This window comes from Grampus griseus, assembly GCF_964374135.1.
Source record: "Grampus griseus genome assembly, chromosome: 11".
Taxonomy (NCBI): domain Eukaryota; kingdom Metazoa; phylum Chordata; class Mammalia; order Artiodactyla; family Delphinidae; genus Grampus; species Grampus griseus.
Genome location: NC_139005.1, coordinates 96,181,882 through 96,242,829, shown reverse-complemented (window position 1 = coordinate 96,242,829; position 60,948 = coordinate 96,181,882). Strand labels below are relative to the sequence as shown.

General features: G+C 56.1%; 1 protein-coding gene across 1 annotated transcript; it reads left to right on the top strand.

Moving 5' to 3' along the window:
- The first annotated feature begins 4,821 nt into the window (after positions 1 to 4,821).
- NFAM1 (NFAT activating protein with ITAM motif 1) lies at positions 4,822 to 38,331 on the top strand. The gene is made up of 6 exons (XM_082666696.1): positions 4,822 to 4,933; positions 20,745 to 21,074; positions 22,246 to 22,358; positions 27,188 to 27,280; positions 36,101 to 36,187; positions 37,876 to 38,331. The coding sequence occupies exons 1-6, from the start codon at positions 4,828 to 4,830 to the stop codon at positions 37,933 to 37,935; spliced, it is 789 nt and encodes a 262-aa protein (XP_082522822.1). The 5' UTR covers positions 4,822 to 4,827; the 3' UTR covers positions 37,936 to 38,331.
- Positions 38,332 to 60,948: the final 22,617 nt, after the last annotated feature.

Genomic DNA, 60,948 nt, shown 5'->3' with positions numbered 1-60,948 from the left:
CCACCTTTGTTGTTCAGATCTTCAGGATTATTTTCAGTGTGGCAGGGGCTGGGGAGGGGGCACTAGCTCCTTGCTGCCTCCCCCCAACAGAGTTAGCAAGGAGAGTCTTATCTAACTCTGAGTATGTGTCCAATAGGAAAACCCTGCACTGTGGTCCCCTCTGGGACCCCCAAGCAGGCCACTTCATTTTTCTCCATCACTAAATGAGGGTTGTAATACGAGCCCCCCCGGGAGAATCAAATGAATTGCAGGAGAGCATAGTGATTAGAAGTGCAGCCGGGAACTCAAGTCCTTGTTCCACTGCTTACTAGCTGTGTGGACTTAGGTTAAGTGGCTAACAGTCTCTGAACTTCAGTTTCCTCATCTGTAAAATGGGGGCAATAATAACACCTACCCACATGAGGTTTCTGTGAGGACTGAAGTATTCGATACACGTAAAGCCTTTAGAATGGTGTCTGGCATGAAACAAATATTTCATAAACAGGCCAAAATCGGAGCAGCTTGAACTGAGAAGGGACTTTGGAGATGGGCCAGGTCAGCATTCCAGGCCAGGTAGGCATCTTCCAGCAGCGTGCGGGTGGATGGTTTGCACGGCTACAGCAACAGCGAGCTCGTTCCCTCCTGAGAAAGTTCACAATTAGATGGGTCTCATTCGACTGAGTTATAGCCAGTTCTCAGGCCCCCTGGGCTTGGTGGTCAGGTCCACTCTCAGACTGAGGTCAGCGGTGGGGGGGTCCGTCAGCACCACCCACCTGCAGGCTGCTACACGGTGCAGAAAGGGGGCCTCCAAGGCGAACCTGAGTATTGCTAGGAGAGGAGGGAGGCTGCCCTCCGCACCGCTCTCTCCAGTGTGGGGGTGCTTGAGGGAGAGGATGGAAGGAAACAAGGAGCTGACCCAGCTGCCCCTGGTACCCCGGGCAGTGGGGACGTAGAGGCCCGACAGAGGGGGACATTTTCCATCTCGACCACCAGGCCAGTTCAGAGGGCGTTCTCGGGGGCCCCTCCAACTGGTGGGCTCCTCTGGTGCTGGCGTCTGTACCGAGGAAGGAAGTGACTTCCTGCAGGGGGGAAAGGGAGGAGAATGGAAACGCAGAGAAGACACAGAAGATCCTGAGCGTCGGAGCCAAGCGCGGCTCCAGGGGACTCACCTCACTCGATCACTCACCCTCACTCACTTGGGGCAGTTGGAAATCCTGTCTGGGGGTTCTGTTTTCCTCCCTAGACAGGGAGCACCTTAAGGGCAAAAGTAAGATTTATGTTTTATACTCCCACAGCCTGGCATACAGTAGGCACTTAATATGTGTATGGAGGCCAGCAATTGTGGTCCAGTTTGGAAAGCTTTAGTCTTTGTGTGGACAAGGCACCTTAGGACTTTAGGGGATGTGTGTGCTTCCCCATTTCCTCTTCCTTCACAGCTGCCACCTCCTCCATGAAGTCCTCCTGGGTAGCCCCTCCTCCCTCCACCCCAAGTAGTTCACTTCTTCCCCTGCCTCCCTCTTTGCTCTGTACACACTTCTGCCATTGAGGCGGGCTGGAGCAGTGGTTAGGAGCAGAGGCTGGGTCATTTCCCCTGGACACATTTCTTAGCTGTGTGACCTTGAGCAAATTTTATTTTAACCTCCTTGTGCCTCAGTGTCCTTATCTGTAAAATGGTAGTGATTATAGTACCTGCCTCGTAGAATTGCAGTGAGGATTAAATTGATGTGTAGATTAAAATCATTTTGGATGGTGTGTGGCATTGAGTAACTGCTCTGAACTGTGATGTGATTGTATAATTGTGTTGATTATATTATATTATCTGGAGGCCTATATATTAGGCCTCTCTCTCTCTCTCTCTCTCTATATATATATATATATATATATTATAGTTCTCCCCCTGCCCGGAGACATGGGCTCCTTGAAGCTGGGGTCTTTCACTTCTGCATCCTTCTGTTGAGGCCAGTGCCTGGTGAAGAACAGGTGCTCAGCAAAATGTGAAGGGATAGATGGATGGATGGGTGGACAGGCAGACAGATGACTGGACAAGAGCAGGGGCTGAGTATGCAGGCCCCAGGGCCCTCGCCTGCAGACTCAGCTGTGGAGGCCTGGCCCAAAGGCCACGAAGCTCCTGGCTGCCCACTGGAGATGCCAACAGAGCCTCATGTCCTCTGCTCTTCCTTTCACCCACTTATTCGAAGCTCCTACCAAGGGCAGGGGAGAGGAGAAGCCAGTGGACCGAAGTCCAGCAAGTTCATTGCTTGGTGGCCACTTCAGTGAGAGGAGGTGGAGAGTCTTGAAGAAAATGAGGTTTCTGGATGTGCTGTGGTTTCTCTTCCATCACCCTTGTTCCTGAGGCCCAGACAGTACAACCTGGGCCCTCTGGCTCCCCACCCAAGGTCCATGCCTGCCTCTCCCCAGGAGACTGGGTGGCTTCAGAACGTCTACGAAACTCAACAATGACCCAAGACCCCCAGCCACTTCCTTTCAAGTCACATCTGCCCGGGGAGGGCATGGCCCTCCTCCTGCCCCACCCTGGAGTCCAGCCATCCCACGGGGGCCTGAAGGGAGGCTACTATGTGCCAGGCTCGATGTTAGGCACCCACCTTCAGAGCAAGCCTGGGCGGGAGGCACTTTACCCCCGTCTTATGCTCATTCATGCATCATTCATGCACCAGTATTTATCGAGCACATACTAGGTGCCGGCACTGTGCTAGGCTCGGGGGGGTCAGAGGTAAAGAAGACAAACAAGGCCACAGGCAGGCAAGAGGCCGTGGGCTGGACTTGGGCTCAGAGGTGGCAAAGCTCCTGGGGCTCCGAGCGTGCAGATCCGGAGGTGGGCTGCCCCGTTAGGGGGCCCAGGGCCTTGTGTTGATGGCCGGGGGAAGGTAGAGCAGCCCCGGAGTGGACAGGCAGGTGTGGAGGCAGAGCCCGGGTCCGTGTTCCAAGGCTGCCTGGCGCTCGGCTGCCTTCCGATGCCGAGTCCTAAAGAGACCCCAGAGGCACAGACTGATGCCTTTACCGTGCTCCCTCCGTGCGTGGAGGCATTAACATGACGTCTATCACCATGGCATCGAGGTGCTTAGACAACCTGCTCCCCCCAGGAGCTCGGAAACAGCGTGAAGCAGATTATCTGTGTCTCGCTGTGACATATGCTATCATGTATCACTGTGATAGATCAACAGTCAATACCACTGGGGTCCCTGCCGCCCCCCAGCCAGTAGGAAATGTCTTGTGTTCATACGTCTTCCTCACCTGGTGGGCGGGCCCTGCTGCTTGCCATCCTCCTGGCACTCCTGGAGTTGGTGGGAAACGGCTTCTGGTTTTCATTGTTTGTGTGCTAAGTGGCTGAGGGGAAAGCACTCAGACGAAGGGTGGAAACTGGACCCCGTCCTGCCATCCCTGGGGGCCGCGTCAGGGGTGGGGAGAGAGGTTCCGGCTTCACACAGCTGGGCACTGAATGCCCGCCCCAGGTACCCACCCTGATCTCGGCAAGTTGCTTTGCCTCTCGGGGGCGTAGTTTGTCAAATTGGGATAAAAACCTTTATCTTGAGGGTTGATGGGCACTAATGGGGAAAGGAGGGGAAGCGCTCAGCTTGCGCTGAAACACATCACCTTCCATTCAGCCCGCCTTCCTCCCGTGCCAGCTGGCTCCTCTCACCACCTCCCCAGACCCCTTCCCTCTGCCACTCCGGACACGCGGCAGACCTCTGTCCCCCCACATTCGGCCCTGCCCGGTGCTGGGCTCCAGAAGGCCAGGCCGAGCGGCTCCCAGTCTGCGGGGGAAAGGGGCCCAGGCGGCAAAGAATTACCTGTGCTGGGGCCTGTGGAGGGGGGACAGGGACTGCTGTTCTGGCTGGATGGGGAAGACATTCGCGTGTCTCCTGGTGGAGAAGCGGTGGCTCAAGTTTAGGGAAGCTGCAGCGAGGAAGGACATCTCACGTGAGGTCGGTCAGAGGGGAGGCGTTGGCTGGGCCTCTGCGGGGCACCCAGGGTGGCCTTCACTGGACTAATGACGGGCTCTTTGGCCCCGTGGAAAGCTGGGAACTTGTGGCTCCTGCCCTCCCCCTGACGGCCTGCCCCGTCCCATCCTCCCGACCACTTCCACCCCCTGCTCCCACACCCAAAACCCTACTCTTGGAGGAGCACCTTAATCCAACGAGCTCCTGGACTATTTCTGAGGGGAACTTTCTGTGAATGGGGTTGGTTTTTTGTTTTTGTTAAGAGTTTCAGGCGTGAGCAGCTAAACCAGCCCTGGAAATCCCATGGAAATCCTGTGCCCACCTCTGTCACCAGTGTCTTCTGGACAGGCCACTAGCTGGAAAGGGGCTGAGGAGGGAGAAGCCCACCCCCCGGGGGGATTGGGAGGCCTAGCCCCTCCCAACTCTTCCCCTGGACAAGATCCTCACCTGGAGGCCGGCCACCTGGCCTGGGGCTGTTCCCACTACTTGAGTGGAAATTCTGGGGTTATTTTTTTTATTATTATTTTTTTTTGGTACGCGGGCCTTTCACTGTTGTGGCCTCTCCCGTTGCGGACCACAGGCTCCGGACGCACAGGCTCAGCGGCCATGGCTCACGGGCCCAGCCGCTCCGCGGCATGTGGGATCTTCCCGGACCGGGGCACGAACCTGTGTTCCCTGCATCAGCAGGCGGACTCTCAACCACTGCGCCACCAGGGAAGCCCAATTCTGGGGTTATTGAGAGGACAAGGGGGCCAACTGAGGCCTTGAGGAAGCGGAAGGGCGGCCAGGGAGGAGCTTATTGGCTAAACCAAGGGGAACTGTGGATGCCAGCAGGCTGTCTCCTCGTGTGAGCTAAAGAGGAAGGACGGACACTGACCCGGGGGCCCCGATGGAGAGCCGGCCTCCTTGGTGGCGGGCCCCACCGGGCCCCATCCCAGCCCCCCGGCTCCTGGGCTTGTTCCTGCTCCCTTGGACCCTGCAGCTCGCAGGCACAGGTACGCCATCCTCCTTCCCACGCGCTCCTCTCTGGCTCGTGTTGCCCCGCGGCTAGTTCCCGGGACCTGTCTCGGGGGATTTGCTGGTTGCGTTTGAACATTGCAGACTTCACAGGGGAAGCCTTCAGGGACCAGGAGATGTTTAGCTAAGGCCTTGCCAAGGTGGCTTTGAAGAGGCGGGGGCAGCGTTCCCCACCCTCGCTGCTGAAACAGCCTCCCTCCCAGCACAGCCTGACCTCCTGGCCCTTCAAAGAGGTGGGTGGGCGTTGCTGCGGCCTGGGGGCATCCAGTTGGGTGGGCAATCCCTGTAAACTCCCAAGGCAGCTTACAGTGGAGCCACCGCATGGAACCTGCCCAGGTGTGGCCCCTCTTAGCTGGGGGAGGAGGGAGGCAGCTGCTGGCCATGGGAGCACAATGCCTGGGGCACAGAATTGCCACTGTTGCCAGAAAGGGGGGCACCTCCCACTTCCTGAAATACAACCAGAGGCCACATCATTACTTTCCGGGGGCTGACACTGTGCCCCTTTCCTGGTCCCAGGTTCCCTCAGAAGCTGGGTGGACTGGATCCAAGCCAGGCGCTGGGATGAGTGGCTTTGGGGCGAGTTCATCCAGGCCAGGGAACTCCCAGGAGCGTCCCTGGCCAGGGCTGCCCACCCCGGGGTCCCTGAGGCTCGGTCTCACCTGGGCAGTGCCGTCTCACCTGGGCAGTGCCGACCTTCTTGCAGCCCCAGGAGTCCTCCCCCTGCCCCCCGCGGTGCAGGCTGGGTGCTTTCCTTCCCCTTCCCCTTGACTTTTATGAGCTTTCCAGGAGCTGCTCTCCACCCTCTACTTCATCCTCTGCCTTTCGGTTATACCATAAACAATAACAGCTATTCTTATTATCATGAATTAGCCTCTTTGAGCACATAAGCTGGGCTTCACATGCGTACTCAGGCCCCCTCGAGGCTCCCTTGGGGTGCTGTCCCCACTGGCACCATTCAGGAACCGGGAAATTGAGGGCCAGGGAGGCCAGGTAGCTTGCCCATGGCCTGGAGGGTAAGTAGAGGCCAGGTTCAGCCCCGAGCCAGGACTCTTGGCAGTGGGCTCTGGGGGGTCCTCTTACCTTTCTTTGTAAAGAACATTCTTCACAGAAAGATCTACCCCCCTGGGGAGGCAAGACTTGACTGTGTGGCACCTACTGCAGGCCTCGAGGCCCGGCCCCCTGTGAGGTCATCTCCTTTAATCTGGGCACCTCACACACCCCCCCTCACCCACCCATGGACAGATGCAAAGATGGCCTGAGGAAATGTGGCTTGTGGGTGACAATGTGTTGGAACGCCTACTTTTTCATTTTTAACTTAATTTCCCCCCAATTCCCATCATTTCTCTTTGTGTGGTCCCTCCTCCCCAGAAGGGACCTGGCACATCCTAGTACCTGAGTGGAAGAGGCTTTTCGGGGTGCTGCTGTGAGAAGCATTTCTGTAACTCTCTTGACTGGAAAGAAACAACAGATTTCCCCCCAGTATTGCAGCAAACATGCAGACGAGAAACTGCTCTTTCGCAAGAGATGGAAACACCTTGTGGTCTCCTAGAAACTCTCTTAGTTTGGGGCAGCGCCTTGCAGCATGCGGGATCTGGGACCTTAGTTCCTCGACCAGGGACAAAACCCATGCTCCCTGCATTGGGAGCGTGGAGTCTTAACCACTGGAGCACCAGGGAGGTCCCTTCTAGAACCTCTTGGAGCAGCAGACAGCACCCCATTATTCCTGGTCCTTCCCCTGTGGGCACCTGGCTCTGTCTCTCTGCTGTGCCACACCCCTTCCCCACCCTCTTGTCTCTGAGCTTTGAGGGTTTGGTGGAGGGAATCCTACCCCTCCTATGTCCCCCAAACCTCCCCTGACCTCACCCATCAGCTTGGTGCAAACAGCTCCACCACTGCCAGCACCAAGACCCAGCCTGTGGCCTCAACTGTGTCCACCGGGGGCCTTGCGGAGCATATTGTCCATGAAGCTTTGGCTCGATGCACCGTTTCCCTGAACTGCCTGATGCAGCGTTGAGTGCAGGCCAGGGGCGTTTGCAGGCCTGAGTTTGGGTCTGAGCTCTGCAACTCATCCTGGGCCCCTGGGCAGGTTCTTAATGTTGCTGTGCCTCGATGGCCTCATCTGTCAAGTGGGTGCGACAGGAGTGCTTGCTGGTGGCCCATCCCCAGACTGAGGTTAGGGCATGTGGTTAGGGCTCAGAGAATGTCAGCCACCTGCCAGCCTAGAGGAGCCAATCGAAATGCAAGGTTCAGTTGGCTGGCTCTACATCTTGGGGAGCCCACGGGTTCCTTGGGGTCACTTCGACTTTTCCAGGGGTCTCCAGCACACCCTCGGATGGCACCTCAGGACCTCTGTTGCTCCCAGCCCTCCTCCTCCTGCTCTCCTCTGGGCTCTTGAGCCCTCGACAAATTCTACTTTTCTCAAAGGGTTTAGAAGCCACCTCTGGTCTCGTGGACACCTGCTCTCCTCAGAGGTGAATCATCTGAGTCTGAGGCTCAGCTTTCCTGGGAGCAGCTGCACACCTGCTCTAGCCCTGCTTCCACCAAGCCTCAAGTCACCTGCAAGGGCTCTGAGGCCAGACAGACCATGTTCAAGTCCTGCCTTCTTATATTGACTGCTGTGTGACCTCAGGCAAGTTACTTAACCTTTCTGAGCCTCAGTGTCCTCAAAAAAGTCAGTCCTCTTTCTCTCCCTGGCCTTTCCAGAGCTCTGGGCTGTATTTATCTCTCAAATATTCATTGAAGAGGACCAGTTCTAGGCACTGGGGGGACCTGGTGGTGAACAAGCCACAGCCCCCACCCCAAGCCTGGTGGAGTCCGTGAGACTCACCCGCAGAACAAGACCCAAGGCCAGAGTACCGATGCAGGCTTGCCTCCCCTCCCCCGTTTGCTCTGGGCTCAGGGTCACCGCTCCCTTTGTTGTCCACAAGATGCTCGGGAGCCTGCTGCCTCCCTTCCCGCAGCTCTGGGCCTCTGTCAGGACTGGCCTCTGCTTTTCATCTTCGTCTAATCCCAATAAAGAGCTTTCAAGTCTTGGCGGACGAGAAGCACCTCTCTGCTGGAGGTGGGGCAGGGGGAGTGTTGGAAGGGGAGACAGGGAGGAGACAGAGCAGGTGGGTGGGTGGCAGGCACAGCATGAATAAAGGCTGGGAGGTCGGAAGGCAGAGCCAGGGCGAGGGAACGGTGAGAGGTTCAGTCTGACTGGGGAGGAGGGTCTCTTAGCAGAGCTGTGGGATACAACTCCCACTGAGATATGATTCCAGGTGGATTATAAATGCTCGTCAGGTAGGGGTTCAGATGCCATTCCAGTTGGTCCTGTTGTCATTGCTTTCTTTTTTAAAATTGTGAAATAGCATAGATACACAGGAAAGTACAATAGATATTATAGAACAAAATCCTGTGTGTCTACCCCCCAGGTCAAGAAAGAGAACATGCTAGTGCCCCAAAGCCTCTGGACACCCCCAAGACAACCCCTCTCCCCTCAGAGGCACCACGATCCTGAATTTGGGGCAATCGCTTCCTGGCATTTCTTTATACTTGTATCCTTTAGTTTGCGTCCCCAAGTAATATAGATTGGTCTGGCTTGTTTTTGAACTTTGTATAATCAAAATGATACTGTGGGTGTTCTTTGCGACCTACATCTTTCACTCAACATTATGTTTTTTTGTTTTGTTTTTTAAAATAATTTTATTTATTTATGTTAATTAATTAATTAATTAGGCTGCTCCAGGTCTTAGTTGCGACACGTGGATCTTCATTGCGGCGTGTGGGATCTTTAGTTGTGGCGTGCGGACTTCCTAGTTGCGGCATGCATGCAGGATCTAGTTCCCTGACCAGGGATCGAACCTGGGCCTGCTGTGTTGGGAGCGTGGAGCCTTAGCCACTGGACCGCCAGTGAAGTCCCTCAACATTATGTTTTTTAAGATATATCCAGTTGACGGTCTATGCCATTTTATGAATCCTATGCCATTATATCATGAAAAATAATACAGACACAGAAAAGTACAATACATATTAAATAAATAGCCCTGTGTGTCTACCACCCAGCTCAAGCGAGAGAACATTCTAGTGTCCCAAAGCCCCTGTACCCCTCAACCCGCACAAGATACCCCCTCTCTTGAGCATCTGTGGATTTTAGTATCCATGATGGGTCCTGGAACCAATGCCCCGTGGATACCGAGTGATGACGGTATCCCCTTTTCCGTGTCCACAAGTAAAGTTTTATTGGAACAGAGCCATGCGTAGCCATTCACGGCTCATCTATGATTGCTTTTGCCCCACAGCAGCAGAGTTGAGTAGCTGTGATAGAGACCATATGGCTCGCAAAGTGTAAAGTATTTAGTACTTGGCCCTTTACAGAACATGTTTGTCAACCCCTGCTGAGGAGCGTCCCATTGAATGAATATACTGCGATCTATTTAGTTATGATTGACGTCCCAGGTGTTCCCGTCTGTGGCTGTGAATACTCATGTGTGGTCTCCAGGCACACGTGTATTCGGTACCTCCAGGGGGTATATTCCCATTAAGGCTGCTTCTCTCTGCGCTGTCCGCCTCCCTGTCTGGACTGTTAGCTTCGAGAGGGCAGAACACGTGCGGACCTACCTGGCTTCGAATCCTTGACTCCCAGCATGGCCTGGCACCCAGAGGATGCCCAGGAGACACTAACAGTAACAGGATGAATTCAACTCGCAGCCAGACAACCCCTGGAGTTCTGAGCAGGGTGGAGGTGTGATGCCACCAGGAGAGGAGTGACAGAACCCTCCTGATCCGTGAATGAGGGGGTGGATGTCGGGGTGCTGGGTAAACGTAAGCCGGGAAACAGGATTTGACCCTCCACCTGATTGCTTGCTTGTTAAGGATCTAGGTGGGGCCTCACGGTAGTGGGAGTGCGGGTGTCAGGCACTGGGGTGGGGGCCAAAGCCAGAGGAAGGGAAGGGGGCGATTGAAATGAGCCTGGAGAGGTGGAGGGAGAGGGAGTAGATGTGACATTGGCAGGTGGAGCAGCTACCTGGCTTCCTGAGCTACCTGGGTTTGAGTCCTGGAAGACTTTGTCCGAGTCACCTGACCGCTCTGAGCTCCTATGTCCCTGTCATGGCGCTCAGCACCCTCCTATGCAGGCCTCTTGCCAGTGGCAAGAGGAGGGCACATCCAGGACCACCGATGGCCCCAGGGCTGGCACCTGGGACCCCGCAGGGAAGGTTCGTGGGTCTCCATCGTGGGGACAGGCTGCCTGGAGGAGGGGGTGGGCCTGGTATCTGCTCCCCCGTCAGCACACACAGCCACCCCAAGACTGCGTGGGCTGTGGTGGAGGCAGGGTAGGGCCGGAGCTGGCGCCCTCTTGAGGCTCTAGGCCTGGTCCCTGCTTGCTGCTCACGGGCAGGTTGTGGGGTAGGGGTGGGGGCAGGAAGGAGGCACCAAGTGGGTGCAACCCAAGCTTAAGTGCAGGTTTGGCCTCCTCCCCTCAGGCAGCCCATCCTCAGACAGTCAGGCGAGGCACTTGCTACAGCGTTGGCCATAGGGTCCAAGGGCACGTTTCCGAAGGCGAGCTCATACTTGGCAACACGTACCAAAATTTAAAACATGCATACCCTTTAAATCAGAACCTCCCCTTCTCAGGCCTGTACTATGGAGCTAGGGGCCCAAGAGAGAATGTGTATATATAAGGATGATCACCCCTGGGTCCATGGAGCACAGCTGCAGACAGCCTCACTGCCATCAGCTGGTTCTTGCTGTGGAGACTTTCGGTAGAACCCTCCCCCTCCCCCCTCCCCCCCCTCCCCGGCCCTGGGCTACCCTTTCCTCCCAGGTTCCTGCCCCCCTTCCCCACACCCCACTTTGAGCCGTGCTGGTGACTGTCTGCCCCTGAGCTTTCGTTCCTGCTGCTCCCTTGGCCTGGAAGGTGTCCTCTCACTTGCCTACCTGGTGACTCCAACCTGTTGGCCAAGGTCAAGCTCTGGTACTTTCTTACTTTCTCTGTGGTGCCCTTTCTGGTCAACTCTCCCAGTCCCTGACGAACCAGCCTTGCTCCCCAGGGTGTTCACCTGTGGTTCTGAATGTGCAGGAGCTCAGAGGTGTGGAGCACGACTGAGCTTACCTGGGGCAGGTGAGGGTACAGACAGCCGAGGAGCAAGTACCCAACCTTCGGAGGTGGCTGTGTAAGAAAGAGAGAAGGGGAAGGCTGGAGAGGAAGGGGTCTATGGGGCCAGGGTCAAGGCCAGAAAGAGCAGGAGCCACAGCTTAGCCACCAGGGTCTTTGCTGACCTCCTGGGCGGAAAGCATCCGATGTTGGGAGGGGAGGGGATGGGACAAGAGGGAAGGACCAGGCTGGCAGACGGGAGGATGCGGAAGGGGTGGGAGAGGAAGATGGAGGGCAGTCGAGTGATGCTGTGCCCGGAGGGTATAGGATCTTTGGGGAGGGGGAGATTTAAGAGAAGTCAGGATAAAAGTGTGATCTGGTGGAGGCATCCACAGGAAGGAGTTAGTGTGTTGTCAGCCAGAAGCATTTATATTTTAAAAGGAGGCTGGAGGTGGGGGCGCCGCATCCCACAGAACGAGTCACTAACGCGAGGGTTTTGGGCAGCTGAGGAAGGCTGTTTGGAGCTCTCTAGTATTTCTCTTGTCATTTCCCTAACATCAAGTGTGAGCGTGTCACTTCCCGATTTTGAGGCCCACAGAGGCTCCCCAGGTTTCCAGGACAACATTCAACCCCCCACCTCCCTCTGGTCCCGACTCCAACCCTTTCTTTCCACTCCACCACGGCTCTGGAGTCCCCCAACTCCTTGGCCTGTTTCAAGCCTTATAGAAGCTTCGCCCAGGAGCTTTCCTGTGCTTAAACCCCCTCGCGTGGACCCTCCCCCCTAAACCTGGCTGCCTCCGATGACTCTTCCTCCAAAGCTCAGCTCGGTAAAGAGATGAGAAAGAAAGACCAAAATGCTCACAGCTGTGATGTCACGGGGGCGGGGGGTGGGGGGAGAGAACTGCACACAAGCCTGACGCCCTTATGATCCTTCGCTGCGGTTTCTAGAATTTATACAGCGAGCATGTTGCGCTTTCATAATGTGGGGGTGGGGGGAGGCGGTGTGCCCTAAAGAGTTATAATTAAAAAAACAAAGCACCAGCTCCAAGGGTCGCCTCTCCAGGAAGCCCCGGCCCCTTCTGTGTGGGCTGGGTCTCCTCCCCTGGGTTTCTGCCATCCCTGAGACTCCCCTTTATCTCACCACTTGCAGCTTTGTCCGGCAGGTGCCTTCCCAGTGGCAGTGGGACTTTGGGGGGGACACACATTCCTTGCTGAAGGATGCGTCCTGGTGGGGTCTATCCCCCTTGCTCCATTTCTCCCCTTTCAGAGACAAGGAGCAAAACCTCACTCAAGCCGTTGGCTCTATGATGCCTCCACCACATCCTGACCCCCTACTTTAAGGGTAAAGCCGGTTGTAAAGGGAGAAACAGAGTCCCCAGGCCACACCCTCAAACGAGCTCCAAAGTTTGAGCAACTTGCCTTTCAAAACAGCCCAGGAGGGAGGTGACTGCTATAAAAATACCAATTAACACGCTGAAGCTTGTACATTTCTGGGACTAAACATTTGACATTCTGCACTTGGTTTGTGTCCCCGTGTGGTCCCTGTGCACCCAGGGTCCAGAGTCTGGAGGCCTGAGAACAGCATGCAGGCAGGCATGGAAATGCCCTCCCCCCCCACCCCCAGGCAAGCCACATCCGTGAGCATCTTTGTCAGTCGGAGGTGTTGAAAGATGTGACAGCCAGTCTGATGGCAGTGTTCCGAGGGCATCAGCGCTAAAAGCTCCAGGATACACACGCTCTGTTCAAAGATTGCCTTCCAACGCCTGCTCTGTGCTTCTCCCTAATCAGCTGCTTGGCCACGCACCGTCATGTTTGATGCATGTGTCCTGAAGGACTCACCTGTTTTTCTGTGGCATCCCGGGATTCAGGCTCAGGCAAATGGCCAGAGCTCTGTGATAAAACCAGCAGCCCCGCATCTGTGTCTTCCTAGCAGCCCATCAGAAGGGCCTTGAAAAAAAGGCATGGCTCTGAGAGATGCCAGAATTAAACTGGAGGGCAAAGCTCCATGCCTAAAATAAAGACCGTGGGAACTGCTCTCTTCTGTAGCTGGACAAAGCGTTTTCATTTAAAATCGACCTAAGTTGGAACGGATACCTTTGATCACCACCTCTGGGCTCTCATACCCTTGGCTCGGTGCCCTGGAAGGGATTGAGTTCCAGGCAGAGGGGGAAGCTGGGGCCAGGGCCTGGCTCTGGGGTTGGATGTCGAGAGGAACAGTGAGTGGCCCAGGACAGCTGGAGAGGCTGGGGAGGGAGGGGCGTGTGGGGGAGAGTGCCAGATCCTAGGGGTGAGAGGATGTCTGTGCCGCGGTGAGGGAGGGACTCTGGCTGGCCCCGCCACAGCACCAGTCTGTACAGGGCTCCTGGGGCCACTGGTTTCTGCTCTGGGAGCCACAGGCTCCCTTGAGCTGGGCAACAGTCTCGGTCCCCCTAATGCTGCAGGGTTACTCACCACCCTCAGACCCCCTTCGGGCTGTCAGATGTGTTTCCCTATTAGATGACCCAAATTTAGGGGAAAGGCCTCTGAATTTTTATCTCCCTTTAAAAGAAGGCAGTTCTTTCGTTTGAAAAGGTTTTTCTTTTGCTTGCTTTGAGATTTTAACATTGTAGCCCAGAGTAGTGGATAAGAGTGTGGGGTTATCGGCTCGAAGAGACACAGCTTAAAATCCCATTTCCTCCACTAGTAACTACTGTGCCGATTGGGCAAACCTCCTCCCTTCTCTGAGCCTCAGTTTTCTCATCTGCAAAAGGGAACACGCCCAGTGGAGGTTAGTCCTTGTCATCGGAGGCTTGACAGCGAAGACTGAGGGTCTGTGCTCTACGGGCAGGGCCATGCACCCAGGAGTGGCTCAGGGAGGAGGTGAGCGAGTCCTGCAGACTGAGAGGGTGACTCCACAGCCTGGGGAGAGGAGGGGAACAGACGGGCATTCTGAGCAGCTGGAATAGTGTGGGCAAAGGCTCAAGAGCCTGGTAGACTTGGCATCTGTCGGGGAGCGAGTGAGTGAGGACCGAGGGCAGCTGAGTGGGGCTGCACAGGGCCTGAGGGAATTAACTGGATCCGCCAGGACAAGGACTTAAAAGAAATTTTTTTAACAGTGGCCCAAAGTTAAGGGATGCACGTTCTAGCGTGACCCTGTCTGAATCCAGTTGTAGGAATGTAACAAACCAGAAGGTCACAAACAGCGTCCTTACTACAAATGAGATGCTCCATGTTCTGTGTTTTTTAATTGCATGTCTTGACCCTGTAAATTGATTTCAGACTCCTTCCTGGGCCTTCTCCGGTGAGGGGTCCAGGCAGGGCCAGGCAGGGCAGGATCAGGATGGCTGGTGGATCCCCCTCGAGGGCAGTGCCCGGCAAGCCTGGCTGGGGAGAAGAGAAGGATGGATGCTGGAGCTGCCAAGGTGGAAGAGGGGGCTTCTGTGCTGGGGATGGAAAGGTCTGATGGCGTGGGCACCCCCCACACACACCCCGTCAAGTTCCTTGATTACAGATCCCTGCCCCAGAGACTCAGCATGGAGTCCCTGGGCTGGAGTGGGGAGTGAGGCACCGACTGCCAGCCAGCTCTCAAACCCACAGTTCAAGCGCCCACAGATTCAAAAGAAGAACCGGAAAAGGGAGGAATCAGGTGCCGGCGGGTGGTAGATAAAGTCTTTCCCAACAGGGACGGCAGACAAGCAGGCAGGATGGGGGAAGAGCAGCTGGAAGCTGCTGGGGCGGGGAGGGCCTCCCGGCTCAGAACCCCTGCACACACACTGCTCTCCCAGGCAGGCGAGCCTCGAGGGCCAGGCCAGGGTCCACGCCCCACGGTGTCGCCTACCCCTGGTATCCGGCCCAGCACAGGGCCTGAGGTGTTAGACAGGCTTGGGGCAGGAGGCAGGGAGTCCTTGGGGGTCCTGTCATGCCCGGAGGCCACCCTGTGCTGCAGTGCCCTGTGCTGTGGGCTTCTCACTTACGTGGGCAGAAGAGTCAGGCTGGCATTTGCCTTTCCACATTCACAGTGAGGACTTAGGACTGGTCTGGCTTCCCTGCCTCCTTGTCACTGGGGAAAGGCAGCCTGACCCTGTGGCAGGCATGCTGTGTTCTTGGACCCATTTTTTCTCATGACAACCCTGCAAGTTTGGCATTGTTTTTCTCCCCTTGTTGCAGGGAAGGTACCGAGGTTCAGGGAAGTAAAGTCACTTGCCTAAGGTTGCACAGTTTTTAATGGCAGAGCCAGGATCCAAACCCAGGCCTGCTACCTCCGGAAACTGGTCTTCTCCCAGGCACCCCTCCCCCGCCCCCCCGCCCCCCGCCATTTCTGTTCAGGCCGCAGGCTTCCTAGCAGTCCCTGGAGCTGCCAATAAGTGAGGGATGGAGGATGTACCATCCCTGAAAACACCATCTCCTGCAAAGTAGGAGTGGGCAGGGCTTGGGGTGTAGCCGTGCTGCCCAGTGCAAGCTTCTGGGTGCTTGCCGTTGTGTGGGGCTTGGGTGGTGGCCCTGGGGAGTGGAGCCCTCCCAGGCGCCCTGCTGCAACTCTTTCCCAATCCTTCTCTCCTCCGACTCGCCATGGACCTCACCCAACAGTGCTGCACCCCCTCCCGGGTCCCGAACCATCCACACTGACACAGGCTCACAGTTCTCCCATCCGGAAAAACTCCCCCTGGACTCGACCTTCAAATTCTCCCTGCGCCTCCCGCCCCCTCTTGTCCTTTCAGACCTGCATTGGGAAGAACAGCCACCTCCAGCCCCTTCTCCCTTGTGCCACCAATCCGTCCCTCCTGCAGAAAACACGCCAGGCTCCTTGAAGTGCTTTCCTCCCGGTGCCTGTCCGGGCCTGTAGGCTGCACCGGGATGCACAGAATTATCCAAAAGCAGCTTTGTGGTGCTGCTGCGGCCCAGATCTCTCGGTGTGCGGAGGTTCCTCCGCGCCTGCAGCTGCTGCAGCCATCCTGAGCACGGCAGGGCCCTGCGGTCATTTACCGTCGCAGATGAGTTCTTCAAGCCTCCAAACCTGAGTTACAGCCAAGATTCAGAACTGACTGACGCCGAACTCATTCCTGGTGCCATGGGGTGAGAGTAAGGGGTGAGGGCCCCCTTCCCTCCTTCTCTGCTCAGATCCCCTCTTCGAGCGTCCCCACGTGTCAACCGGGTGGAGCGGGAAGGAGCGAGAAGCCCTGCCCATCAGGTATTGCGGACACGGGGCCTGTCTCTGGGTGCAGGGTGTGGAGTGGACTCTCTTGGGCACTTTCATGGCCACTCAGGGGCCCCCAACCGGGCTCCTGTGGTTCTCCCTCCTGCTACAGCCTCAGGAATCCAAGGTCCGCCCCAGTCCTCCTCCCTGGGCCGTTTGCCCCTCTTGACAGCCCATGAATCTAAGAGAATCCCCAGGCTGGCCCACTCGGCCTGGCCCACCTTGTCCCCCGGGAGACACACTCCCTTTGCTGAACTAGGGCCAAAGCGTGATGCAGCTGATACAGGGCTTGAGACAGGCGCCAGCCCGCGTGCCATCCCTGTGGCACTCAGGGGGCACACCTCAAGCTCTGTGAGCATCCCAAGGAAGCCCCTCTGCATCTAGGATGAGAAGCAGGCCCCCGCAGGGCAGGTTGGGTGCCCCAGCAGCTCTGTCCAAGCCCTCTCTTCACCCACACTGTCTGATCCGTGGTTTCCATGTGATCTTGCAGCCGTGCAGCCACCTGTCAGCCTCCAACTGTGGAAAAGTATGCCTCCTACCAGGCGTCTGACAAAGCCCTCTCTTAGCATCTGACGTCTCCTGTGCTTGGTGCTACCGCGAACGCTCACAGTCTGGCACCGGTCACACTTGGCTGGGTCTGACTCCGCTGCCTGGCCCGAGTGCTGGCTTTTCTTCCTTAAGCACAGTCAGACAAACTTGGGTTCAAATCCCAACTCTACCATTTAGGAACTCTGTGGCTTTGGACCTCTAAGACCTTCTGTTTTCTTTTCTTCAAAATGGGGTTGCAATCGTTGCCTCATAGGATTGTCACGGTGTTTATTTTTATTTTATTTATTTATTTACTTACTTATTGCTGCGTTGGGTCTTCGTTGATGTGCGCGGGCTTTCTCTAGTTGTGGCGAGCAGGGGCTACTCTTCGTTGTGTTGTCCAGGCTTCTCATTGTGGTGACTTCTCTTGTTGCAGAGCACAGGCTCTAGGTGCACAGGTCTCAGTAGTTGCAGCACACGGGCTCAGTAGTTGTGGCTCACGGGCGGCATGTGGGATCTTCCCGGACCAGGGCTCGAACCCGTGTCTCCTACGTTGGCAGGAGGATTCTTTTTTTTTTTAAAATAAATAAATAAATTTATTTATTTATTTATGGCTGCGTTGGGTCTTCGTTGCTGCACTTGGGCTTTCTCTAGTTGCGGCGAGTGGGGCCTACTCTTCATTGTGGTGCGCAGGCTTCTCATTGCGGTGGCTTCTCTTGTTGCGGAGCACGGACTCTAGGCATGTGGGCTTCAGTAGTTGTGGCACACGGGCTCAGTAGTTGTGGCCCACAGGCTTAGCTGCTCCGCAGCATGTGGGACCTTCCCGGACCAGGGCTCAAACCTGTGTCCCCTGCATTGGCAGGCAGATTCTGAACCACTGTGCCACCAGGGAAGTCCTGGCAGGAGGACTCTTAACCCCTGCGCCACCAGGGAAGTCCTGGCAGGAGGATTCTTAACCCCTGCACCACCAGGGAAGTCCTGTCACGGTGTTTAGTTGACATAGGGTCTGTGCCACACGAAGCCAGAATACGTTTTCTATACGTTTTCTTTTCCCTCTGTCCTTGGGCCAGTTCTGGCCTCACTGTACGTGTGTGTTCCTGCTTCCAGACCCCCAGGGCATCACCACCCCTTCGCCTCCTCCCTAGTCACAGTTAGTGGTTCCCTCTCCACCAGGCTTCCCACTCCAGGCTCCCTCCCGTCCCTGTTAGACTGGGGACATTGCCAGGGCAGGGAGCCCCTCTGGACCTCAAACAGGGCCTGTGATCTAACTGATACTCTTAAATGTTTGTTGGAGCTGCAAACAACTGGTAGCTGAAAAGCATCTGTGGACTCAGAACTTACTCTGAACCTGTCTGTAGCACGGGGCCGTAACTGGTGGATGCTTCTAGGTGGCCGCCGATTGGAGCAGCCTGGACCCCAGAGGGGCTTCTTGGAGGCACAGGTCCAGGAGAGGAGGTGGGAGCTGGGCTGCCATGGTCCAGGCTCTGGGGTGCTGACACCCAGTAAAAAGAAGGGGCCCTGGAAGCAGTTAGCTACATCATCAGGTCAGAACCCAATCGCCTTTGCTGCAAGAGCAGGCCTCCCGTCCTCCTCCTTGTTTGGGCCTGCTGTCTCCTGACTGATGGACCTTACTGGTCCACAGAGATGGCCTCATCCCTTCACTTTTTGGAGACAGCAGTTTCACCTGAGGTCTGAGGTTCTCTCTGTGGCAGACCTGAGCCAAGACCATACACTTCCACAGTCCTGTCCCTCTGACCTTAAAATAACAAATCCCAGAAGAATACAGAACAATGATCATCTATTTTTATAGATTTCCCCAGAAATGTAAAAGATTGGCTTAATTGCACTAGCAGATTCCTTCATTTTCTAGAAAGACACCTCAAATGGGGATAATTTTTTAAGACAGTTGGATGAACGTCTTCCTGCCAGGACAAACAGGAAGGTGGCCTCGCCGTGCTGACAGCACGTCCAGCCTCCCCGGGCCTGGAGGGGCCTCTTAGATACGGGAGAGGAGGAGCAAGCGGCCCTGGGGGAGGGGGAGAGGCCTCGGCGTAGCCACTTTCCCGGTGGTTTTGGTTGGGTTCCAACCTGCCGACCCTCATGAGGAAACACCAGCCTGTTGTTGGCGCTTGGCGGGCTGCCTCGCAGGGTCACCAGGAGAACCAGATGAGGGGAGGTACGGAAGAGTTGGCAAGTGGTTCCTGAGCCGAGTTTGGGGGACCCACTAGGCGTTGGCCAGGTGAGGAGGTGGCGGTCCCAGGCAGAGAGGACGGCGGAGGTGGCTGCAGAGGGGGGCGGTGGCCTGTGCGCAGGAAGGACACAGCATGGGCTGGAGAGCACTGCTCATCTCGCCTCCTGTCCTCTCGGCCCACCTGGGACCCTGGGGGGGTCATGCACAACCCCTCTCCCGCCAGCTCTGCACCCCTACTCTGCCCCTGCCACGCCTCCAACCTCAGGCCTGAATCAAGGCTCCTTGTTTTATGACAAAATGAATATATCGTTCTAGCTAAACAGCAGCCACTAGCAGCCCAGAGGTCCACGGTGCGGTGTGAAGTCCTCTCTCCACCGCTCACCAGAGGGGCGCCCCCGGGGCTGGCTCAGTGGCGTCTCCACACGTGAGCATCACACAGGACAAAATCAACCCACTGTGACGTCCAGACACACCAGCCGATTCCCTGGAACTGGCTTGAGTTCTTCGGGGGAGGGGGTGTCTCTTTAGTTGCTCCCCAGGAAGCTCAAAATATCTGTTTGGCCCGAGCTTGGAGGGATTAGCGGGTGTGGAGGACCCTCTCCGCCCCTGCCCCCGAGTCTCCCAGGGGGCCTGGCCTCACCTCCCTTGAGGATCCGGCCCAGGGCTGAGCTGAAAGGACCCAGGAAGAAACCAAAGAAACCGGCCTGGCCTCTCGCCAGAGCCACACGGACCGCAGGTGGGAGGCCCACGCCTCACTTCCCCAGCCACCTAAACCCTGCTGCTCCCCGCGAGTGGCTCCAACGCATCTTCTCCCGATTAGCAACCTGGCCAGCATGTTCTAGGCTGCTCGATGCCGACCTCAGTCTAGAACTGTCTGTCGTTCATCTGCAGGAGAGGGAAGGCGCTGGGGGACAGGGCGTACTGAAGGTGGGCGTGGCTTGTGCAGCTGAAGTCCGGGCGGGGGGAGAGGTGGCAGCTGTGCTGACCCTGCACAGGACCTGACCAGCGCCTCAGAGCCTGCGGGAGGGCGGGCCGCCCAGCCGGGCAGGCTGCTGCTTTGGGGGCTTTCAAATTGTTTTCCTAGGTGCCTCTGATGAGAGGGGGGTGGTACACGGGGGTGGGGGAGAAGACAGCTCCCGGAGAACTGCCTTCGTCATGCTCACGGCCAAATGGGTGCATAAGGAGCACCTCTGTGTTGTTGGAAAACTGCTTCTGGGGCATTGCTTATTATAGTTTATAAAAACTTGACAAATGCTCCAAGCTCAGATTCAGGGAAAGGTGTGTCTCTCCTGATTGTTCCCTGGCATGCCTCCCCCTCAGGCTGGGGAGAGCCCTGGGCAGACCTGCCTCCCTCTGTGCGTCTGTCTACGCCAGGAAGTGCTTCTTCCTGCCAGGAAGGGTTTCATTATTTTGTTTCCTGCCCCTTTCCTCTTTACTTCTCATCCTTCACCAGCGTCGGGTTGTCTCAGACCTGTGATTTTATCCAACGTGGCTTCTTGACCTTTGGGAGGGAGAGTGGTTGGAAGCGTGGGGTCTGGGGTCATCCAGCCCGGGGTTGGGGGGGTGGCAGCTCCGCTCCATACCTGCAGAGAAACTGAAAGCTAGAGGCTTGACCTCCCTGACCCCAGACTCTTCCTCTCTGTAAAATGGAGCCCTTACACACTTGTGCCTTGGGTGTGTTGGGAAGTATAGAGTCATCACGTGTAAAGCACTTGGACACCACCTGCACACACTGAGGGCGTGGGACGTGTGAGTGTGAGGCACGGTCCTCAAGGGGAAGCAGGGGATCGAAGTTACCACTCTCTCCTTTTCCTTCCCCTGCAGGAGGGCAGTCGGTGACCCACACCGGCCTCCCCATTGTGGTGTCTCTGGCCAACAAGGCCGTGTCCTTCGGCTGCAGGATTACCTACCCATACACCCCCACCTTCAAGCACTTCACAGTCAGCTACTTTTACGTGGACCTCCTGGGCCGGATGAGCTCTGAGGAGAAGACCAGCTGCAAACCTGGTCCAGGCAGAGAGAACCAGACCCACACCGAAGAGTGTCAGATCACCCCCAAGCTGCCTGACGCAGCTGCCACTGGCACCTACTACTGCTCCGTCCGCTGGCCGGGCTCCAGGGTGACAGGCAACGGCACCTTCATCCTGGTCAGAGGTGAGCTTCCTCCGCGTCTCTTCCCAGGGCGAAGGGCCCGGAGGTTTCAGCCGGCAGACTTTGGGGCACAGGAGCCGAAGTGGGGAACGTTTGCCTCGTTGTTCAGCTTTGGCAAAACAGAACAGAGCAGCCTCGGGGAGCCCCTGGCCACACAGGTGTGCCGAGACGCCCATCTTTGTGTGGCAGGGGCAGAGGCCTGGGGTGTGGGTCTGACTACCTCTGGCAGGCCCTTTTCTCAGTGTCCCTTTGGCACTATTAGTTCGGTGAGCACAGAATGGGGCATGTGCACGTGTGTTTGCAGAGACCTGTGAACAAAGACATGGCTCGTGTATATCTTTCTGGGGACAGATTCCTAGTTTTCTTCACATTCTCAAAAGAGTAATGACTCCAAAAGGTTAAGAACAGCCCATCACTGAAGTCGCGATTCTCTGAGGCACCTCTGCGACTCCCGCTGGTAGGGGCCAGGGTTACAGAATCCCACGGACCTGAGTTTGGCCCTCAGTCCTGCTGCTTGCCAGGATATAACCTTGGACCTACTCTTCATGGCAATACCCTGCCTGTCAGAGGCTTTTCCTGGGATGAGTGAGATCCTGAATGCGAGGGCTGGCGCCCGGTAGCAGGATGTGCTAGTTAAATAACAGACGCTCGTGAGCCTGGCATGTGGTTGGCACTCTGTAATTTTGGGCCAACCAGCTGGACAGAGGGGTGGACAGAGGCATGGAAGGAGAAAGTGGTGGATGAAAGGCTGGATGGCTCAAGGGAAGGGGCTGGGCTGTGCTCTCACCTACCCCTGGTGCCGGCAGCACCTGCCAGGCCTTGTGCAAGCCCACCCCCTTCACCCTCACCACTCCTGCCTGTATGATCACTACTTCACGTGTGGAAAGGAGGAGGCCTCAGGAGGCGAAATGGCTCACCCAGGTCCCATAAGCACCTCTCGGTGGACCCAAGTCACCGAGGCAGGGGCACCTAAGAAGCAAAGGATGTAGTCCTGACTCCTAACAGGAATCAAGGCAGCAAACATAGAAACGTAGCCAAGGCGAGTGTGGGAAGGAGGACCTCAGCAGAGGCGGGGTCTGGGGGTCCTGGTGGGGGAGAGTTGTAAGTAGGGTTGGGGGGTGGGGGGTGTCTCTCCCAGGCAACTAACGTCTCTGCTTCCCTGCCCTGCACCCAGACACAGGCTACCGAGAGCCCCCGCAGGGCCCCCAGGACCTCCTGCTTCTTTGCTTCATCGGCCTCCTGGCTGTCCTTGGCATCCTGGCCACGGCCCTGCTGCTCTGGAAGAAGGTAGGGGCTGCGGGCACACGGCGACGCTGCCCCCACCCCACTCACCATGGCTTAGGGATGCCACCCCATGAGGGGGTGCCTGGAATAGGTGTTCCTCGTGGCCACTTGCACCAGGGCCCCCTCCCTCGTCCTGCGCTGTGGCTGGGCCTGTGCTGCCAACTCACCACCACCAGGTCCTTTTTGATCTTGTTGCAAGAAATCAGGGCTCTTGAGCCTTTTCCGGGCCACGGGTCCCTCTGAGTGTCTGATGGAAGCCATGAGCCCGCGTGCTTACCATTTCTAGCCCTCCAGATTAGGAAACCTTATCTCAGATTTTCCGGATCCCCGGCAGCCCAGAAGGAAGGAAGACACCTTTCCTCAGGGCCGCTGGGTGCCAGGCACCCTCCCAGGCGTGCTCTGGTTCGCGTCCCAGCGTCACCTGGTGAGAGACTTTTCTTCCCATTTTACAGCTCTGAAAAGTGAGGCTCAGAGAGGCGGTGACTGGCCCTTAATATATTTCCTCCCCACCCTGTTGTTCTTCCAAGGATGGGTACAGGCAGGACAGCTCTTGTTTGCCCTCACCGAGCAGCTCCCAGGCTTCAACCTGGGTGTGGACACAGTAACTGGGCTTCAGGCAGGGGTGCTGAGGGACTCATACTCCGTCTGTGGACCCCCCCGCCACTTGGCTTACTGTATGACCACACAAACGCCTGCCATGAAGTGTGACGCACAGCCGGTGAGGGCAGAGCAGAGCCAGGGCAAGACCTTGGCCCTGAGCCCTCACTTCAGCCCCTGCTCTGCAAAAAGAGGATTTTTTTCTTTTTTTTTTTTGCGGTACGCAGGCCTCTCACTGTTGTGGCCTCTCCTGTTGCGGAGCACAGGCTCCGGACGCACAGGCTCAGTGGCCATGGCTCACGGGCCCAGCCGCTCCGCGGCATGTGGGATCTTCCCAGACCGGGGCACGAACCCGTGTCCCCTGCATCAGCAGACGGACTCTCAACCACTGCGCCACCAGGGAAGCCCCAAAAAGAGGATTTTAATGACTGGATCTCAGTGTCCTGAGAGGCCAGGGAGACAGTGGTGCAGAGTAGGTGCTCAGTAAAGTCTCGAAGGGAGGATGGGAGAGCGTGAACCTCGAAGCCTCAGCTTGACCTCAGATCCCAGCCCCTCCTCCTGCCACACGGCCTCGGAGACCCTGCCTCCTTCGTCCCTCTCCCTCTCGCCTTCCCTCCTCTCCTTCAGGAATAGCTGTTGAGTGTCTAGTGTGTGCCAGGCACTGGGCTAATCGTCAGACACAGTGGAAAGCAAGACAGATGCAGCCCCTGTCCTCTTGTCAAGTTTCGACCCTCTCCGAGTGTGTTTTCTCCTCCAGAAATGGGGATAAGGATGGATCCCCACCCTTACCCGAAAAGGGTGGAAGAGACCGCATTTGCGAGTCACCAGCTGGTGCCCGACCCCTGGTGGGAGCACAGTGCATGGACACTTCCTGCCGTCCCTCCCTGCACTTGAGGGAGGAGGGGCTGCTGTGAGAACCTGGTCCTGAAGGAGAGAGAACTCAGGAGGCCAGAAGCTGCTGCTGGGTTTGTGTTGCCAGAGAAGTTCCCAGAGCTTCCCGGAGCTGGATCCAAATTCGGACGTGGCCCCTGTAGGTGCTGCCCCAGAACTGGATGGCCAGCGTTTGAACCATGAGCTGAGCGCAGGAGCAAAGCATGCAGTGGGAGCCCCGGCCAGAGACAGGCCCGGCAGCCAGCCACGGGGGCCGGGAGGACAGGGCCGAGGAGGAAGAGGCATGGAGGACGCCAGCAGCACATCTGATAAATGAATCGAAGCCGGAGCCACTGACTCAGAAGACGCAGATGATTCCTGTCCTGAGAGCAGGTTCGAGGGCTCAACCTGGGGTCAAGGTTGGCTCCCCGGAGCAGGCAGCCTCCGATGCTGATCCGTCCTCATCCTCGCAGGGCATCAGACACAGTCTCCCTCCTCCACGGCACACTCCTTCCTTGGTCCTAGGATCCCCCGGTGGCCCTGTGCTGGGTCACCCACATTTTCATGGCCTCTGAACATTGGCACCTCCCAGGCCCCTTCCTCAGAGATCTCCTCATCTGTCTACGCTCCTCCGTGACGGCTCTGCTCCCGGGATTACAGTCCCACCCAATGTGGCTGCCCAGAGCCCCCCAGCCCCCCACCCCGAGCCCCAGATCACGTCCACTCCGTGTGGGCACCCACGGGCGTCTGCACCCACCTGGTCAGGAACAGCACTCCTTAGTCCCCCCAGGTCGGCCCCAGCTCAGCACATGGTACCAGGCCCCCAGATGCTCAGGCCAGAAGGCTTGCTGCTGTGCCCGCCCCCTCCCTCCCCCTACGGCCCATCCCTCGGCAAGTCCTGCCGATAGTCTGTCCAGGATCCAGCCCCTTCTCTCCTGCCCCAACCCCAGCCCCGGCTTCCATCACCCCTCGCCCAGAATGTGGGTCTCCCTGCTTCTCGCTTGGTTCTTCTTGCTTTGCTCCCCACACCCTTGCTTCTGTGTCATTACCGTCTCCTCCACCAGAGCATAAGCCCCAGAAAGAAGGGACTTGGTGTCCCCAGTGTCTGGGAGACCCTGACACATAGTGCTTATGGAAGGAGTGATGGAGTAAATGAGAGCTGAGACCTGAAAGATGAGTCAGAGGTGGCCAGGCTGTGAGGTGGGCAAGGTGATAGTATCGCTCCCGTTTTACAGAGGGGGAAACAGAGGCTCTACAGGTTTCCTGAGCTGCCGATTGGTTTATTCATTTGAAAATCACAATTGGAAGGGTAAATGCTGATGGTCTGGGACAGGGCATCCAGATGGGGCAAGGCTGGCTCCAAGGAGCATCACCACCCCAGTAATAACACTGCACTGTTTCCCTGGCCTGGGACACATCCTCAGACTCCTGTCCTATGTTCAGGGCACAAGCAAACCCTGAGAAGTCTGCCCCAGCCCCTGGTAGACATGGACTCCTCACGAACCCACAGTGGCAGTTACCTCCCTGGCGGCCCCACCAGCCTCAATAGGAATGCCACGAGGCCAGGCCTGGGTGCTGCTCCCCATGGGGTCCAGGAGAGCCCCTGCCCATGAGCCCACACCGCCAGCCTTGGCAGTGAAGTAGGTGGTGCAGGGCAGGGGCACGAGATTTGAGAACTGGGCATCTGGGTTTGATCCAAGGGCAGTCAATGACTAGCTGGACAAACCTGTTTCCTCCTCTGGCAAGTGGGAAGTCCATGCCCACCTCCTTAGGCTACTATGAGAATTAAATGACAATAAGTCCCAGAGTTCTTTGTAAACTGTGAAGTGCTGCCCGGATGCCTGCACCGATTTCTCTGTGAGACCTGCACTTTCAAACAAAACAGGGGAGTGAAAACTCCAGGTACTGCCAGATCAGCATCTTGGTGAATCACACAGACCTGGGTTCCAATCCTGCCCCTGCCACTTCTGGCTCTGTGACCTGGGGCAAGTTGTCAGCCCTCTCTGAGCCTTCACAGCCTCATGGGTGGAACAGGGATGATATGAAGACTGGTCTTGCAGGTTTGTTGAGAGGCACAGGAGATAAGGCAAGTGATGCCTTTAGAGCCCCACCTGGCACCCAGTGAGGCTCCAGGTACTCCCGAGCCGTTATTATGCTGCGACTGGGGGTGGCGCTGGCTTCTGCCCGAGTGTTAAGCAGCTCTCGAGAGCTAATCCCAAGTAAGTGGTCTGGGGATTGGCAGGCGGCTAGGGTTTTTAATTAGGTCCTGCCCCGAGATGAGGCTGTGTTGCTTCACTGTTGGCAGTGTGGTGTGCCTGAGATGAGGGGGGCGTCCGGACAGCCTCCCTCTGACTTGGAAGGAACTGAGCCCTCACCCTCCCGAAGGCCCACTGCCCTGGCCTCCACGACCATTAGCGCTTCACGCAGCACCCAGCGTGAGCTTTCTGAAACCACTTTCTGATCCTGGCGCCTCCTGGTTAAAGCCCTCAGATGTTTTCCACCGTCCACCCTCTTCTCGAAGCCCAGCATGGCCGTCCTGACCCAACCAGGGCAGGTTCGCCTCTCCGGCCACGCCGACCGTCTTTAAATTCTTCCAGACCTGCTCCCTCTGCCTCTCTTCCCAATGAACATCTCGGCCTTAAACAGCTTTCCTCTCAGCCTCCCTGCCAGGCGAGGCGTTTTTTCCCTCCTGTGCGCCAGGGGCTCTGTCCCCGTGGGTCAGCGCATGAACCACACGTGGTAAAACTGCTGGTTCGTTGTCCATCTCCCCACCAGGTCTTAAGCCCCGGGAGGGCAGGGATGGTGTCCCCTTCTTCACACCACCTGGCTAACCAGAGTGTGTGTGGTTGGCCAAGGGCCACATAAGTGGCCCACGAGTGTCAAGAGTGCTTGACTCCCTCATCACCTCCCTGAATCTGTGCACCAATCTCGCAAAGGAGGGTGATGGCTGGAGAAACTGAGGTCCGGAGAGAGTAAGTGCTTGAGTGAGGCCGCAGAGCCAGTGAGGGCCAGAGAGGGACTGGACACCTGGTCTGGCCTGCGCTGGCTCACTCAGCAACACCCACAGTAATGGGCTGCAGCCAGGGACCCTGTCACACTGCGGGCACTGTGCTCTGGCACTGGGTGGTGGGCAGTTGCCTCGCCGGGATGTTTATCATGTCCGGTGTCCCCGGGCAGATGAGTGGTTTGATGTAGGTCTTGCAGGTATTTGCCCTGTTTCCCTGGAGAGGGTGGATGGAAGGTGCTGAGTGATGCACTTCTGAGTGGCCTCATGACAACCTGCCATCCTTTCCTCTGGTGGGGTCTGGTTGGGGGTGGGAAGAAGGAGAGCCTCTGGTCCCCAGCCCTGACTCCTTTCCCCACAGAGACAGACACAGGCTCCACGGAAGCACACTGCCCAGAAGGGCCCCAGCGCTGCCAGCAGCCGGGAGCAGCCTCCACCCGAATCCGTCTACACAGTGAGTCCTCCGCCCTCTGAGGCCTGGCTCGGGGTCTGGTTCCCTGGCTCGGCCAGTGTACCAGCTGTGTGACCTCTCTGGGAACCTCTACTTCCTCACCTGTAAACTGGGGACAAGAATTCCTGCCTGGAGGGATTTCTGTGAAGGTGAACCGAGGTTACAAGTGTGTGGCCCTGGGCCCTGGAAGGAGTGCAGGTGCGAGGTGCCGCTGGGGTCCCCTCCTTGGCGTGCCCGTGCACTTCTGGAATGAGGGCCAGTGAGGGCACAGTTGGTGAGGAATGGAGAAAGTCCCTTCATCTGACCAAGTGACGTTGACCCGCTCACCAACTCCTTCCTGTTTTTATTGCACAAACAGCATCAGAGCCACAGCAACAGGAATCACAAAAAGAGGAAAGAGTCAGGCAGTGTCCCACGCCCTTAACACACAACGATTTTCAATTCTTCACACCCCCCTTCCCCACCACACACACACACACACACACACACACACACACACACACACGCACTGTTTTATGTCCTTACAGTCAAGCAGAGACACGGCTGAGATGCTGTGCGCTCCCCCAGCCTGGCTTGCCCATCTGGTCAACACGTGGTCACTCTGCCCGGTGGCTGGGATGGTGACAGACATTCTTTTTTCAGTTACATCTATTTTAGTTGAACAAATAACATATGCTCATTGTGGAGAAAGTGAAGAATAAATGCCACCCAGTGTCAGCTGGGGTCTCAACTCCACGGGGCCTCCAGCCGCCAGGTAGGGGTCTTGACTCAGCACCTGGGAGGTGCACAGCCATGCCTGGGTCCTGCAGGTCCTCCAAGGGCATGTTCCGGGACTCTGCCTGTATGGGCTGTAGCTGTTCCTGTCCCCACCACCCTGACTCATACATGAAGCTCAGGTCCTTCCTCGATGTCCATAAAACCCCGCGCAGAGGGTGTTCAGAATATGGTCCGGTTTACTGAGGATGAGGCAGATGGGGACGAGGCAAAGGCAGCATTCCTACAGGGCAGCGCCCATAACCCCAAACAGAACGTAACACGGCCAGCTCTCATGGGGCCTTCAGCCCCTGCACCCCAGGGAATTTCCAGCAGCCACTGCTTCCCGCGTGGCCCCGGACTTCCCCATATTCTCTCTTCTCTCCCAGCAGCTCACCGTGGTATTTTCCCTAGGAGGAATTCTGGTGTCAACTGTTAAATGAAAACATTTCTCTCTCTCCGTACACACACACACACACACACACACGAGATCTTTCTATATATATCAAAAAGAGGAAAATAACCATCATCGTAAGCCTATCTTCTTCCAGTATAAACACTAGTAGCGCTGACCTCTGTACCTTCCAGTCTTTTCTGTAAACACATACAAAGAGACCCATACACACACTCACACATACTTTTTTTAAAAAAATTGGAGTAGTACAGCTAGTTTTGTTCATGTTACAATATCTCATGAACATCTTTTCACATGAATAAATATCCTTCTCCAAGATTACTTTTAATGGAAGAGACTCACTTTTGCATGGAACATCTTTCTTGCCCGTGTTTAGACTTCTCTGGAGCGTGAGGAAGAGGCCCAAAGGCCCTGCCGGGTTGCAGGGTGGCTTCAAAAGGTTTTAGGGCTGGAAAGGAGATGTGAAGGGAGGTCGCAGACTCTGCTAGCCCTTGAGACCAGTCCCTAGCTGCTGGGGTTGGGCCTGGGCAGATAAGAATACGTTAACAAGAGTGATGATGATGTCACGAAGTCATTTGTTGAGTACCTACTACGTGCCAGGTACTGTGGTAGGATTTTATACCTGTTATGTCATTAATACTCATAATAGGGCTTCAGGATACAGGTGTTGTCCCCATTTTAATTTTCTTTTTTTTTAAATTTATTCATTTATTTTTGGCCGTGCTGGGTCTTAGTTGCAGCATGCAGGCTTCTTATTTGCGGCATGCGGACTCCTTAGTTGCGGCATGAGGGCTTATTAGTTGCGGCATGCATGTGAGATCTAGTTCCCTGACTAGGGATCGAACCTGGGCCCCCTGCATTAGGAGTGCGGAATCTTACCCACTGGACCACCAGGGGAGTCCCTAATTTTATTTTCTAATTGTCTATTGCTGGTATGTAGAAATACGATTGGTTTTTGTATATTGACTTTATATAGAGAGTAACCTTGATGAATTCACTAATTAATTCTAATAGTTTCTCTGTAAGTTCCTTTGGATTTTCTATGAACCTAGTCATGTCATCTATGAATAGTGGAAGTTTCATTTCTTCCTTTTTAATCTTCATACCTTTTCTTTCTTTTTTTTTTTGTTTTATCGCACTGCCTCAGACAGTGATGGTGAACAAGAGTGGTGACAGTGGACAACATCCAGGGAAGGATTTTTTTTTTTTTTTGGCGATACGCGGGCCTCTCACCGTTGTGGCCTCTCCCATTGCGGGGCACAGGCTCCGGACGCGCAGGCTCAGCGGCCATGGCTCACGAGCCCAGCCGCTCCGCGGCATGTGGGATCCTCCCGGACCGGGGCACGAACCTGTGTCCCCTGCATCGGCAGGCAGACTCTCAACCACTGCGCCACCAGGGAAGCCCAGGGAAGGATTTTTGTATACGTCTCCTCTACTTTCTTTGGAGGGATACTTAGATCACTGATTTTCAATCTTTCTTTTTTCCTAATTTATGCACTTAAGGTTATGAACTTCCCTTTAAGTATGGCTTTAGTTGTATCCCACAAGTTTTGATATGTCATAGTTCTGTTGTCTTTCAGTTTAAATTTCCCGCTTGCCCCATGAGTTATTTAAAAGTCTTTTGCTTAATTTTCAAACGTTTGTTTTTTAGTTATCATTCTGTTTTTTGTTTCTCACGAATTCCACTGTGATCAGAGAATACATTCGGTAGGATTTTAATCCTTTGAAGTCTTTGGAGACTCGCTTTATTGTTGGCTTGTATTTCGTGTGCATTGTGCATGGCTGAGGGAGTGTTCTATATGTGTCAGCGAGGTCAAGTTTATTGACTGTGTTGCTAAAGTATGCCATATCCTTATTGATTATTTTGTCTATCAGATGTTGAGTGAATTGAGTTAAAATCTGCCCATTTGCTTGTAGATTGTATATTTCTCCTTCTGATTATGTCAATTTTTGCTTTTTATTCATGTGGAAAAATGTTCATGATGTATTGTGACAGGAAAAAAAAAAGCTGTACTACTCCAGTTTTTTTGTGTGTGAAAAGTTGACCCTTTTTTTTTTTTTTTTTTGTGGTACACGGGCCTCTCACTGTTGTGGCCTCTCCCGTTGCGGAGCACAGGCTCCGGACATGCAGGCTCAGCGGCCATGGCTCACAGGCCTAGTCGCTCCGCGGCATGTGGGATCCTCCCGGACCGGGGCACGAACCCGTGTCCCCTGCATCGGCAGGCGGACTCTCAACCACCGCGCCACCAGGGAAGCCCAAGTTGACCTATTAAGGAGCATGGATTTGGAGTAAGCCAGACAGACTGGGGTTCAAGGCCTAGTTCTTTTGCTCACGGGTTCTGCTACTTAAACTTTCTGAGCCTTGGTTTCATAACCTTTAATATAGGGCTAATGATACAGTATTACATTTCCGGTTTGCAAACATGCTATGATTTCTTCCATCTTAAATTCCTTATCTTGAGCTCACAGCCACCTCCAGGGACCCTGTCCTTCCTCGACGACTCCTTATAACAGATCTGTCAAAATTCCCTGTCTTCAGTTTCTGGCTCTCCTTTCCGACCCACTCAGTCAGGCTTTCTGCACACCTCTCCTTTCTGCCCCCCAAAGCCTTCCTTCTCAAGGTCCCCGTTGACCTCCACATTGTTAAACCCCGTGGTCAGTTCCCAGCCTTCCTCTTTCCTGATGAGCAACAGCATGTGACACCAGCAAGCTCTCCCTCCTCCTAGACACACTTTCTTTACTTGCTTCCAGAACATTCCACTCTCTCCTAATGCCCCTCTGACTCACTACCATGCCTCCTCAGCCTGCATCCCTGGTTCCTTAGGAACCAGAGAAATCCTGACCTCTAAGCATTAGAGTCCAGGCCTGGGGCCCTTTCTCTTTGATCTTCACTCTCCTCCTTGGGAGTGAAGCAGCCTCAAGGTTTTGAGACCCTCTACACTCTGACAACTCCCAAATTTATACGTCCAGCCCAGGCCCCTCCTCTGAACACCAGAAGCAACTGCATTTGGACCCCGTATCGGCTTCTCTCTCAGACCAATCTCCAATTCTTTACCCATCGAAGTACCTCTTCCCACAGTCCTCCTCATGCAGTGAATGGTTGCTCCATCCTCCCTGATGCTCAGGCTAAACCTTTTGAAATTGCCCTTTCCTTCCCTCCTTCCATCACTGCTCACATCGGATCCATCAGCACATCTTATTGCGAACATATCCAGCATCTGACCTTCTCACCCCTCCAGGGCTGACGCTGGTGGGAGCCACCACCATTTCGTGCCTGGAGTCCTGCAATTGGTTTCTAATCAGCTGGCCCATTATTATCCTTGCCCCACAGTCTGTGCTCCGCCCAGGAGCAGCAGAGTGATCCCACCCAAACACAGATCACATCCCGCTCTGCTCAGGGCCCTTGGTGAGTCTAGGTCCCCCGAGAAGCAGACACCAAGACGGGGGTAAATGTGTGATAGTTTTATTAGGGAAACCACCTGTGAGAGAAAATGGAGAAGACTGGGAGAGTTGTCAGACTCTTGCAGATCTCATCCTGGGTAAAGGAAAGGGTGAAGGAAGGCAGAGAGGATGCACCGACCGCCGCACCGTCTAGGGAAGATTCAGCAGGCCGTGGGGAGCCCAGTCAGAGGAGTCCCAGGTCTCCCAGGGTGGGAGGCTGTGACGGCATCCCTGCTGAGCTCAGCCATTGGCTGGCGGTAGCCCACGGTGGCGGGGGGGGGGCCCTCTGTGCACACGTAATGATGGGTTTCAGAGCCCAGCAGCTGGGGCCCCGGGTCGATGCTGATCCCTGGAGTTGGAGGTCTGCGGATCACGTTCTCATGACCACCTCGGCCGTCTAGTGAGATAGATTCTGTCTCACTCAGAGTCAACACCGGAGCCCTGACAGTGGTCTCTGAGAGCTCTGCCCACAGGCCCTCCCACTGTCTCTCCCCTCACTCACTCGCTCCAGGCACACTGGCCTCCTTGATGTTCTCCAGATGCACCGGGCTTGCCCCCCATGCCCACCCCGCAGGGGGGCCTTGGTGTTGGCTGCACCCTCCCCTCCACAGTGTCCTTTCTGGAGCCGTCCAGGGGCTGCTGTCTCACTCCCCAGCTCTCTGCTCAGAGGACACCTTTGCAGGGAGGCCTTTCTGACCTCCCCACCCTCTCCATGAGCCAACATCCCCATCCTCCTTCTCTGGGTCTCTCCGTGGCCCTTACGGCCACCGATCTCTTTCTGATCGTGGTCTGCCTGGCGCCCTCCCCCGCACCAGTCCAGTGCCTGGCACGTAGTAGGTGCTCAGCGATCAGCTGAGCGGAGGCCTGTTCTTAGCTCCCAGCTGGCTGGGGTTCCCTGGGGCTCGGTGCTGGGTACAGAATAGGTGCTCCATGGCGAATGTGGGGCCTCAGCCTTGTAGTTTCACGCTCCTCAGAAGCATCTGGACACCGCCCCCCCACCCAGCTGTGTTCCAGCCTCTGCCTGGCCCAGCGCCTCATTCTTGCTGTCAGCCTCCAGCCCTCCCACGCCTCACGGCAGCAGGAGGGGCCTTTCCGACACACCACTGATGCTGTCGCTTCCCACTCAGAAACCTCCAGGGGCTCCCCATTGCCAGCTCCTCAGCCTGGCACAAGAGGCCTTCATTGGAGGCCAAACCCAGCCCTGCCCCACCAGACTCCTGTCACTGCCGTGGGCCGTTTACTTCGCACACGCCAGGACCTTGACCTAGAGCAGAGGTGCTCCATCTCTCCTGAGTACCACTCTTTGCTGAACAAGGCCCCCAGGTCTCAGCCGTCTGCCCCGCAGAGGGCACCATGCAAACCTCAACATGCAAGTGTCCGTGAGACCACAGCTCTTGTGTTTCCTTGGTGACAGGGGAGGGTATTACAGGGGGACCAATGTCCCGGACCCTCAGATTAGGTCCTGGCCCAGGGCAGCTGACTTCAGCTCTGGCCTCAGCCCACCTGGACAAAAGCCTTGGCACGAACTTCACGCCTCTGCCAGGGCTGGTGACCACTCGGCCCAGCATCACTGCTCATACTGGGCAGCAGGAGGCAACGGGCTCAGAGGGCCTGGATCCCAGACCCGTATCCCAGTACAGCCCAGCCCAGCCCATTCAGAGGCCTGGCCTTCTCCTCACGGGCGTACCCTGTGGGAGGCAGTCCCCATCACCAGCAAGCAAGGCCAAGGAGGTATCCTGTTGACAGGGCTGTCCTGCATTTCACAGCCTAGTGATGCCAGTCACTCCCTGCACGCAAACGCAGCCCAGCAGGTCAGGGCTTGTCAGAGGCTTCACTCAGCAGCTGCTAATTGGCAGCAACCTCTGCGGCCTCCCCTGCCCTCAGCCCTGCAGCTGCTCCCACCCACAGCATGACCCCTGCAGTGTGGGGCCCAGGCCTGTGGGGTCCCAGGTCAGGATGCTCTTCTCTGGCTGGGAAATCACTTAGCTGTGTGCCCAGGCCTGTGGGAGCACATGGAGCGAAGGGCGGGAGGGGCTGTGTGACCTGAGACATCTCTGGGCCTCTCTGGGCTAATGCGTGGTGGGCAGCCCGCGTGGACTGGACACGAGGGAGAAGGGAACCATCTGTGGGACCCGAGATCTGCTCTCCTGCTGACATGTCAGCCAGGAGGCCCTTTTTCTCCCTTCACTCTGTGACCAGAAGCATCCAGCTTGGGGGGCTGTCAGATCTGTGGATCCAGGTCCGGGCGGACAGGCGGTGGAGGCCCCCGGCTGCTGAGGAGCAGATTCCCATCCCGTGTGCCAGGCTTGCCGGCAGTGGTTGGTGCTCTGGGCAGGCATGAAAGCCCAACAGGCCAGAGCAGGCCTTGGAAAATGCCTTTCACCAGAATTTGGGCTCCTCCCTGGGACAGCCTTGCCCCCTTCCTTACCCAGAGGCAGGTTGGAAGCACCCCTCCCAAGACCCTCCCTCTTTCTTTCTCTTTTTTTTTAAGTTTTATTTATTTTTGGCTGCGTTGGGTCTTCATTGCTGCGCGCAGGCTTTTTCTCTAGTTGCGGCGAGCAGGGGCTACTCTTGGTTGTGGTGCGCGGGCTTCTCGTTGCGGTGGCTTCTCTTGTTGCGGAGCACAGGCTCTAGGCCCGCGGGCTCAGTAGTTGTGGTTTGCGGGCTCTAGAGTGCAGGCTCAGTAGTTGTGGCACACGGGCTTAGTTGCTCCGCAGCATGTGGGGTCTTCCCGGACCAGGGCTCGAACCCGTGTCCCCTGTACTGGCAGGTGGATTCTTAACCACTGTGCCACCACAGAAGTCCTGACCCTCCCTCTTTCTGACGCAGAGATCCCTAGGGCAGCCTTGCCATCCCTGTGTGTGATGCCCTTGAAGTGAGGGTCTCCCAAGTGCCAAATGGTTTATTACACAGGTTTTCATGCCCCGCTACCTCTCGGAGCCTCCTTCCCCCCACCCCACCTCCCCTCCCTTCTCTTGCCTCAGAGCACCACCTGTCTCTGCAGCCTGCCTCGGCAACCCCTGCTTGCCTGTTGCCAGGGAAACCACCTCCTTGGCAAGCAGCCGGCATCCATATGACATGTACACGTGGGAAGGAAAGGTTCCTGCCTCTTGCTTAGGCTGTTAGTAGCTCTGTTCTGACATCCCCCAAGGAGCAGCATCTGCCCCTTGCCTGGGACCCCGGTGCCCATCAGGGTCTGAGGAAGGGTCCAGGCTGTGACCGCAGAGAGGGGAGGGAGGTATCAAGCCTCCCTTGATGACCATTCAACAGTTATTAAGCACCTGGGATTCGCCAGACCCTCTGTTGGGCCCTTTATGTACAATATCTCATTTAATCATCCATTGAGCCTGAAAGAGAGATACAATTATTCCCATTTTACAGACGAGGAAACTGAGGCACAGGGAGGTTCCGGGGTTGCCTATAGCTGGCAGGTGTCAGAGCTGAGAGTTGAACCTAGGCTTGTCTGATTTCAAAGCTCCATCTCTTTCTACCATCCTGAGGCCTCTGGTCAGGCTGTTCATTGCTGGGCCAAGAGTGAGTGTGGCCCTAAGGCACACATCTAGCTGAGCGAGGAGCCCCGTCATCAGAGCTCATTTGGTGTTGTTCTCCAAGTGTGCCAACCACAGCTAGTGACCCAGCAACAAACCCAGCACGGCTGTGGGAACGAGTGTGACTCCAGTGGGTACCTAGGTCATCTATGAGCACAGGCTGGGGTGAGGGGTGAAGGGAGACCTACAGGGGTGGATGCGTGGGTGGGACCCTCACAGGGACAGGGCTTTGGCCCAGGGGAGTGAGGGGGGGATGCCAGGAGAGCATCCTATTGAAACCTTGGCCATGGGAGTCACATCTGGGGGCTGCTGGCTGCACCAAAGGACCTAAGGACAGGCAGGGACGGTGGGAGGGGGCCTGGAGAGCCCACCGGGCTGAGCACAGGCTCTGCTAGAGCCTTGAGGTGATGTGAGGGGCTGGCAAGGGGCACAGAGAGGAGTGGCACTGTACTAGCGGGGAAGGGGTAAGATGGCTCCGAGAGGGAACGGCAGGTGCACAGGTGCAGCCGTGTGACCGCGAGTGGCGAGGCTGGGGGTGGTGGGTGTCCCCTCACAGGTCTGCCCGGCCCCTAGGCTCCCTCGGGCGCGGGGAGGTATAGCAGGCCGCTGCGGCCGGGGCCCTGCCCCTCTGTTCACCTTTCTGTGACCTTCCCACGTCTCTTGCAGGACCTGCAGCGCCGAGAGACCGAGGTCTACGACTGCATCCAGAGTGAGGCCAGCAGCCCGCCCTCCAACCAGGACCTGCTCTCCCAGGTATGCAGGGGCTGGGCAGCGAGCCTCGTCTTACTCCATTTGTCCTGTTCCTCGTCTGGGAAACGGGTAAATAGGACCAGAGGAGGGAGCCACCTGCTGCCGAATCAGAGCCCTCTCTGCGAGGCAGCTGGCCTAGTGGTTAGGAGGTCTGGTGGATTTGAACCCCTGCTCCACCCCTTACCAGCTGTGCAGCCCTGGCCAAGGGGCTAACCTCTGTGCCTGCTTCTCCTCGGCTGTAAACTGAGGAGCCTGACAGCACTCACCTCCTAGATTTGCCATGAGGATTAATGTCGTACTGGGACCCCGTAGGCGCCGTGCAAGATGAGCAATCGTAACTGCCACTGGGCACGGTATAGTGTCTACACTGGCCAGTAAAGCAGGGGTGTTTGGCTCCTAGCTCTCCCCAGGCTGAAGGTGGCTAAAGCCGGGAGCTGGAGTCTACACTGATGCCAGCCTGGGAGGGTCTGGACAGGGCTTCGTTTTTATCACGATGGGGACTAAGGCATATCACTTGATCATGATTCTCTCTCTCTCTTTTTTAAATTAATTAATTAATTAATTAATTTATGGATGCGATGGGTCTTCGTTGCTACACACGGGCTTTCTCTAGTTGCAGCGAGCGGGGGCTACCCTTCATTGCAGTGCGCAGGCTTCTCACTGCGGTGGCTTCTCCTGTTGCGGAGCACGGGCTCCAGGAGCGCGGGCTTCAGTAGTTGTGGCTCACGGGCTTAGTTGCTCTGCAGCATGTAGGATGTTCCCGGACCAGGGCTCACACCCGTGTCCCCTGCACTGGCTGGCGGGTTCTTAACTGCTGAGCCACCAGGGAAGTCCCGATCATGATTCTCTCTTAAACCTCAGTCTGCTCATCTGTAAAGTGGATGAGTGACACTTTACTGCAAAATCAACTGCCCCTGAATTCAAATGAGTTCCAAGTTAAGTAGCATCTACACCAGAGCTTTGGACGCCATCAAGTGCAAGGTTGGATTCAGGAGCTCAAGGCCTGTGGGTAGGCACCTTGGAAAAGCCATCAGGAAGTGAGGGGAGCGAGTGCTTGGCCCCGCTGGCCCAGGCTGACTCTGTTTGTTGAATCTCCTATTCTCAAAGCCCTTTGTATACTCATCCCTGAACTAGGCTCTGATTGGAGGCAGGCCTTCCCCAAGGATGTCTGGGCCATCCCAGGCCGTGCCCACCATGTGCCAGGCCCTGAAGTCCTGGCAGGATGACTAGAAATGTTCCGGCCCTCCAGGATCCTTGGGTCTGCAGGAACAGGGTCACTGATCTTACAAACACACAGAGACATTTGTAGCCCCCTGTGAAGGGTGGGCTCTGGGGAGGGACTAGGCCAGAGCTGGGAAGGGGGCTCTCGGGGGATGCAGAGTGAGGAGGAGGTAGCCAGGGAACAGGTAGGATGGAGGCAGCACACCAGGCAGAGGGAAGAGCACCTGGGGAGGCCCAAGGCAGGAAAGAAGAGGTCTGTGGAGTTGGAGGGCAGAGAGCAGGCATGGGCTGGAATGATGGGAGAAGAGGCTGGTGCGGTGGGCTTGGGCGCAAGGACAGGTCTCCCTGTCAAAGCTGCTTGGGAAGCCATCTGTTTGTCTGCCTCTGCCTAAAACTAAAGTTGTGCAAGTTTGTTCTTTTCCAACTCCCTACTGTTTTTTATTTCTTTTTTTCTTTTTATTTTTTTCCAGGAGAAACAACATGGATCTGAGGGTGACGGTGAATTTAACCTGGTCTATGAAAATCTCTAGGACAAGCTCTGCCTGCCCCTGGGTCTTGCCCTGGATCAGAGGCCCTGGGGCAGCCTCTCCCTCCAAAGGACTCGATCTGTACCAGGAGCGAGGCCCCAGGGGCGCCCCATCACCTCACTTGCCCTCTTGCCTTGGCTGGCCCCACCCCACCCCCCCCATTCTGCAGCCCAGCCACACCCGCCGAGTGTGCCACATCTCCGGACCTTTGCCCGAGCTGCTCCCTCTGCCAGGCGGGCCCTCCCTCCCTCCCCAAGGGCTCTCCTGAACACCACCCAGAGCCTTTCTTACCCTCTCTAGACACACGGGCCCTCTTGCACCAGCCTGAACCACCAGGAGGTTCCCGCCAGGGACCCTTGTCAGTACTGTGTGCACAGGGGTCCCAGCGTAGGTGAATAAAGGAGCAACTAGGCAAAGGGCCCCCGTCTCCCCGCCCCCCGCCCAACTAGGCCAAAGGCACGAGGCGACCACACAAAGTAGATCAGGGGGATGGCGTGGGGGGTATGGGGCGTGGGCAAGAATGAACCATGCAGAGGCTGGGCTGGGCTCAGGAACAGAGCTGGAGGCCGGGGAGGTGGCTCAGTGGGGGCCTGGGACTGCGAGGGTCCGGGCACACGCAGGGAGCTCTCTGCCTCCCCCAGCAAGGACCCCAAGGTTGTTTCCCATCAGCCTGGCCGCCTACGCTCTGTGTGGCAACTGCTTCCTCACCACGCCCTGCTCACCACCACCTCAAACCTTCCCCAGCCTCGGGGCCTCGCTGCTCCTGGTCTACCTACAGCTCAGTTCCCCAGAGCCCCTCCACCTGGCCTATCTCGACCCCTCCCACCTCCTCTGTCTTTGTCTGCCCTATGCCCCAGCCCCGGCCCCTGGGGATCGAGGCCAGCCCGGCCCCTTCCCTCCTTGCCCCGGGCCGGTCCCAGCTGCCTGGAGGCCAGCCCTCTCTGTCGTGGTCCAGCTGCATAGCTCTGTTCTTGGGCCTTCCCCTGGGGTGGGCAGAGGGGTCCCTTTGTGCTGCAGAAGCTCAGGCCCCATGGCCCTGCAGTGTCTGACCCTGAGCCATTTCTGCTGCTTGAGTGTTCACGTTACCCCTCATTTCACCTCACGGCAGCCCCGCACTGTAACCTACCTCACAGGCAGACCAGGGCTAAGGGTGGGCTCACCCAGGCTGTCAGGCTCTGAGCCCTCCCTCCCCTGCTGTCCCCCATCCCTCCCTTGCTTTCCACTATTTGGTCATTCGTGCAATGGGCAGGCCAGTCCTCCCTCCACACACACCCAGTGCTGTCCCCAGAGTCCCTCAGGTGCCCTCTCACACAAACCCCAATGTGCCCAGGAGGGTGGTGGCCCGAGGTGCAGGCCCCGGCCGGACCCCCGGCTGGTTTGTGGGTAACACCTTCAGCCCTGCAGGTCGGCCCCCCCGCAGGGTAAGGGCTGGGGCCGGCAGGGTGGGCCTGGGCTGACGTCAGGAAGAAGCCCCAGCCCCTCCGCTAGGGCTGTGTGTGGCCCCCTTGGGCCTGTGGCACGGTTCACAGCATCTCAGCTTGGTTCTGAGCCTGGCCTTGGAGCACACGGCAAGGAGGGCTCTGAGGGGGAACACGGGGCTGCGGGGAGAGGCCCCCGCTCGCCAGAAGGCAGTTTAACGAACTCCTAGCCTGTTTAGGGAGGCGAAGCTGCCTTCCAGGCCCCTGACTCCGTCAGCCTGAGGCAGAGGCCGGGGCTGGGGGCCGGGTGAGGGAGGCAGGCCGCGCAGCGTGCAGCGGAGCCTCTCCAGGGAAGATCAAAGGCAGCAAGGCAGGAGGAGGCCGCCTCGCTGGGCCCAGAGCGTCCTCAGCCCCTGGCCCCGGACCCTCAGGCTGGGAATCAGCCTTTTCCAGTTGGCCCCTGGGGTAGTGCGGGGAGCCTGGAGAGACTGCGCTCCCCGCCCTGGCCCAGCCCCCTGCAGTCCCCTCTCCACGAAGCAAAGGATCCTGAGACCTACACAGGACCCTGGCCCTCCCCGTGTGCAAAACCCCCCACTGTTCCCATCTCACTTGGAACAAAATCCCAACTCTTCCCTGCGGCCTGTGAGGCCCTCAGGGACCAACTCATCGCCCCTCTTGTGGACACAGACGTTGTCAAGTGTGGTGACCGAGCTCAGTTCAGGGCAAGGCTGGGCAGGCGCTGAGGTCTTCAGCGAGCAAGGAGAGAGGCAGGGAGGAGGGTCAAGGTGGAAGGGGGGACCCCCAGAGGAGAACGTTCTGGGACGCCCAGTACGGAGCCAAGAAGACTAAGCACCCCTCCTTCCCCAGCCCCCAGGACTGGGAGCCTGCGGAGATGGGCTGGTGCAGGGGTGAGGGGTGGCAGACGACTGCAGGGGGCGCAGGTGGCCACGAGAGAGGAGGAGGGGGCAGAGGGGGCTCGAACTGAGCTCCTGGAGGGCAGGTTTGCGTGGACTCTGAGTGGGCAGAGGAGAGAAGAGAGAGGAACCGCCCTTGGGGGTCATCTGGGGCTGGGTGGCCGCTGGCCTCTCTCGAATCCCAGCTCCAGAAGCCATGTCCACCTGAGCCTTGGCTTCAGTAACAATCAAGTCGCTGAGTGTTACTCAGAGAGGACAGATGGGGAACTCCCTGCCCTGCAGAGGCTCAGCGGGTGTGTATTTCCTTCTCCACTCATCCTTCAGGAAAAACAGGCTGCCACTGGGCAGTGCGGAGGGAATCTGCTAAATGAGGGGCAGGCCTCCCTGGAGGTGGGGACCCCCTTCTTTGGCCCCCTGCAGGCTGAGGAGCAATAGGTGAGACCCAGGTGAAGGGGAGCCTTAGACCAGCAGGGTGGATGGCAGCCATCCTGAGGGTGGACCCCTGGCCCTGGAGCTTGTAGCAGAAGCCCCTGGCAGCCCCTGATGGCCAGGCCTCGGGCACTGCTTCCTCCTGTCCCGACCCCACCCCAGCCTCACCACAGCGGGGCGGACATGTATGTCACGGTCTCGGCCTATGCTTCTTTCTGCCTGACCCACCCCAGCTCTGACCTGGGATTCCCTACCATCTCTAGGTCACACCCCTGCCACCCTCTTCCAGGCCTCTGGGCATCTGAAACATCTCACCCACTGCTGACACCCTCAGCCTCCACTGGCCTCTCCAGGGTAGCGGCTTAGAAATGGTCATTCTGCCCCTTCGGGCAGGTTTCAGCCTCCAGCCCTCCCTCCTGCTCCTGCCCTTCTTAGCACTTGGAGAAAATCATCCCTGGAAACCAAACCCAGGAATGCAAAGCGGGTGTGGGAAGCGGTTCCCCCTCCTCGGAAACAATTTCCAAAGGATTCTGCAAAGCAGAGTTTCCATGGGAACACGTGCTGGTTACACTGGAAACCTTGGTGGGGCTGGGGTCCCCTTCACAGCACATGGCAGGACCTTGGCGTGAGGGCCACGGCCAGACGCAGTCGTTGCATTTTGGCCACCGGGCCTCACCCACCTGAAATCAAGTTACAGGCAAATCTGCCTTTTTTTCCCCATTCGAATTGAAAGGCTACACTCCGTTCTAAGGATGCCTCTCGGATTTCCAGGATGGATTTTTATGTAGTTCAAGAGTTTTCTTGGCAGAACGCCCAGCCAGGATAGGCGGGCTGGGGCCTTGGCCCAGCCAGGCTAACAGAGTGCATCCCTCCCACACGCCAGGGGATGGCATTGGCCCACCTGAGGGGCTTCCCCAGACCTGAATCCAGACTGTAAGAGCTGCGGACATTGGCAGGAGGCACTGAGACACCTTCCTTCCTAGGTGCCCTCCTTGAACTGCAGTCAGAATTGTGGCCTCTGGGCCTTGATGGTGCGTGGGTCAGGCTAACCGTTACTATTCTCTGCACTTGGTGTTGGCGTGTGTTTTGTATGTGTGTATCTCTGCAGGGGACACAGGCATGTACTGCAGTAAAACACGTAGACACTACAGCAAAGCGAAATTCTCTTTGATGTTCCTGCCACCTCCCAGCCTCCATCCCAATCCCCTCCCCAGAGGCAACCCTGGGTCATTGGGGCATATTTTCTTCTGGGCTGTTCTTATTGCATCTACATACATATATGCACATAGACAAACATAAAATATCTAGTGTTTGTGTGGGGTTCTGAAAAGCTTAAATGGAATCATCTGTAGGTGTTATTTGCTCTTGCTTTGTTCATGCAGTCCCACGTGGTGGGGATCTGCCGGTGATAGCACACAGGAACTGCCAGACTCTTTAATTACAGCAAAGGATTCCACAGGACTGATGGATCCTAATTTAATCAGGCTCCTGTTAATGCCCCTTTCAGTTGTTTATGATTTTCTAACCTCACAGAAGGTGCTGCAGGGAACACCCTTGGACGCATCTGCAAAACTTTCTCTGCAGGAAATGGCGAGAAGAAATCGCTGGGGCCCAGGGCGTGGACATTTACTATTTTAACGGACACTGCCAAATCGTCGTGCATGGAGGTTGCACTGGTTTCTGTTGTTCAGACTCTTTATCTACAAGATCTCATTTAATCCTGAAAACACACTGCGAAGTGTGTGTGTGTGTGTGTGTGGGCTTGTCTCTGCATTTTACCAAAGCAGAGACTGCGATTCAGGAAAGCTGACCGGCTAAAGGTCATTGTAGCACAGAAGGGGCAGCGCTGGGCTGGTTCCAACTGTGTGCAGGCAAAGGGCAGCAGGGGGGAGGCAGAAAGAGCCATGGAGGGACTCTGTGCCCCCCCAGCTGGGGGGCCCATGAAGGGACAAATTTCCTTAAGAATATTGCTCAGAATTGTGGGGACCCGGGGGTGTCCTCTTGCCCGTCAGTGGTCTATTTCCTTGGGGAAATGAAGGCAGGTCTGTAGGAGTGACGGGGCCAGGCCTGCCCAGCTGCCCACACCCGCTGTGGGGCCTGGCCTCAGGCAGCCTGGATGTTTAGATCCCCAGCCTCCCCTGGAAATTTCCAGGCACAGCAGGCCTGGAGGTGTGAGCTGCTTCTTAGAAGCTTTATAATCTGGGGTAACGCTGCTGTAATTGGCATTGTTTTGCATTTACAATCCTCTCGTTACCTGAAAACCTACTCGCATTGGCATATCTAGAGAGGGGTTAATTTTCCCACTCTGGGACATTGAGGGGCTGAGGAGCACAGGCTTTTTCTCTGTCACCCCCTTACCCGCCCCATCCCGCTTCCCCAGTGAGTGCCACAGGCCCCTCCGCAGGTCACATTCCGGCATCAGCCCTGTACCTGGCTCCCCACCATGCGCCCCTGCTGATCTGGGGACTGCTTTTCTCCCTAGTTCCCCCTTCCTTCCTCCCTCGAGCCCACCCATCTAGTCTCCAACCCTTCCTCTTTCCAGCCCTTCCCAGTTTCTGCCACCAAATTGATCTTCCTATAACACAGATCTGACCATGTTACTCCCCTCTCAAAACCCTGCAGTAGTTTTACATTTATGGTCAATTCGTTTCAATAAACAGGCCAAGATAATTCAATGGGGAAAAACAGTCTTTTCAACTAATAGCGCTGGGAGAAATGGACATCCACATGCAAAAGGATGAAGCAGGACCCCTACCTTACAACCTGTACAAAACCTCATAGTGGCTTCCACTGTCCACAGGTTGGAGGCTTGACCCCTCAGACCTGTATACAGGGCTCTTACAATCCCTTCATTCTTTCAACATTTGTTCAGCTCCGACTATGTGCCAGGCCCCGTGCTGGGGCTGGGATAAGAGACAGACAGTTCTGTCCTCATGGAGTCCATCAGCCTCCTTTCTGACCAGCTCCCACTGGCCCAAAGTCACCCCAAGTCCTGTCCATGCTCCAATCATGGCTGCTGTTCCGCCTGGTGCCAAACTCCCCACCTCTGAACCTGAGCAGGAATTCCTGCTCAAATGCCACCTCCTCCATGAAGCCTTCCCTAAAACTCCCTCCCCCCACCAAGCAGTTTCTTCATCTCTCTGACTGCTCTGACCTCCTTGCATTGAATCGGTTCACACACATCCCCAGGAGGGTCTGAGCTCTCTGAGCACGCATGGCAGATACCTTACTCGTCTCTCTTTCTGCCTGACTCATAGCAGGGACCCAAGAGCCATTTGTTTAAAGAATAAATTCAACTATTCCTTTGCTGGTGATTTAGTGCTGGTTCTTGCTGAAAAAGGGAGAATGATTTTTCTCCCAGATTTCCAGAAAGCGATCGCTAATTAGTAGGTGACCCATTTTACGTATGTGAAAATTGAGGAAGACGTGTAGCTGCATCCGCACCACCAGGATAGGCAGGGCCATGAAAGTGCACGTGGTGAAAAGGTAGCCCCCTGTCGCCTGATGGGAAGGGGCAAGCTCTGTGCTGGATTGTTGGAGGCCAAGCCCAGGCGCATCAGACAGGTCAGCGGAGGCCCCTCGCTTCACCTCCGGGCCGTGGAGGCTGTTAGGGGCTCCGATCAGTCGATGATGCTGCTGCGTGCCTGTGGAGCACACGTCAGGGGCCGTGAGCCCTGTTAGGGTGGTCCTGCTAACTGATCCCAGAAGCCTCTGTCACTGCCGGGGGGATGTCTCAGCCGACTCAGCAATGTCCTGCCTCAGGGGCTGGTAGGCCAGGCCAGACAGCCCTGACCACGCGGGGCCTGGGACCTTCCAAGCAGCCAGCAGGACTGAGCCCAGTGGGGAGTGTGGGGTGGGAACACTGACAAAGCCCTGTGGGTCCCTAGTGTCCAGGCTAGGTCACAATCACCCTGAGAGCGGCTGGCTGGGTAAGGAAGGCTCAGGGTGCTCAGGCCTTTAGAAGGTCCCCTACTCTGGCTTCCTGGGAACCAGTCAAGACCCAGCTTCAAATGCCCCCCACCTTCCTCTTGCAGCCCCACAGCCTACTGCTTCCTATGGGGGGGGGGTGCCTTTTGGGGGGGCGGGGCCAAGATTGCTGGCGGCCCCCTTGGATCTGTTAGAACAAGTTTGTGCAGTGAGTCCCCAGGGGAGGGAGGTTCTGGAGCCGAGTGCCCAGGTCCAGAAAGAAAAATGGTAACTGTAGCGATACAAGGCAAGCCCTGAGCTCCCATGCCTCAGCCTCCCTCAGCCTGTGCCCGCGGGTAAGCCCAGCTTCTCTGGATAAGGGCAGGAAGCTGGGAGGGGCCGAGGAGGGAGTTGACCCCAGGTTTAATCTGGCCCCTTGGCCTGCACTCCTACCCCACATCTCAGTGTTTCAGGACGCTGTTGTCTTCTTTCTGGGTTCAAGCCCAGAGTTGGAGACTAAAGAGAGCCTTACGATGCTCCATCCTAAAACTGCCCTGCACACACACACACACACACACACACACACACACACACACTCGCTCTCTCTCGCTCTCGCTCTCTCTCGCTCTCGCTCTCTCTCGCTCTCGCTCTCTCTCGCTCTCGCTCTCTCTCGCTCTCGCTCTCTCTCGCTCTCGCTCTCTCTCGCTCTCGCTCTCCCTCCTCCCTGGGACGTGGCCCGCCCGGCTCCACCCTCATTCCTCCACTCCAGCCTGCCCTGCCTTGTTCCCTTTCCTGCCCTTCGTCCCTTCTTTCTACAGAAGGGCGCTTCCGGGGTCTCTCTTAACCTCCAGGCCCTGGCACATGCAGCTCCCTCAGCCCAATAGATACTTAAATGCCTACTGAATTCTTGTCTGGAGCTGGGCACTGTTCCCATTTTATAGATGAGGAAACAGTATCAGAGATGTAGCAACTTGCCCAAAGCCAGGAAGCTGGCAAATGGTGCCGCTGAGTTCAAGCCCCCAGAAATGGCTTCAGAGTCAGTGATCTGAACCTCTTCGCTTGGTTGCTTTCTGTGACAGGCTGAATAATGCCCCCCCGACAAGATGTCCACCTCCTAATTCCTGGAACCTGTGAATATTACCTTATATGGCAAAGACTTTGTACTTGTGATTAAGGATTTTAAAATGGGGAGATTATCCTGGATTATTACAATCACAAGTGTCTTCATAAGGGGGATGCAGAGGGAGATTACAGACAGAAGGCGGAAGGCAATGTGATGATGGAAGGAGAGAAAGAGATTTGAAGATGCTACCTTGCAGGCTTTGAAGCTGGACGTAGGGGCCCTGAGCCAAGGAATGCAGCTCTAGAAGCTGGAAAGGGCGACAGAACAGGCTCTCCTCAAAGCCTCTGCAGTGGCATGGCCCTGCAGACACCCTGATTTCAGCCCACGGAAACTGATTTTGGATTTCTGGCCTCCAGAACTGTAAGAGGAAAAGTGGATATTGTTTTGAGCCACCAAGCTTGTGGCAACTGGTTATAGCAATCTAGGAGTCGGATATACTTTTCCTCCTGGAAGAGCCGATTCAGCCTCCTAGTCACCCCACCACCACCCCCCCGGTCAGTGGCTCACTCCCACTCTGTGCTCCTTGTGCTGCTGGAGCACACGGCTGCCTCCTCACGGCTCTGACCCTGGAGGTTGCTGCAGCCACAGCTTCTTCGCTCACCCCAGCCTTGGCCTCTCCTCTCACTCCCAGCACTGACCTTGCCAGGTTGGCGTCATCCTCCAGTTGTCCAAGGACATGCACCAGCTCTAGGGCATGGCAGAGAAGGAAACTGAGGCTCAGAGAGGGGCAGTGAATGCCTGAGGTCACTTAGCTGGCAAGGGGCAAAGCCGGATTTGAATTTGGGCCTGTCTGATAGAGGGGCTCGTGCTCCCAACAACTCTCCTGGTGGACACTTGGTAAATGTCCCTGAGTGAGTGACAAGACAGGCAGACACAGTAACCCACGGAAAACACATCATGGGAAGGTCTATGGGATCTTCAAGGAGGGTGGTAACCATGCCTGAGCAAACCAAGGAAGGCTTCCTGGAAGAGGTGCCCTTGAAGGATGAGAGCACTCCAGGTAGAGAATATTATGAGCAAAGGCCTGAAGATGGAAGGAGTGAGATGGCAGGAAAGGGGAAGCACTGGGAGGAGCCTGGAGAGATGACACCAGGCCCAGGTCATGAAGGGCCTTGGATACCAGGCTGAGGAGCCCACAGAGCTTGGGCAACAGGAGAGCGAAATCCCCTACATCATTCTTTAGGAGGCAACTCGACTGAGTGGCTCTGGGGAGGGTGGCCTGTTCCATTTGAAGGCTGCTGCCTCCAAAAGCAAAAGCTTTGGGGCTGGGACTGAGACCGAGGAGGTAGAGGTTGGGGCAGGGAAGCAGACTCTAGAGCCACTTTGGAAAGGGGACAACAAGACCTGGTGACCTACTGGCCTCAAGGCATAAGGGTGAAGGGATGTCCATGCCCCCATCCAGTGGACAGAGGCTGGTTTCAGTAAACAGAACCAGATGTACAGGAGTAGAGAGGCAACGTGGGGGGAAATCCAGGTGGCAATCAGGGGGAGGTGTCCCAAAGGCAGCCGAGAGAATGGGTCAGGTCTCAGGAGATAGGTTGAGGCTGCAGACAGAGGATGGGGAGAAACTGGGAAGGCTGTGGTGGCCACAGCGGCAGGAGGAATGAGGTAATCAGGGAAGGTGTGCTGAGAGGTGACCAGGGCACCCGTGGTGAAAGGCTCTTAAGGAAAGGTCTCTTTCCCTCCTCAGCTGCTGCTGCTGCCCCTGGGTGCCAACCCCAGCATTCATCTGGGTCCATATGGAATTGGACCTTTCCTGGTGGGCTCCACTTTAGGGAAACCTGATAGCAAATTCCAAACCAATAAGCGCAAATAAATGAGGGGTGATTACTGACAATAGGAGAGGGTACACCACGGGGTGCCTCCAAATAGCATCTCCTCCAGTACGTTTTAAGTGCTTTATAGGTCATTAACTACTTGACAGAGAGAGTCTGACACTTAAAGCAAAGAATTCTGCGCCTCTGCCAGGGAAAATCAATCAGAAATGAAGATAGAGCATCACTTGCGTTAAGATGTACAGGGTGGGCAAACGGGATTTGATTTACACATAATTTTAAGGTCCTCTCCATTGTATAAACTGAGGCAATGTGTATTTGAGGACATTTATAAATCCCAAACTGGAGTTTAGAAATATTTAACTTCCCCGCGGCCTTTTTTTTTTTTTTGGTTGTTGTTAATGAAATATTTCAAAGATGGGAAAGTACGGAGACAGGCTTAAACATCTAAGTCCATCATCTGATTCTGTCAAATAAAACCATAACTATATAGCTAAGACTGAAGCTTTTAAATGTTACTTGTTTTTTAAAATGTTGTTTGTTTATTCTTCCTGGCTTTTCAAATTCTATCTTCTGTCCCCACCTCTTCAGGGAGACCTGAATGCTGACCACCCACCCCTGCCTAAGACATCACTCCTTCCTCTGAAATCCGAGAGTAATTACTGCCTCTTTAATTAACTTGGCAATTAATCACCACCTGCTGGTGAAACAGCTTTTATTGTCCTTGTCCATCTTGCATGTGGGATGCAGGTGGGGGTGGGGGTGGGGGCCAGGCAGGCAGGGGGAGGAGGGAAGGCAGGCTGGGCTCTCCTCAGGGTCCCAGGCTGAGCAGGGTCTGCTGGAAGGAGAGGCTTGATATCCAGGGGGTCAGCTCCCTCCTGGCTCTGTTTAGGTAGCTGCCAGTTACCAGGAACTGAGATGAGCTGGAGAGAAGTCCCAAAAGAGCAGTGGGCAGCTAGGAGGGTAACCTACCCTGTGCAGCTTCAGGGCCCCTGCTCTGCTTCCCTCTGACCAGAATGGTCTTTCCATATTGGGTCTGGTTGTGGGTTGCATTGTGACCCCAAAAAAGATATGTTGGAACCGTAACCACCAGTACCTGTGAATGTAACCTGATTTGGAAATAGGGTCTTTGCTGATGTAATGACTTTGAGATGAGGTCATACTGGATTAGAGTGGGCCCTAAATCCAATGACTGGCATCCTTGTGAGAAGGGCATGTGAAGACAGAGACACAGGGAGAACTCACTGTGCCACCAAGCTGGCTCCTCTGCACACCTGGATCTGACTGCCCAGGATCTCAGCATTTCTTTAGTCGATTAACCCTCCCCCACCCAACTCCAGCAGCAGCTCCTACATCCTCCTCTGTCAGAGGAAGCTCTCTCCCCTATCCCATATCAGAGACCACCCTGCAATCAAAACGACTCTCTTGGGAGGTGGAGGTTCCCAAGTACTGCCCTCCCCCCAGAACAGCGTGCCTGCTCAAGTCAGTTTGCTTAATGATAACCCCTGTGGTTCCCCCAGGAAAATCCTCCCACATGCCCGCAAACCCCTCAGAAGCGGGCAAGGTACACTGGTTTGAGCAGAGTGCTTTTAACTTCCGCTGTGATTGGGGGGGAGGGGGTGGTCAGAGAGGGAGAGGGCGCTGCAGGCTACCAGGATTTTAACACGAAGGCAGGGCCGTCTCACTCGTACTGCCAAACACAGCGTTCGGTGCAGCCTGTTCATTGAAACGATTCACCTTCTAACCCATCTGATCTAATCCACTCCCTTTTGATAGATGGGAAACTCAGGCCCGGACACTCCACAGGGCATCGCTGTGTAGGGATCTGAGGTCCAGTGATGTAGCATGTCCCAAGTGACAGCGTTTCTCTGCACCTCAGTCTCCCCATTCTAGAAGGAGAATAGTAATACCACCCTCTAGGGATGTTACCAGCCTTAAAGACAGCTCTAAAAACCTGTATGTACATTTTCCATGAATTCAATCAACATGTTCTGAGCGCTTCCTGGGTGCCAGGTCCTGGGGATACAGCGGTGAGCGGCACAAACCCGGTGTCCTGACTTCAAGGTGCTACCTATTTTGTAGAAAAAGACAAAGAAACGCATTACCCTCGAGGTAGTTAAGTGTTATGATGGGGTGTACAGAAGCAGTGAGGAAAAGGATACAGATCTCAGGAGGACCCAAAAGAGTAGTGGCGGACACAGGGGAAAAGAAAAGGCAAAGAATGGATCCCGCAACCCCACACCCCCACTGTCTGCACCCCTTCTTTGCCTTAGCCAATCAGGCGCCAGCATCTCCGGCCTGCCGACTAATCAGGAGCCGGAACAGGAGCTCGAGTCGCAGACCAAGGCTTCCCCAGGGAGGGCGGCCGGAGCCCGCGTGCCCCGCCCCTCCAGGCCCCGCCCACTCCCCGCCCACTCCCCGCCTAAGGCCCGCCCCGCCGCGGTCAGCCGCGCCTGCCCGGAGTTCCCTGGCCGGCGGCCGGCCGCTGGGGCCCAGTATTGTCTTAAGGGCCGAAAAAAGAGGAAAGGGGGGAGGGTGGGGAACTGCCAAGTGACCGGCAGAGGATATACAACATTTTCTTTCACCATCGACAATCTTGCACCAATGTATGAAAGAGACGGTATCGCCTGGACAGGAGCGTGAGGCCGCGGGCAAGGTAAGCAGCCCCCCGCGGGCGTCTCCGGGCGTGGGGGGCGCCCGGAGAAGATCGGGGCACCACCTCCCACGCTGAGTGGCTGTCGCGGGGTCTGTGTCCCGGTCCGCGCTCTGAAGGGTCTCGTGAGGCTTGAGCAGTGTGGACGCGGCCCCAGAGATGAGGCATCTCCGAGGCGGTGTGGACGCGGCCTCTGAGCTGAGACGTGTTCAGTGACCTGGGGTCGGCCGAGGCGGTGTAGACGAGCGCAGGTGAGCGGGCTGAGGCACCCCCGAAATCCCGAGGTAGTGGAGACTGATCCCGAAGGCTGGGGTTGACGGTCCTCGTAACTCGCGGCGGGTGAGCCTGGAGACTCGGACTATGACTGAGGCACCTTCCAGCGACCCGGGGGCAGGTGAGGCTGTGTGGACCCGCGCCGCAGAACCACGAGCAGGTGTACACGCGGGCGGGTGGCAGACGCGGAAAGTTTGCAGGAGCGCGCGGCGCAGACGGAGGGTCCGCGTGCCGACGGAGGCGCCGCGCTGGGGCTGGGACCCCGCTCGCCGCCGCCGGCCTCAGCCGCTTCCCCGGGCCAGAGGCGCCCTGGGGGAAGCCCAAACCCCAGCCTCAGCTTCTGCAGCTGAGGTGGCAAAGGGAGTTGGGGAGGCAGTAACTGAACTGAGCCCTAGAGGAAAACCAGAGGTTGATTTCGAGCCTCTCAGGCAGGTCCGCCCAGCACCTGCTCTGTCCCCGCTGAAGCCTGGGGCATCTCCATTTCACCCGTGAGGGGCAGAGCCAGCTTGGTGTCCAGACACGCGCTGGTCATCAGCTGAGGGGACTCCAACCGGGTCTGGTCCAAGCCCGGAGCCCTGCTCCTTCTCTCCTTCCACTTCTGCCTCAGGGAGGAGGAAGGGCGCCAGGATGGTGGGGGGGGGGGAGCGCAGATGAAACCTGGGGGTGGGGTGTCAGGAGGCCCTGGATCGGGACCCCCGGATCTGCCTCCCCCTGCCCCTTTGTGGCTCCCAGTGGCCTCACAGCATCAGGCAAGGGAATGAATGGAGGAGGGAAGGCGGTGGCGGGGGTGGGGGGGCGGAGAGTATGGGACAAGTGAATCTAGTACTCACCTACCTCGACCCAGGGGAGCTGTGTCTGGCGCAGATCAAGTGGGGCAGGGTAGCTATGTGACACTCTTCTGTAGGAGAAGAAAGACACCCAACCCCAGTCTCTGCCACAGGGGAAAGACAGAAGGGGGCCCAGAGGCTGGAGGGACACCTACAGGTCCAGGGTGCTTCTCGGGGTGGCCCCACCTCTCTGTGCCTTTTGGCCCCGTTCTTACTTTCACACACCCTCCTAGTCTCTGTGATTCCTCACAGATCCTTTGCACATGTTATTTATGTTTTTGATCAACAAGTAGTCATCAAACATCAACTGTGTCCCAGGCACAGGCAACTCGGTGGTGAACAAGACAAACCCCGTCTCTGCCCTCACAGGACTTCAGACCAGTGCAGGGACATAGCTGGTGAACAACAGTCAGGAAAGGAATGGGGACAGGAGGCAACCTTGAGTGGGCATGAGGAAAGGCTTCTCTGCAGAGGCGACAGTGAGTCAGAAGGGTTAATGCCTCATCATCAGTTCTTCCTCCTCCAGGAAGCCTTCCCTGACCTCCCTGACCTGACACTTTCCCTATGCCAGGCTCTCATAGCCCGGGAACCACTCCCTCTGTGGACATTCTTATGTCATTATTGGGTTGATGTTTGTCTCCTCCCATCAACTGTAAGAGGCATGAGGGCAGGACCTGAATCTCTTCTGGGTAGATGGTAGGCCAAGCGAATAAAGGATGAGTAGAATTTCCCCAGAAAAACAGGAGCTGCTCAGCCAGGTCAGGCATCCTGATGGCAGAAACTTTTCTTTCCCCGTCCCCGGCCTGAGTCCTGGGCTCCACACCCCATTTGCTGTTCAGAGATACAAAGTAAAAGAAACCAGCAGGCCCGGTGAGGAAGAGAGCAGGAAAAGGCTTGGCACAGATGGCCCACTGGAGCGCCGAGCCTGGCCCTCAGGAAGGGAAGAGACCCTTCTGGGGGGAGGCCTGGGGACAGGTGACTGTGCTGTTCTCTGAGTTCAGATCAGCCTACTCCTCATTTTTCTGTCCCAGCTCTGGGAGGCTTGGTTTCCTTCAAATGCCACTCTGGGAGAAGGTGGTGGCCAGCAGGGTCCCCAGGATGGCCAGGGTACAGGGCCACAGTAACTCCCCTCCTCCCCCCACATCTTGGACAGACAGGACCCTGGGCAGTGCCTCTCTCATCTGGAATCAGGCCTCTGGGCCACAAATAGTAGCCCAGGTGATCTACAGTTCATTTAAACTCCTGGCTGGAAAGTAGGAATCAGGCTTAGAGGGGCAACTCTTATTTTCATTTTTCATCGTTTCTACGCTCAGTGAATTCCTCCTCCCCTGGCTCTGACAGACCTGTGCGCCTGGCAGCTTTCCTGTGGCAGATTATGCTCTCACAGACGCCTGACAAAGCTTTTAGTGCCCCCTCATCCTCCCCACTTCAGGGGACTGAGCGGCCTCCACGCACAGCTAGAGAGTCTGCATGCTTTATTCAGGCCCTGGCAGCGAAGGAATAAAAACGGGCTCCCCACCCAGCCGCCCAGCCAGCCCTCCTGACTGGAATTGCTTTAAAAAATTAACTCGCAGATATGGAGATATGTGTATATGTATCGCTGATCACTATGTTATAAAGCAGAAACTAACACACCATTGTAAAGCAATTATACTCCAATAAAGATGTTAAAAAATTAAAAAAATAATAATTTGCAATGATTTACTCCCTTTTGTTCTATGGGGATCACCAGCATTTTAAAGATGTATTTAGGGGCTTCCCTGGTGGTGCAGCGGTTGAGAGTCCGCCTGCCGATGCAGGGGACGCGGGTTCGTGCCCCGGTCCGGGAACATCCCACATGCCGCGGAGCGGCTGGGCCCGTGAGCCATGGCCGCTGAGCCTGCGCGTCCGGAGCCTGTGCTCCGCAACGGGAGAGGCCACAGCGGTGAGAGGCCCGCGTACCGCAAAAAAAAAAACCAAATAAAAAGAAAAGATGTATTTAAATCAGATTCACTGCTCCCAGTTAAACCTTAACTGCCTCCCCCCCGACCCAGCAGAAAGAGCACTGGATTTGGAGCCGGGCAGCGACTCAGCAGTTCACGCCAAGTTCTGCTAATGACGAGCTGTGTGACCTTGGGCAAATTACTTAACTGCTCTGCGCCTCCATTGGCTCCTCTGGTAACTGAGGTTAATGATAATCCTTCCCTCACAGGGTGTTGTGAGGATTAAATTAGATAACGTTCAGGGAAGAGGCATGCAATGCCACGCCTGTGTTTTCTGTTCCCCAGTACTGGCTGTCCCTCTAATTAGCCTGGTGACCTTGGGTGGGCCACTCAGCCACTCTCGGCCCTCAATTTCTGCATCTGAAAAGCACAGGGGTTGTTCTAGGAGATGATGCCACTGAGCCCCCCACCTCCAGCCCTGAGCCCCCACTCACCTCCTCCTGCCCTCTGCCAGACACCTTCCCTTGGCCACCCCTTTCCTCTTTATCCAAGCACTCATCTCTAATTGGAGGTGGTCCCCTCCCCAGCTGCCTCTCCTCCTGGCTCCCTGTGAAGTCTGCAGGGTTGGGCCCCAGGGGCCTGCCGTTCTTGGCTCGTTTTCAGGAGCAATTAGCTACAGGCCTTGGAGGTGGCCTCAGTGGGCGTGTGGCCAGGCCACTGGAAGCCAGGACTCTGCTCCGTCTGTGGCCTGCGGGGCTCCCCCAGGCCCGGGGGTCCCCATTGCCAGTGGTGGGGAGGCAGATTCCCAGGCAAAGCCATTTCCATTTCTGTACTTTATGACTCCTCGAAGCCCCGAGTCTGAGTGTAAATTAGTTCTACCCTGTGCTTTTGTTGGCAACTGTCTGTTCCTTGGAAGCGAGGGGCTTTGTCAGGAAGAACAAAGCTGTTTGGTGTTTTTCTGATTTGGGGGAAGCGTGCTCCTGTGGGAGGGCTCATCGCTTCTCAGTGTCAGTTCCGAGTCCTTGGTTCTCAGACTTGCTGGTTTTGTTTTGGGTTTTTAACTCCTATGGCTTAAGAGTCACATATGTTTGTGTGTGTGTTGGCTGAGGGATTTTTTTTTTTCCCTCCTTTTTGGCTTGCATAGTGTATTCCGTGGAAGCTAATTCCAGGGACTGAACTTTTCAAATCACTGCTTCAACAGCTTTTAAAAATCTGGACGTAGTTACTCCTGTCATCCATGTGTAAAGATTTAGAAAAAATTCCCAACCCGAGGGTGGGCAGCCTCAAGGATGCACAGCTCCTGGCAGCCCGCACTCGCCGGAGACCTGAGGTCAAAGCCGAAATGTCGAGCTCCTCTTGGGACGGGAGGGGGCGGGAGGAGTGCGGTCTGCTCGGTGCCAGACATCTGGATATTTAGAAAACATCTGGGTGGCTGGATTTTTCAGGTTTCTGCCTGACATTTAATATCACAAACATTGAGCCTGCCTCCCGTCGTCCCCCGCCTCCCAAACACACCCAGCCCCTTCCCTCCCCTTCCTGACGGGTAAGAAACATCCATTCTTTCCAATTCCCCAGCGTTTCCCCCCTACCGGAAATCTGATGGGCTTATGACATCATGGCTGGCTGCTGAGCGATGAAGTGGATGCCACAAAGAAATCCGACATTATCAGATGGATTCTGAAATCAGTTTCCCTCTGGCTGTAGTAACAGGCGTGGAGTCAGGAGAATATGAGCTTTGTTTAAAAAAACAAAAAATAAAACTAGGACCTGAACTGTATTAAATACAATTTCTTAAAGCAAACAGACCTTTTGGACATCATCCTATTTTAATAGAAAATGCTGGATTTTATGAAACGAAAGCGGCTAATAAATCAGTCCTGAAGCTGCCTGTGAACGTTCCATTTCTGTTGAGTTTTGTGTGTCCTTATTCACTAATAAAGGAGGAACTGGGAATGGTTTCTCTCCCTTCGTTATTCAAATGGGATAGCTTTTTATTTATTTTTTTTTTTTGAGCCAATAAAATTCATTGGGTAAATTGCTGGTTTATGTTTTTCTAGGAATCCATTTTTATGGAGTGACCTTGGACCTGACCCGATCTGCAAACATTGTATTTCCCTCTGCTGGTTTTTCTGGCTGTGAAACTGTTAAGAGGATGCAGTTAAGCCTGATTTTCAGTCTCCTCTCTGCAGGGCAGGGCCGGGACCTGGTGAGCCAGGTCGGTTCTTGGGATGAAAAACCACTTTGAAAGGATGAAGGAGGGGAACAGACAGTGAAGGGGCCTGTGACACGAGCCCCAGGGCAGCCTGGGAGGACGGATCCACTGTCTTCCCCATCCTCCCAAAGGGGAGCGAGGACCTCAGAAATAGCTCCAGGCTGAGGGAGCTCACCCCTGATGCAGGCTCAGGTTAGAGGAAGCTCTGGGTTCCAGGTGTTGTGCCTGCCAGGTCCCTAGTGCGGGCATGTGGAGTCTAAGGGACTGGGATTGGAGTCCTAGCTCCTCCGTGGACAAGCTGTGGGGCCCTTCACCTTGCAGCCTCTGCCCCTGGGAGTGGGCATAACGACCCCACCTTGCCTGCTGGGAGAAACTTAGTGCTGGGTGCTCCACACGATGCCCGGCCACTTCAAAGGGCTCTGGGGTCTGTCTCAGAGCCGGGAGAGGCTGGGGGAGATTCTGGAGCTGAGTCCACTGCCTCGGTTTGTTCGTGTCCCGGCTCTGCCAGCCACCATCTGCGTGACGACATTGACCTGTGTGACGTTCTCTGTGCCTTGGTTTCCTCATTCGTCAAACCATAATGGTAATCGGACAAACCTCACACACGGGGCAGTTGAGAGAACTAATGTAGTTAAGAGCTCACCAGGCGTTAGCTCTTACGTGAGACATGCCCCTGAGCCCAGCAGGTGGGTTGCTGGGTGGGACTGTTGGGCCTGGGATGGGAGTGGGTGCGTCAAGCTGAGCACAGGTAGAGGATAATCGAGGACTAAATAGAGCACCGCTTCTCTCTCTGCACAGAACATTCCATGGCTCCCCACTGCCTAAAGGGAATAAAGTTCCCCTCCTTAACTGGGCCCCAGGTACGTCACACTTGGGCCTCATGCACTATTCTCTCCCCTCATTTCTCTCTCGTTCTCCCAGCTGGAGCACACCGCCTTCTCTGGACTCAGTACTAATGGGTAGGTCACATTTTCGAGAACCTGCCATCACTTTATTCTGGGTACTTTACATGGATTAACTCATTTGATCCTCACACCAACCCATGCAGGGGATATGGTTATCATTCCTATTTCAGAGGAAAAGATGAGACTTCAGGGGTTAAGTATCTTGCCTCAGGTACCAGAGCGTGGATTGGAGCCAGGGGTTGGGCTCCTGCACCATCCACTTAACCCCAGCCCCACTGGCTCCATTAGGCCTTCCCCCTCCTGTTTCCCACCTCATCCCTAAAGCCAGAGCCCCTGCCTTCTCAGAATGCCCGCCCCATCTCTGTCTGCCAAGATTCTTATGCCACCTTGGCCAAGAGGCCTTCCCAGACCACCCTCCAGCCATGTTATCCGAGGAATGCTGGCGGGGCCCATTGTGCCCCCCTCAGGATGCGGCTCTCCGTGGTTGGCCCGCGGGGCCCCGGTCCACCTTACCTACAGGTCAGGAGCTGTGCTATGGCCAGCTTTGTGTCCCTCACAAGGCACTCACTGACGACCTACTATGTGCAAGACGTGGGGACTCATACGGCAGGTGCCCACACCCAGCCTGGTCTTCTCTCCCAAACTCCAGGCCTGTCCAGCTGATGCGTTTTGCCTGCCACAGCTCCATTTGGATGGCCAGGGGGCAGCTTCGCCTCAGCAATCACAAACCGAGCTCTTGAAATTCATCTCCACAACCTTCCCCACCTCAGGTAACGGCACCTTCATTTTCCACTCAGTTCCTCCGGCCAAAAAACCTTGGGCTCATCTTTGACTCCTGTCTCCCTCTCTTTTCATAATCTCAAGCTCTCTTTCTCTCCACCCCACCTTTACCCCCATTCACCATCAGCAAATACTGTTGGTTCTACTTTCAAAATATACCAGCAGTTTGACCCCTTTTCCACCTGAACTGCCCACCTGTATGAGTGCAGCAGTCTCCTCATGGTTCTCCTGCTTCCCCCTCGGCCCCCTGGAATCCATTCTCTATGCAGCAGCCAGAGTGACCCTGCTGGAACTTAGGCCAGATCCTGCACTTCTCTGCCCCAAACCCAGCAATGGCTCCCAGTTCATTCAGGGTCAAAGCAGAGTCCTGCCTGGGGCCCCCGCTTGCTCCCTCTCTGCCCTCAGCTCCTGCCACCCCCCATCTTGCCCACTGACCGCCATCATACCATGTGTATTCCCACCTCAGGACCTTTGCACTTGCTGTTCCTTCTCCCCAGTATCTACTTCCTTCTGGTATTTACATCGATCAAATGTCACCTGCTCAGAGAGACTTTCCCTTACCTCCCCGCCCCATCCTCTCCCCACTGGGTTGTTCTTTCCCTGCTCTGTTGCTCCTCAGCAACTATTCCCACGTGACCTTATGTTATACATGTATGTGTCTGTTACTAGAACGTAACCCGCACTAGGGCAGAGCCCTGCCTGTCTTCTCACTGCTGTATCCCTGATGCTCAATAAACATTTGTGGAATGAAAAGCTAGATGGATGGATTCCATGAAGGGACAGCAAACACTAAACACCTGGTCTGTATCAGGTTCTGTGCTGGGTGCTGAGGTGACACATGTGAACAGGACCTCCTGTGCCACCCACAGTGCCCTAGTCTGAGGAGGGAGACAGACGCCAAGCCAGAAATCAAGAAGCAGGTGGAATGGGGTGGTGTCCGGGAATGAGCTCAGAGGAGGAATTGGTCCAGCCGGTCCGAGGGAGCTTCCTGAAGGAGGGGGCATACTCAGGGCCACCTGGGAGGTGAATAGAAATTGGGCAGGGAGGAGGGTCAGGCAGACAGGTAGGCAGTGTGCTCCAGGGGCTGAGGACCGGCCTGGTGGGCAGGTAACCACATATTAAAGTCAATAGGGGTCAGGTGGGTGGAGAGAAGGGCAAGTTTTCCAGGTTGGGGTCACCATGTGGGGAAAGGCCCCGAGGTGGGAATGAGTGTGGGCGGCGTGGCTGGCGGAGATGGACTGAGGAGGGGCTTAAGTGCTGCCTGGAGAGGCGTTGGGAGGAGCGGCGGAGCCTGGGCTGGATCCTGGCTCTTTCCCTCCAGTGGTGTGATCCTGGATGCATCACTTCTCTTTTCAGCAGCTCAGCTTTCCCATCAGTGGACTCCTGACTATGTGCCTTTTCTGCTGCGTGTCCTGCCTCACAGAGAGGGTGAGACTTAAACCTGGAGGGAGGGATCCAGGGAAGAGAGGAGAATGCCAGGAAGAGCATGGTGAGCAGGGGGAACAGAATATGCAAAGACATGGGGCCTTTCTTCTGGATGTGTTTCTCCAGTCGCTCCCTCAGGGAGCAGCGAGGCAGGGAAGACAGTGAAAGGGGCAGCCTGGCTGTCCCCAGCGGAGGCCAGCCCTGGAGCATGCCTGGTTCTCCACTTGAGGGGCCACCCAACTTTGGCCTCACACTCGGGTGAGCACCACAGCCCTGAGACAGGCCCGCAAAGCTGGAGAAGCCAAGGCTCAGAGCAGAGAGGTGACTGGCAGCCACATTACCACATGGCTGGTAAGTGGCAGACAAGGGACTTGAATCCAGACCTACCTGTCCCCACTCCCTGCTGTCCTTTCACAAGACTGAGCCACCTGTGGGTGGGCCAGGTCTCGGGGAGCCAGGATCGCACAGGTCCATCGCACAGGTGTGAGGAACCTGCTCATGCCAGGCTCTGAGACTGAGTCCCATGCCCCCACCGCAGGGCTGCCGTGATCAAGGCCACTTCCTCCTTTGGGGGAGGTGAGTCAGGCCTCTGGAAACCCTCTAAGCCTCTCCCCTTGGCTGGAACTTCTCTGAAGACTCTGGAAGCTCCTGGAATATTCCAGGTTTATTGACTCCCTGGAGCCTCCCAACCACCCCTCAAACAGGGGCTGTTGTTATCCCCATTTGACAGATCGGGAGACAGAGGCTCGGAGAGGAGCAGTTACCCAGGGGAGACACACAGGTTAAATGGGGAGGTCCTGCTGGGTTCATTCTCTGAGGCTGCTTTAGGGACAGAGGGCCTAGGCCATGTACAGCTGAGAGCTGGTGCTGGGGCCTGAAGCGGGAGTTTCACGGGGCTAATTTCAGCCTACACTAAGAACTTTCTTCCAGGTATGCCCAAGATGGACACTTTGCAGGAGTTTCAACAACCTCTGCAAGTGGAGGGAGGGGAGATTAAAGTCATGTTGGATTGAGCAGTCCAAGTTTCTTTGACCTCTCCAAGCTTCAGTTTCCTTATCTGTGAAATGGGGATATTAATACCTAGCTGTCAGAGGCATTAGGAGTCAAGGAGCCCACAAAAGGTGCCCAGTAAGCGCCACTGTCCCCTCCTGGGGCCCCCAAGCTTCCCCTATAACAGCCAAGCTTAGAGGGTGGAGTGGCAAAGGGGCCACCTCCAACAGCCCTGTGCCTGTGGAGCAGCCCCGCAGGCCCCGCTGCCTCCCTCACATGGGGAGCTGCGGGGGTAGGTCAGGCTAGGGGTTCCAGACAGCTGCCTCCTGGTCTCATGTGTCAGCTGGGCCGTGGGGTACCTTGAGTAACGGGGAGGCCCCACAATGACTTCTTTCTTTTTTTCTTCTTTTTCACTGCACCGCGCAGCTTAGTTCCCCGGACAGGGATGGAACCTGGGCCCCCTGCGGTGGAAGCGTGGAGTCCTAACCACTGGACTGCCAGGGAAGTCCCCCCGCACGATGACTTTTTGAAAAGCACAGCTTTGAGGGCAGACACAGGCCTCTTGCCACCACTGACACTGGCCTCCAGGAGGCAGGGCTCACATGTCATCTTCGTAATAACCTCACTGCTCTGAATCGCAGCCCCACCCAGGCTTAGCCCAGAGCCTCCCTGCCCTCCAGAGCTTCCTGGCTCCCTGGTTAGGAAATGGCTCAATGCCAGGACCCAGAGAGCTGGGGAAATCTCACTCCAATGGGCTCTGTCACGGTGCTCCAGGCAGTTGGTATTTATAGAGCACCTACTCTGTGCTAGAGACTTTCCTTACCTTTGCTCAAATAATTCTTGAGGTGGGCCTACCATCTCATGTCACAAGAGAGAAAGCCAAGGCTCAGGGAGAAGCAGCATCTGGGCTGAACAACATTGGAGCTGGGGTTCTATCCCCAGGGGTGAGCGTCCCCTGCATCCTGCATCCCCCAGGCAGGGCAGTGGAAGGAGCATTGGCTTTGCAGCCCTGGAGTTTGGTGGGTGGTGGTGGGGACTCTGGGCTTTGCAGGAGGACAGATCCAGGCCCAGTCCTGACTCTGCCCTCGTGTTTTTGCACATTCTGTTCCCTCTGCTCACTATGCTCTTCCTGGCAGACTCCTCTCTACCCTGGGTCTCTCTTGGCTTAAGTCTCACCCTTTCTGTGAAGCAGGGCAGTGTAGCCAGGGATCCACAGGCTTGTTTCAAATCCTGCCCCCGCCGAGCTTGGAAGGGAGAAGAATAAGGGACACAGCATGCAAACAGCGAACAGCACGGGCAGAGGCAAGAGGTTGTGAGTAGGCCCTTGAGAGCCGCATCAGCCGGGAGGGTGGAGCCAGGCAGAAGGGAGGAGGCCTGGGTTGGGCTGCCCTGTCACCATTCTGGGCCTTTGCCCAGGCTGCCTTCCCTGCCTGGCCTACCCTTCCCCTTCTCCTGTCCAAGCCG

Bases quoted from the DNA above. Each gene is read 5' to 3' on its own strand.
- NFAM1 (XM_082666696.1), top strand. From the start codon at position 4,828: ATGGAGAGCCGGCCTCCTTGGTGGCGGGCCCCACCGGGCCCCATCCCA. The intron at 27,281-36,100 runs GTGAGTCCTCCG...CGTCTCTTGCAG, and splicing joins CACCCGAATCCGTCTACACA to GACCTGCAGCGCCGAGAGAC. The intron at 36,188-37,875 runs GTATGCAGGGGC...ATTTTTTTCCAG, and splicing joins ACCAGGACCTGCTCTCCCAG to GAGAAACAACATGGATCTGA.